The sequence below is a fragment of the Miscanthus floridulus genome, chromosome 2 (genome assembly GCF_019320115.1).
Source record: "Miscanthus floridulus cultivar M001 chromosome 2, ASM1932011v1, whole genome shotgun sequence".
NCBI lineage: Eukaryota > Viridiplantae > Streptophyta > Magnoliopsida > Poales > Poaceae > Miscanthus > Miscanthus floridulus.
Window position 1 is genome coordinate 92,357,586 of NC_089581.1, and position 72,089 is coordinate 92,429,674.

The 72,089-nt window shown below is 46.0% G+C and overlaps 1 protein-coding gene across 1 annotated transcript; it reads right to left on the reverse strand.

Moving 5' to 3' along the window:
- Window positions 1–13,646: 13,646 nt before the first annotated feature.
- LOC136526683 (mitochondrial import inner membrane translocase subunit TIM22-3-like) lies at window positions 13,647–43,812 on the reverse strand. Its single transcript, XM_066519272.1, has 5 exons — window positions 43,590–43,812; window positions 41,990–42,054; window positions 41,830–41,902; window positions 41,695–41,748; window positions 13,647–14,107 (listed from the first exon to the last, which is right to left on the reverse strand). Exons 1-5 carry the CDS (start codon window positions 43,750–43,752, stop codon window positions 13,878–13,880), a joined length of 585 nt encoding a protein of 194 aa, XP_066375369.1. The 5' UTR covers window positions 43,753–43,812; the 3' UTR covers window positions 13,647–13,877.
- Between the last annotated feature and the right edge of the window lie 28,277 nt (window positions 43,813–72,089).

Here is a 72,089-nt window from a genome sequence, read left to right on the forward strand (position 1 = left end):
CTAAGCCTTACTATTGCCATCAACAGTTACTATGCATCGTAAGAATCATAGAAAACATCATGGTTAATCACAATCTAATTACTTAAATGGCCTTATTAATTTACTTAGATACTTAGGGTAAATAACAAACATACACCAAATGTGCAGAATAAATTCTCATAAAATTACAATAGCTTCCTAGTGCTCACAATAGACTACTGTGAAAATTTCATACCATTTTTACATGTACAACATCCTATGCAAAAATGACAAGCTAGCAAGGGTTATTTTAGTGAAAATGGTAAACCCTATAGAAAAGTGTCAAACAACAGATTATATATTTTTCTAGCTTCATATTAGTGCCATACTACTGTATAAAAATTTGCATAGCAATATGTTACATATGTTTATCCCTACAAATTTCCTTAGAAAATACCATTTATTAATAGATAAATAGAAAGATCATAATTCAATCAAGTTTACAGCAAGGTTAAGGTTTTTTCTAGCTAGAGCATATCAATACAAAACCAACAAAATTGGAATCACCATTTTATCATTTTTCTAGTTCAAGATATCTAATTTACAAGATTGTAAACATAAAAAAGCATTTATCTAAACACATTTAAATCTCCAATAAAAATATCAGAATTTGTACATATCATATTTTTTATAAAGCACTAAACTTCCCAAGGAACACAACAAAATTTGTTTCACAAGATTTGGATCTCTACAGCTCAACTTATCATTTTTTCAAAGTTAGCATGTAAATCTGAAAATAAATAAGCTATATACGTTCTCTCATATATAGCGAAGCTAGTCGGGCTACCCGTTTCGTTGTTAGTGTACCTGCATAAGAGTTTCATTTTAGCCCAACCCCACAATGATATATGTAGAATATAAATCTAAATACTTCCATATATTTATACCCATACATATACTTCCGTATCAAAGCTACGCGATGACAGTTTGTACCCACAATTAAATACGCACCATATACCCATGCAAGCATGCATACATAGCCGTACCAAAGCTAACTCTCCCTGACTGCATGATCACATCTTGCGGTCATGCCACTCATCAACTTACCTTCCTACCTTGACGTAGAGACATTTGATCCATACATTACCATTCAAGTGAATGGCATCCATACAATAGCGCGTCGTATAGACGACGAAAATAAAAACCCCCAAGTTAATACTTAAATAGCCAACTAATAGTCCTTAATTTGGACATAAGGAAAGTGATCACTAGCACACTTTAGATTTTAAATACCTATTTATATAGCTATTAGTTGCTAGAAAAACATTTTGAAAAACAAAAACCTTTGTTTTAAATACACATGTGGCAATTAATGTTGAACCTTGCTCTAATGCCAGCTGTCGCAGAACCGACCAATTTATAAGAGCACAAGTACAATGACAGCCCACAAGCAGTCGCACTGTCATACTTGATCCCATATAAACCCGATAGTCCGTCGAGTACCACGACGGGTCTCAATAAACGATCCACAAACAACCAAGATCATACATGATTCAACATACATGTCACATATTACATAAAGTTCACAAATACATTTCCATCATTAGAGTATGAAATAAAGTTATTACAAACCAAGTTCAATAGAGTAGTAATAGCGGAAGCAAATTAAGTTTGGAAACTAGCATTTGTCACATAGTTCAAATACAGTGCCATCATATGATCACAGTCCACAAAAGCATATAGAAGGATTAATAAAGATGCATGCCCAAGGCTTACTCCTCATCCACAGCGGGATACAAGCAACTCTTGCAATATCCATGATATACTATGCCATCTGCAACAATGGGAATAAAACCCTGAGTACGAGAAGGTACTCAGCTAGACTTACCCGTCATAAACCAGAAATAAATTGACTCCAAGGATTATGCAAGGCTTTATAAGTGGAGGTAGCTTGACAATATTTTGCATAAAAAGCGATTAACTCAGTTATACAATTATAATTCCGTCATCAAGTTAATTATAATTATCCATCTCTAGACTATAAACTATCATGTGCCAAACATGTGATACATCATTTTAATAGCATACAATAGTAACCATGGCAGGTATAGTAATTCCATGTTTATTCGAACCATCATATTCTATAATACAATTACTACGATGTTGGAGCTAGCCAAGTTTCTCACTATCCGGGAGAGACGGTGATTTGAATTGATTTCAACCAGCTAGGAATTTATTCCTAACACAAACCCAGGCAGACTAGATCAACGGTCACCTTAGGTCACCTTTGGTACAACTCAAGTGCAGATTTCGCGGGTTCGCCCAGCACCGCACAATCAGGGACAACCAGATGCCAGGACGATCAGAACTACCCTGCCCTTGGGCTCACGTCCGACTCCCCGCACATCCTTACTACCATCCAGAGTGCGCACTTTGACAGAGCGGAGCTTGACCTAAGTTAAGCTACTCGGCTTCACGGTTGGAACGAGTTATCCAGCCAGCTAAGTGACACACATGCGTTCAATCTTACCAGAAGTGCCAATAATGGTATGGTCCTTAATCGGCACAGACGGAATCACATGAGTCAACCTACCATAGACTCCACCGAGCCTCCACTTATATTACCCCATGGTTCTTTTTCATGATAGCAAATATAGTCAATCGTGCTTTGGTATCCACCTATATCTCGCAGGTGACAGGAAATTACCCGACTTCTATAGGTCTAAGCATGGCTAAGCATATATTCAATCCTAGACCTACACAAGGTTAAGGTGTATATATCTGGAGAAGGTAGTTCCATGCATCAAGTGTTTCCAGTCAACTCTTATAACCTAATGCATCAATCATAAAGGACTCAAGTAATATTTTATCAAACACTAGGAGACTTAGAATGCTCCGAGGCTTGCCTTTCAGAAAAGAAGTGGGGCGGTGATCAGGGCACTCCGGGAGCTCTTCTGGATTCTACTCCTCTTCTTCAGGAGCTATGGCCTGAGGAATCTCTTGCGGGTCCCCTTCCTCTTCTTCATTGAATTCCAGCAACATTATCTCCTCTGTCGATCCTATATGCATGAATATGACATAAGATATTGCGAATGCATAGATGTTGACAAGTATAGTATGACAAAACATGATGAATGCATCCTTGTAAGTAATTTGAACATCATGGTGTGAAAGTAATAACAAGTGCATCATGTTTTACTGAGTAGGTGCATATCTCTTCTCTATTACCTAAGCAAACACTCATGCGACTTATTTACAAAACTATAAAACAACTACTTGTTTTAACTATAACTGGAGTTATATATATCGAAATCACATGGTTGTGGACATTCTAGAAAGCTTATAAAATTGTCTACAACTTCCTTTTAATACTCTTAAGGCGATTCAATAGTTATCTAGGTCAAACAAGTCAATCAAATCTGTCCAGAAAGTAAACATTTCGGACAGCAAACTTGTAACAGCTAGAACTCTAAAACCCTAAGTCCTATGACCATGAAAATTTAACACAAGGTAGATTAGTAAGTTATCTACAACTTTATTATTAACAAGTTTTACACAAAAGATCATTATCCAAATGAAATCATCCACACAATTAAAACTATACATGCCGCCTTGTAATTGAATTATAAAGTGATAATTTGTTAGTTGCATACAATCAATTGCTCCTAAGTCTTACTATTGCCATCAACAGTTACTATGCATCGTAAGAACCATAGAAAACATCATGGTTAATCACAATCTAATTACTTAAATGCCCTTATTAATTTAATTAGATACTTAGGGTAAATAATAAACATACACCAAATGTGTAGAATAAATTCTCAGAAAATTACAATAGCTTCCTAGTGCTCACAATAGACTACTGTGAAAATTTCATACCATTTTGACATGTACAACATCCTATACAAAAATGACAAGCTAGCAAGGGTTATTTTAGTGAAAATGGTAAATCCTATAGAAAAGTGTCCAACAACATATTATATATTTTCCTAGCTTCATATTAGTGCCATACTACTGTACAAAAATTTGCATAGCCATATGTTACATATGTTTATCCCTACAAATTTCCTTAGAAAATACCATTTATTAATAGATAAATAGAAAGATCATAATTCAATCAAGTTTACAGCAAGGTTAATATTTTTTCTAGCTAGAGCATATCAATACAAAACCAACAAGATTGGAATCACCATTTTATCATTTTTCTAGTTCAAGATATCTAATTTACAAGATTGTAAACAAACAAAAAGCATTTATCTAAACACATTTAAATCTTCAATAAAAATATCAGAAACTGTACATATCATATTTTTATAAAGTACTAAACTTCCCAAGGAACACAACAAAATTTGTTTCACAAGATTTGGATCTCTACAGCTCAACTTATCATTTTTTCAAAGTTAGCATGTAAATCTGAAAATAAATGAGCTATCCTACAACTCTGTGCCACTGACAGCCGGGACCCAGAGGTCAGTCGGGCCCACTAGTCAGCGACACAGGAAGCAGGGGAGCCACACAGACTAGCTTTAGCTCTTTGCCGGCGAGCTCTCCAGTGAAACCAAGTGCACCGACGTGATCTACAGAACAAACCGCATCTAGTGACCTAGGTGGTGGCAGCGCAGGTGCGATGGAGCATGTTCGTCGACGGCCATGGCGGCATGGCGACGCTGCTCTATGGTGCGCCGGCCATCACCGGCCACGGCGAAGCCAGGCGAGGAGTGCACCAACATCACGATGACCATGCAGATCTATTTGGGTGACCTTGGCAGCTCGAGGTGCTCCGATGAGCCCTGCCCGCGTGCATGATGGTGCGGAGGTGCGTGCGCGGCGACGTGGGTCGCCGTGTTCCGTGCCGGCGAGACACCCATGCGCGGTAACTTCATGCAACCAACTACACTACACCCTGTACAAGCTCTAACGCAAATAATCGGAAGCAACGCGCGCGTGAGCCAAGCAGTGGCGAGTTCGCCGTGGAGGTGGCCATGGTGGTCGAGAACTCCGGCGAGGAAGAAAATGGTGAATACGCCCTCACCAAAGCTCGTCAGCTGCTGCAATCAAGTCAAGGAGGTAGAGGGGGATGTGGCGCAGCTGTGGGCGAGGTGGATACGGAGACGGTGCGGTGGCGTGGGTGCTAGGCGGCGGCGGAGCTGCGCTGTGCCTAGCAGTGTTGCTCAGGTTCCACGGTGAGAGCGGAAGCAGGCGATGGAGAGTGAGTGAGTGAGCTCGGGTGCGTGGAAATAGGGCATGGGGCGTGCAGATAACAAGCGCCAGCTCGCAGTGTCGAGGGCCCATCACTGGCCTGCGTTGGCCACGCGGTGGCCATACTTTGTGGCCAGTCGGCCATGACCCGACGCGGCGCGGTGTTCTTCAGTCGCCCGATCAAGTGCCTAACAGCGAAATTTTGATCCTTTGTAACTCCTAAACTATGGCAATTTGGTGAACGATGCTAAAACAAAGCTTGTAGAGCTATGTACCAGATACAAATCTTACTTAGAAATCAAGTCCTAATTCTCGATGGTTAGAGAGATATATCAGCCCAAAGTTGAGCCTGTCAAATGGTTAACTCGAAATGACTTAGCGAAATTCTAAGTGTTGAACAATAGTGAAACCTTGATTCTTGTGAGCTAATTTCAAGCATGTTAGGAGCTGAACTAGCCTATGACCCAAAAATAAAAGTTGTTCCTCTCATCAAATACTACAACTTTTCTTTAGTGACCACATCCATGCAAAGTCTCTATCATATTGTTCAAACTAGGTCAAACCTACTACATTCAAATGATGACTAACACTTGAACTATGACTTAGTGACCAAATTAGCCTTAGTCATGAATACCAAAGTTGTTCATAATGACATTCTAAACTTGTTTAAGCTATTCATAAGGTCACACAAACATTTCATACAGTGGTTACACATTTCACTTTCCAGGTCAACATGCATAGCATCACTTAGAAGTTTAATTAGACAAAGTGATCTTCATGAACAATGTTCCATTAGTCATCCTAAGTGTAGCTAAGATGTTTAGTGACTCACATCAACCACTTGCACTCATTCATACATGATCATATGCATACATACAAGGAAACATAAAATAACAAGCATGTTTCATATGTTTCAAATGCAAAAGCTTATATATGAATGCTTGATACTCATGCTTATGCAATGCAAGTCAAATTATGCAAGCCTAACACCTAGGGTGTTACAAGATATCCCCTAGTATGTTCCTGGTAACCTCATCTAGTACCAAGGCAAAGAGATACGGGCTTAAGGTTGACCCTTGATGAAGTCTAATTTTAATTGGAAAGTAAACTGTGTTACCATCATTTGTTCGAACACTAGTCACAACATTGTTGTACATGTCCTTGATGAGGGTCACATACTTTGATGGGACTTTATGTTTGTCCAAAGCCCACCAAATAACATTTCTTGGTATCTTATCATTGCATACTGAATTTCTTTAAGATCTTTTCTATGTATGCCTTTTGTGACAGTGCTAATACCCCTTTACTTCTATCTCAGAGAATCTCGATCCCTAGAACGAATGAAGCTTCACCAATATCTTTCATATCAAATTTTGAGGACAAAAACTTCTTTGTCTCCAGTAGTAGACTAACATCACTACTAGCAAGTAATATATCATCCACATACAGGACAAGGAAGATAAACTTCTCATTCTTAAACTTTGCACCTAGCGCGCCAACTGTCGGTGTTTTGGACCGGCGGGCCCTCAACCAACTAGTGAAAATATACTGCGTGCCCCTAATCCCAGATGGTGATGCAAAGAGACACAAGGTTTATACTGGTTCAGGCAATAGGTGAGTTTAAGATACCTCCTTTTTCTGGTTCTGCTGACCTTGATCTAATTCAAGCAGTGGGGTGTGAGACAGAATCACACAGGCCATACTTGAGGAAGAGAGTCCGTGAGGTCGGTGGAGGTGGGCTGAACCAACGGCCCGTCCTCGGGGCCGGTGGGAGCCGGAGAATCCGCCGCTTCACCCGAGGTGCCGGTGGAGGATCGACTTTCACCTACAAGAGTTTGAAAAGACCTGTGCGTGCTTGGATATTGCTGTCATGTCAGACAAACCCTTAACATGGAAGTTATTTCCGTTCTCTTTAATGGGAAGAGCAGTCTCCAAGAGTCTCAGTGCTACCTTTAGTGAGCTTACAGGGCAGCCTACACCTTCAGTATTTTGAGTCCTTGTTCCTACCACAGCTGCTCCTGTTACTAGGACTACTGAGATGAAGCCTTTTCCAAGTCAATGAAAACCATGCGGAGGTCCTTCTTCTGCTCTCTAAACCGCTCCATAACTTGTCTTATTAAGAAGATTACTTCTGTGGTTGACCTTCCGGGCATGAAACCAAATTGGTTTGTTGATATCTGCGGTGTTCCTCACAGGTGCTGCTAGACGACTCTCACCCATAGCTTCATAGTGTGGCTCATCAACTTAATTCCTCGATAATTAGTACAACTTTGGATATCTCTCTTGTTCTTGTAGATTGGTACCATTATGCTTCTTCTCCACTCCTCAGGCATCTTGTTCGATCGAAAAATATTGTTGAACATCTTGGTTACCCATACTATAGCTATATCCCGAGATATCTCCACACCTTGATTGGGATACCATCAGGGCCCATCGCTTTGCCCCCTTTCATCCCTTTCAAGACTTCTCAGACCTCCGATTCTTGAATCCTCCACACAAAGCACCTATTAGTGTCATCAAACGAGTCGTCCAGCTGAACGGTGGTGTTCTCGTTCTCACCATTGAACAATTTATCAAAATACTCTTGCCATCTATGTCTAATTTCATCCTCCTTCACCAAGAGCTGCTCCCTCTTATCATTTATGCACTTGACTTGATTGAAGTCCCTTATCTTCCTATCGCGAGCCCTAGTCATCCTATAAATGTCCTTCTCTCCTTCCTTCGTACTCAAACATTGGTAAAGGTCCTCATAGGCCCGCCCCTTTGCCTCACTCACCACTCGTTTTGCAGTCTTCTTTGCCACCTTGTACTTCTCTATGTTGTCTACACACCTGTCATGATACAAGCGCTTATAGCACTCCTTTTCCTTAATAGCCTTTTGCACATCTTCATTCCACCACCAAGTGTCTTTCGAGTCGCATCCGCTCCCTTTGGTCACTCTATGCACCTTTTTCAGTAACCTTCCAAATGCATGTTGCCATCTTCTCCCACATGTTGTTTGCATCGCCTTCATCCTTCCAAGGGCCCTCTTCAATGACCTTTTCCTTAAAGACCTTTGATGCCTCCCCTTCTAATTTCCACCACTTCGTTCTAGCAACCCTAGCTTGTTTGTTCCCACGAGCTTGCACCAGAAAGTGGAAGTCAACCACCACCAGCTTGTGTTGAGTGACCACACATTCTCCAGGTATCACCTTACAGTCCATGCATGTTCGTTTATCCCTCCTTGTAAGGATAAAGTTGATTTGACTAAAGTACTGACTGCTACTAAAGGTCACTAAATGGGACTGTCTCTTACGAAAGAAAGTGTCAGCTATCATCAGATCAAAAGCTATAGCAAAGTCTAAGACTTCCTCTCCCTCCTAGTTCCTACTGCCCCCATGAACCACCTCGAAACCTGCACTTAATGTACCTACATGGCCATTAAGATCACCTCCTATAAAGAGCTTCTCGCTATTAGGGACAACTCTAACCAAACGATCTAAGTCTTTCCAAAAAAGCCGCTTAGCACTCTCATCATGGCCTACTTGGGGGGGGGGGGGGCACATGCACTAATTACGTTTAAGACCATATCACTAATGACAAGTTTAACTAAGATGATCATATCCCCTTGCCTTCTCACCTCCACCACACCATCCTTTAGGCTCTTATCAATCAAAACTCCTACTCCATTTTTATTTGAAGTTGTCCCTGTGTACCAGAGCTTGAAGCCGGTATTGTCCACCTCCTTCGCCTTCTGCCCCTTCCATTTAGTCTCTTGGACGCATAAGATATTTATACGCCTCCAAACCGTTGTGTCCACTAACTCTCTTAACTTACCCGTAAGGGACCCTACATTCCAGCTACCTAAACGGATCCTAGTTGGCTCGACTAGCTTCCTTACCCTTCGCACCCACCGAGGTAGGTGTGAAGACCCTTGCTCATTTTGCACCACATCCGGGCGTTGATGTGGCGCGCCACTAAGGATGCGACGATCCGATCCTTGCTCACTTGACACCGTGCCAAGATCGTGACACGGCGCGTCACGGGGGTGACGACCTGGCCCTTGCTCATTTAGCATAGCATCACTTAGAAGTTTAATTAGACAAAGTGATCTTCATGAACAATGTTCCATTAGTCATCCTAAGTGTAGCTAAGATGTTTAGTGACTCACATCAACCACTTGCACTCATTCATACATGATCATATGCATACATACAAGGAAACATAAAATAACAAGCATGTTTCATATGTTTCAAATGCAAAAGCTTATATATGAATGCTTGATACTCATGCTTATGCAATGCAAGTCAAATTATGCAAGCCTAACACCTAGGGTGTTACAAGATATCCCCTAGTATGTTCCTGGTAACCTCATCTAGTACCAAGGCAAAGAGATACGGGCTTAAGGTTGACCCTTGATGAAGTCTAATTTTAATTGGAAAGTAAACTGTGTTACCATCATTTGTTCGAACACTAGTCACAACATTGTTGTACATGTCCTTGATGAGGGTCACATACTTTGATGGGACTTTATGTTTGTCCAAAGCCCACCAAATAACATTTCTTGGTATCTTATCATTGCATACTGAATTTCTTTAAGATCTTTTCTATGTATGCCTTTTGTGACAGTGCTAATACCCCTTTACTTCTATCTCAGAGAATCTCGATCCCTAGAACGAATGAAGCTTCACCAATATCTTTCATATCAAATTTTGAGGACAAAAACTTCTTTGTCTCCAGTAGTAGACTAACATCACTACTAGCAAGTAATATATCATCCACATACAGGACAAGGAAGATAAACTTCTCATTCTTAAACTTTGCACCTAGCGCGCCAACTGTCGGTGTTTTGGACCGGCGGGCCCTCAACCAACTAGTGAAAATATACTGCGTGCCCCTAATCCCAGATGGTGATGCAAAGAGACACAAGGTTTATACTGGTTCAGGCAATAGGTGAGTTTAAGATACCTCCTTTTTCTGGTTCTGCTGACCTTGATCTAATTCAAGCAGTGGGGTGTGAGACAGAATCACACAGGCCATACTTGAGGAAGAGAGTCCGTGAGGTCGGTGGAGGTGGGCTGAACCAACGGCCCGTCCTCGGGGCCGGTGGGAGCCGGAGAATCCGCCGCTTCACCCGAGGTGCCGGTGGAGGATCGACTTTCACCTACAAGAGTTTGAAAAGACCTGTGCGTGCTTGGATATTGCTGTCATGTCAGACAAACCCTTAACATGGAAGTTATTTCCGTTCTCTTTAATGGGAAGAGCAGTCTCCAAGAGTCTCAGTGCTACCTTTAGTGAGCTTACAGGGCAGCCTACACCTTCAGTATTTTGAGTCCTTGTTCCTACCACAGCTGCTCCTGTTACTAGGACTACTGAGATGAAGCCTTTTCCAAGTCAATGAAAACCATGCGGAGGTCCTTCTTCTGCTCTCTAAACCGCTCCATAACTTGTCTTATTAAGAAGATTACTTCTGTGGTTGACCTTCCGGGCATGAAACCAAATTGGTTTGTTGATATCTGCGGTGTTCCTCACAGGTGCTGCTAGACGACTCTCACCCATAGCTTCATAGTGTGGCTCATCAACTTAATTCCTCGATAATTAGTACAACTTTGGATATCTCTCTTGTTCTTGTAGATTGGTACCATTATGCTTCTTCTCCACTCCTCAGGCATCTTGTTCGATCGAAAAATATTGTTGAACATCTTGGTTACCCATACTATAGCTATATCCCGAGATATCTCCACACCTTGATTGGGATACCATCAGGGCCCATCGCTTTGCCCCCTTTCATCCCTTTCAAGACTTCTCAGACCTCCGATTCTTGAATCCTCCACACAAAGCACCTATTAGTGTCATCAAACGAGTCGTCCAGCTGAACGGTGGTGTTCTCGTTCTCACCATTGAACAATTTATCAAAATACTCTTGCCATCTATGTCTAATTTCATCCTCCTTCACCAAGAGCTGCTCCCTCTTATCATTTATGCACTTGACTTGATTGAAGTCCCTTATCTTCCTATCGCGAGCCCTAGTCATCCTATAAATGTCCTTCTCTCCTTCCTTCGTACTCAAACATTGGTAAAGGTCCTCATAGGCCCGCCCCTTTGCCTCACTCACCACTCGTTTTGCAGTCTTCTTTGCCACCTTGTACTTCTCTATGTTGTCTACACACCTGTCATGATACAAGCGCTTATAGCACTCCTTTTCCTTAATAGCCTTTTGCACATCTTCATTCCACCACCAAGTGTCTTTCGAGTCGCATCCGCTCCCTTTGGTCACTCTATGCACCTTTTTCAGTAACCTTCCAAATGCATGTTGCCATCTTCTCCCACATGTTGTTTGCATCGCCTTCATCCTTCCAAGGGCCCTCTTCAATGACCTTTTCCTTAAAGACCTTTGATGCCTCCCCTTCTAATTTCCACCACTTCGTTCTAGCAACCCTAGCTTGTTTGTTCCCACGAGCTTGCACCAGAAAGTGGAAGTCAACCACCACCAGCTTGTGTTGAGTGACCACACATTCTCCAGGTATCACCTTACAGTCCATGCATGTTCGTTTATCCCTCCTTGTAAGGATAAAGTTGATTTGACTAAAGTACTGACTGCTACTAAAGGTCACTAAATGGGACTGTCTCTTACGAAAGAAAGTGTCAGCTATCATCAGATCAAAAGCTATAGCAAAGTCTAAGACTTCCTCTCCCTCCTAGTTCCTACTGCCCCCATGAACCACCTCGAAACCTGCACTTAATGTACCTACATGGCCATTAAGATCACCTCCTATAAAGAGCTTCTCGCTATTAGGGACAACTCTAACCAAACGATCTAAGTCTTTCCAAAAAAGCCGCTTAGCACTCTCATCATGGCCTACTTGGGGGGGGGGGGGGCACATGCACTAATTACGTTTAAGACCATATCACTAATGACAAGTTTAACTAAGATGATCATATCCCCTTGCCTTCTCACCTCCACCACACCATCCTTTAGGCTCTTATCAATCAAAACTCCTACTCCATTTTTATTTGAAGTTGTCCCTGTGTACCAGAGCTTGAAGCCGGTATTGTCCACCTCCTTCGCCTTCTGCCCCTTCCATTTAGTCTCTTGGACGCATAAGATATTTATACGCCTCCAAACCGTTGTGTCCACTAACTCTCTTAACTTACCCGTAAGGGACCCTACATTCCAGCTACCTAAACGGATCCTAGTTGGCTCGACTAGCTTCCTTACCCTTCGCACCCACCGAGGTAGGTGTGAAGACCCTTGCTCATTTTGCACCACATCCGGGCGTTGATGTGGCGCGCCACTAAGGATGCGACGATCCGATCCTTGCTCACTTGACACCGTGCCAAGATCGTGACACGGCGCGTCACGGGGGTGACGACCTGGCCCTTGCTCATTTAACACCATACACTGGTTCTGACATGGCGCGTCGCTAAGAGTGTTACGCCCCAACAGGATTCTTTTGGGTTTCATCTGCATAAAAGTGGCTAAATTTTTACATTGGCTCGCCGCGCCTAACACAACCCTTCTCTTTTTCCAGGGCTTAGGGCCTGCTATGTTAGGACACCAAAGGCGCCCCACCATAGGCGGAGTTAACCAATTATATGTATAAAAGTATTAATATTTATAATATATAATTAGTATCATTAAATAGATCGTTGAATATACTTTCATAATAAACTTATTTGAAGATATAAATGTTGCATGCATTTTCTATAAATCTAGTTAAAGTTGAGAAAGTTTAACATGCACGCATCCCATAACAACTTCCTTTCTAAAACCTCTCTAAAACCGGAGGGGTATCTCAATTCTTAACCAGTGGCAGCAGACGGATAGGGTAGGGCAAGAAAGAATATTCCCTTCCATCTCCCTCAGTAGGAGTAATGCAGAAGGGTAGGGTAGGGCAAAGCAAGCAATGATGCAGTAAGATTTTGCTTCTTTAAATGGTACTTCAGTCTCTCTCTCTCTCTCTCTCTGGCTCTTGCTCCAGTGGCACCTCCAAGCAGCCTTTTTTTCTATTATAAGTGGAAGGTGAGGGAGCACCTCGTGGGGAAGCACCGATAGCACAGCATAGCACAGGCCACAGGGTGGGCAGGGAACGGCCTCCACTGGGGTGTCGGGGGATGGTGGATAAAGCCGGCAGACAGACGACTGATTCCACAATTATTTGAGACACTCGGGGATACAATTATAATCTGACCTGTCGCTACGAGCACTTACTGAGTGAGCAGTGATGCAAGGTCAACTTGAACAGCTCCTCAGTGCATTCCTCTTGCGCAAAGCTGAATGAACATAATGGTAGCGCGTTAATTTAGCATGGCACTTGGCTGGATCTGACTGGTTATGATGATGCACAAGAGAGACGAGGTTTCGCACTATCGGGCAAATTGGTATACAAGATAGACAAGGTTTCGCACTATTGGGCAAATTGGTATACAGAGCCTAAGCACCTAATCAGATTTCCTGCTCACCATTTATTTTGTGAACAAACATCTGCAACTCTGCGAGTTGAACACCATTGTTGTAATGAACTATCAAATCTTCAAAATAAACAATCTTATGGTAATAATCTCTTGAGTAATATCGTCGATGCTAGATACAAAAATTGGGCATATGCAATTACCAAACTAGATCAAGTTCGTCACTGAAAGGGAACATCACTGGACAGAAATTCAGAATGCTAAAGAAGCACACAGAGTGAAACTATGGATCCAAACTACCTTTTTCGGGGATCAGGCCTTTGACCACTCTAGTGCTTAGGCTTGATAAGGGTCTCGCAGAATGAACCTAAAGGATCCAAAGCATCCAGAAGCGGCGGAAGAGTGAACGGTGGGATGACACCGCCCTCCTGATATTTGAAAGTTGGAGATTTCTCATCAAGTGTGAGTGCCATTGCTGCCTGCTGCTTGCTGAGACCGTCCATTATGCATGAGAATGCTGCAAAGGTGACACAGCTGTGGAACATTGCTTGGGGCGCACCTGGTTTAAAGAAACATTACAATGTGTAAGAAAGTGGATGCATTATACCATTAGTACTTCTAGAAACATGTTTCCAAAATCATTTTCATGTGCATAAAATGTAATATCCTCAACATGTGAAAATAAGACTGGGAAATACCCTTTTAGTCGCTTGTTAGTTTGCAAGGAGCCAAAGGATGGCTATGTTTGTCACAGCTATTATACTACAAGAGTAAAAGCAACTGCAAAAAGGACTTAGTTTACTATTCTAGTACCAACCCAAGAAGATAATGTCTCTGGATCATATCTGATAAAAAAATCTAAAAAAACTATCATCGCTATGCTACAGAAATTAATTGCATTATGCTGATGAAACTGAAAAGTATAAGACACTAGCTAAGCTAATAATGTGAAAAATTGCTAATGCTCTGCACTCCTTTTGTGCGTTTTTCTTTTTCTTTTTTTTTTCTGTATATCCATATCTTGACTGGACTGTTGGGTGTCCTACACAGTTTGTTCAAGGACAACCGAGTTTTATCTTTCTATGTTCATGTTAGCTTACTCAATATCAGGCTTTCCTCAAACTGCTCAAGGACAACCCCTATCTCAGTTTGTTTATTATAGTTGAAAATGCAGAGCTTCAGTTGGAAGTCATGCAAATGATACCACTCACTAGTCTGTCAAATCTTAATTTGCAACAAAAAAATGAAATAATCATGAGACCTGAAGATGCCAAATTCCAAAGTGAGAAAAACATTATATGGTATTCCTTTCTTTATAGAACTGAAAGAGTGCTGCGAACAGAATTACAAATCCCAAACGTCTTTGTATATTAAAACAATTTAACTGGTACTGGGCACTATCACACTGCAAAAGCATGGCATTGATGAATAGACCATAAAGTCAGAAGAGTATTGATCACTCTGTGGTCAGGAAGATGAAAATGTGCAACATTTGTTCACGTCATGTGTTTTCTCAAGAGAAGTCTGGTATTCAGTTTTGTCCTTGGTCCGAATGCAGCAGCACACACCAGAGCCAGATTTTCTAAGTTTCATTGAGTGGTGCTGCTTTGCAATACAGCAAATCGAAAAGCATCACAGCAAAGGATTCAATTCCTTAGTGGTGATGGTAGCATGGTGGATCTGGAGACATAGGAATGCTTGTGTCTTTGAAGGGATAGGGACCTCACCTAATGTCAATGATCTCATGCAAGAAATTTGGGATGAGACAAAATTGCGGTGTATCGCTGGCTCGCTGCGGCTAAAAGTCTTAGACGTATTTGGCCGGCTAGTCACTCATGTAAAATCATGCCCTAATGGGCTTGTATGAGTCTTCTTAGACTCCTATTTTCTTCTTAATATAATGATGCAGCTCTCCTGCATGTTCAAGGAAAAAAAGAACAGTATTGATGAAAACTATAAAAGCAAGATCATTTGTCAGAACATACTGCCATTAAAGCACTATAGATGCTAAAATCAAGAAGGGCATCTTGAAAAGTTAACGTCGAATAGCATACAAACGAGTTCCATGTACCGTTCACCTAAATGGCTGTTTAGCCCGTTTAAACACCGTTTAAACGGTAAATGAAGGCCAACCATGTCGTTTAGACCCTAAACAGCGAATTAAATGGTTGGACCGTCTAAACAGTCTAAACAGAATCAAGTTAAACGGCCATTAATTTACCATTTACTCAATAGGAGGATTATTACTACCACATTTGGCACCCAACAAATTAACATCGTAAGTATATGAGGTGGAGTGGGATTTAGTTTTCTTCCAAAAAAAATCATTTGGTAGAATACTTATATTTTGCATATGTAAATATGTATAATTTCTACCATATTTAGCTTTTACATACATAAATATGTATAATTTAGTGTTACTATACATTTAGGCCGTTTAACTCTGTTTAAACACCGTCTAAACGGACTAATCGCTAAATGAAGGGTGACTGACTGTTTACCATTTAATGTTTAGGATAACACTGGTTCCATGCCAAAGGTTAGCGCCTCCTCCATGTTCTCAATTCCTAAATTCAAAAAATACTAAATGGGTACACATGGTCCTGCAATTGACCATAATTTTGTATTGTCCATTGGAGTGTCACTGATTTTAGAGTATGCTCCGGAAACAGCCACACCTTGCTGGTGTCCTAGAGAATAATTTCAATTTTGATTATGTTAACACTGATAAATTATATAAACAAGTCCCTCTCCAAAACTTGAGACAAATAGAAGAGAACATGAATATCTCTATTGTTCACTAAGCAACACCCTCTGCCAGAGTCATTTCCAGGTGACGAATTGAAAGGTTAATGAACAAAATTCTATTATTTTGGTCTAGTCATTTCTTTTGTATTTTTCTCTTGCAATGCACTATTTGGAAGAAAAGGTCCTAGTGAACATGGTATGGGCATGACATTCATGCCCCCATGTTCCTATTCATGTATGGAAAAGGAAGTGGATCAGAATGCACATCATAACGATTATAGACATCATTTGCTCCAAAAAATTGCTAGCAAAGGCATGGTGACTTTGCAAGCAAGAATTACACTCTACATGAACAAATTGTTGGAATATAAGTGAATTGCCCACCTCTCCCCATTAGCTTAAGCTTTTGGGTTGAACTGCTCGGTGCATGCAACTCAATATAGTATCGGAGCCAGAGGTCTCGAGTTCGAATCCTGGTTAGCGCAATTAAATAAAATAATTATTGCTCGCTCCTATTCCACGTCTGAGGCCTGAGGGAGCCTCCACGTGAGGCGGAGTGTTGGAATATAAGTGAATTGCCCAAGTCATAGTTTGGTATGACTTGAAAATTGCAATTGGTTTCGGTGTTCCTTTCTTGGATGTTAATGTTGTCTTGGACTCCTCCATATTAAGTTGCATGCACTGACCAGTTTAACCCAAAAGCTTAAGCTGATGAGGAGAGGTGGGCAATTCACTTATATTCCAACACTCCCCCTCACGTGGAGGCTCCCTCAGGCCTCAGACGTGGAATAGGAGCGAGCAGCAATTAACCAAAATTCGAACTCGAGACCTCTGGCTTTGATACCATATTAAGTTGCATGCACAGACCAGTTTAACCCAAAAGCTTAAGCTGATGGGGAGAGGTGGGCAATTCACTTATATTCCAACACAAATCATCAACTTCAATTTTACCACAGCAGCTACAGAAAACTCATAAAATACTACTTTAAATGATAAAGGTTTTCTAGACAATCCAAATCAATAACAAATTAACATCATCATAAATCCTATTAGTCTAAAATGAAATTCATCATTGTATACTTTAACATTTAATGCTTTGTTAGACGACGTCGCCATACCTCCTCGCCGGCGCAGCTGCAGCCTGGAACGCTAGGTGGCAGCGAACATTGGGGCCCGGTGCACACAGGCCTAGGACCCCGTGCAGCCAGGTCCATGCTGCCAGGGATTGGCGCGGTACATACTGCCAGGGTCCATACGACGTTGGAGGCCAGGTCCATGCTGCCAGGGATTGGCGCGGTTGCCCAAGGGTCGCTACTGCTAGGGGGCGTTTCGATTGGCGGGGCGAACATTGATATCGTGGTGGTGGACAATGTTCTCCAGGTGGCTGCCATTTCCCCCAGCCTCCGGAACCGTCAGCTTGTTTGCCCGGCGTCCGATGCGGCCGCCCCTGCATCTGGGCTGGAAGCGTTACTCTGCGGCACAAGTACCCATGATGTTCACCCTGATAGTTGTGCTCGTTCGTTGGGAGAGTCGCCTGTTTGTGTTGAAGACAGCCCTATGCGAGCTGATGGGCCTATCTTTGGGCCGTTTTCTCCAGACCATCTCCCCAGCCTGCCGTTGGAAGAGGCTACTTCTGGAGCTCTCCTGGTTGCTGGGTTTGACAGTGCAATTGTGGTTTCTGGGCAGACTGTAGCCAAAGATGACGGGTGCAGTGCAGCAATTCAGTCTGTTCTTTCTGATGCTCCCGTGGCTGCTGCCACTGACTGTAATCGTTGCCCTCCTCCTGATAATCATGGAGACTTAGAAGATGAAACACAAGAGGCTGTTGGTCAAGCTGGGTTGGCAGCTGATGCATCCTCGCCGGCCGCTAGTGCTCAAACTGCACGGCCCCTGAAAATTTATGTCCAACAGCGCTGCCGTGGCAAAGCCGTTCCACCTCTGGAGGATCCAAGCTCTCCAGTCCAAACTCCAGCAGTTTCTCCTCATGGGTGTTACTTAAATGAAGTGACTAAACCAACTAACCAGTTACTCCCTCGTCCAACCATACTGAAGAGGGTAAGATGTCACAGTCCAAGACTGTACCTCGCCGCAGCAGGCGTGTGGCGGGCACAGGTCCCTGTTCACCTGGACCTGTGACCAACGAGGCACAAGACAGATTATACAATGTCTTGGTTTTGCTGAATGTGATGAAAGGGTGGACCAAAATGCCCAAGATCAGTATGGCAAGCTCTTTGAGAAACCTCTCACTGAAACTCATCTTGCTGCTCTCGCTGCCATCTTTGGATGGAAAGCTGATGACAGCAAGGAAGTTCGCTCAGTAGATCAGGAAGTCAATCTTTGTCTCCAATGAATCCTCCATCTTATTGGCTGGTCTGTAGGACAGTCTGACCGATCTTTGCTCAACAGATCGGGTAGTCAATCTGTCTCCAATGAATCCTCATCAATTCTTGTTTGGAATGCTAGAGGGCTTAATCAGAGGGCAAGGCGTATTGCTGTGCGTGATGTCATCCTTTCATCCAAGGCAGACATTGTTTGTCTCCAAGAAACCAAGGCGGCTGCCATGTCTTCTCAGTTGTTTTACTCGGTCTTTGGTTCTAGTTATGATAAGTACGTGACCCTGCCTGCCATTGGATATCATAGTGGAGTGTTAGTGGCATGGAAAAGTAGTTCCTGTCAAGCAATTTCCTCCCGTGTTGATTCCTTCTCGGTGAAAGTTCAGTTTACTGGAATTGAAGGAAGAAACTGGTGGTTTACAGAAGTCTACGGCCCTCAAGAGGACGAAGAAAAGCTGTTGTTCCTCCATGAAGGGATTTATGTAATGGGTCCGTGGTTAGCGGACGGTGATTTTAATTTGATTTATCAAGCCACTGACAAGAATAATACCAATCTTAACCGTGTGATGATGGGGAGGTTTTGCCGGTTTCTAGATGATTCAGAGATTAAGGAGATTCCTTTGCATGGTCGCATTGTCGCAAATACACTTGGTCAAATGAGAGATTGTCTTCTACTTTAGTTTGGCTTGACAGGGCTTTTTGCAGCAGCAGTTGGGAGGAGATCTTTCCTGATTCTCTTCTTCAAAGTGCAGCTTTTGGTGCTTCTGATCACTGCCCCCTTCTCTTGAGGTTGCAGGTTTATACTAGAGGCGAGCGACTGTTTCATTTTGAGGAATTTTGGCCCAAGTTGCCAGGCTCCATACAGGCGGTTCAGCAAAATTGGAATGCCCCTATTTCGACGACTTGTGCAGTAGAGAGAATTTTCCTCAAGATGCAGAGGCTAAGGGGATACAAAGATGGAGTCAGTCCAAGGTCGGTAATATTAAATTGTAGCTCAACATGGCAAAAGAAATTCTTCACCGTTTGGAGATTGCTCCGGATCATCGAGACCTTTCTATAGCTGAGTGGCTGCAGAGAAAACTTAAGCTGCATTGCCTCGGTCTTGCTTCTCTTGAACGTACAGTTGCACGGCTGCGATCACACATCCTTTATCTCCGTGAAGGTGATGGGAATACTTCTTTTTTCCATCAGCATCGCAAAAGAAAGAATTTTATTGCCAAGTTCCATGAGGACAACCAGATCTTCACATCTCAAGCTGAGAAGCAACAAGCAGCATTTGATTTTTATGAAGGACTTCTTGGTTCAGCTGAGCCTGGACCTTTCAGCTATTGGCTTCCAGCAGCACGACCTATCATCTTTGGAGGAGCCTTTTTTGGAAGAAGTTTGGGCAACCATCAAGGACTTGCCTATGGATAAATCTCCCGGTCCGGATGGGTTTACAGGCCGCTTCTATAGAACCTGCTGGGAGGTTATCAAGGAAGACGTGCTATTCGCTCAAATTCAAACTCCTTAATACAGCTTTTATTACCCTTTTGACCAAGAAGGTCGATGCTGCACAAGTAAAGGATTTTAGACCAACTAGTCTTGTTCATAGTTTTGCCAAACTTGTGACAAAAATTATGGCTAATCGTTTAGCACTTCACTTGCCGAAGATGTTGTCCATCAACCAAAGTGCATTTGTTAAGGGAAGGTGTACCCAATGCAGAGAGCTCCCGCTTTGTGCGGGGTCTAGGGAAGGGTGTCAGTGGCAAGCCTTACCCTCGCCTGTGCAATGCGAGGAGACCGCGACTCGAACCCGGGACCTTCCGGTCACAGGCGGTAAGACTCTACCGCTTGTACCAGGCCCGCCCTTCTGTTAAGGGAAGGTGTATTCAAGACAATTTCTTTCTAGTTCAACAAATGGCAAGAGGGCTGCACAACTCAAAAGAATCCCATATTCTTCTTAAATTGGACATCTCAAAGGCATTTGATTCAGTTTCATGGTCCTTTATCATTGAGGTCCTGCTGCAACTTGGTTTCGGTTGGAAATGGTGCCATTTAATTTGCCTATTGTTGTCCACTTCTTCCACAAGGGTCCTCGTGAATGGTGAACCTGGAGAGAGCATTACTCACCAGCAGTGGCTAAGGCAAGGAGATCCTATTTCTCCTATGCTTTTCCTATTAATGATGGAAGCACTGAACTCCCTAATCTCCCATGCCACTAGCACCAATCTGTTGCAACCAGTGACAGTTCGGCAAGCAAAATTTCAAATTTCCTTTTATGCAGATGATGTTGTATTGTTTCTCCGCCCCACGAGAAATGACCTTGAACTCTGCAATCTTTGTTAGAAGTGTTTGGGCATGTTAGGCCAGTCTCAACGGAAGTTTCATAAGAGTTTCATGGGCATTAAATAAGCTAACATGACATAAAATAAATGAAGAGAGATGATAAAAGTGTCATGGGAATGAAACTTGTTTACAATATTTCCAACACCTGACAGTCTTGGAAACAGAGCCATGAAACTCCCACTAAGACTGGCCTTTTTTTCCACACCGGTAAAACCGAATTTCATTACCAAGGCAACGAAATTACAAAAGATATAGTTCAGTAATCATAGCACGACGCATAAGAAGCTAAGAAACCATCCAGACATATGATCACCAAGGGAACATATGCCTGGAAAACTACCACTAACTGCCAGAGTTTGAAAACGCCTCCCCAATATCGAGACGTACAAACAGCACGCCAAAAGGGACAAAGTCTAAACATCAAAGAGAACGCCTTCAGCGCCTAACAACAGAAAGACGCGCATCAATGTTAGAAACTTGGGGCTTCTATCCAGCAAATGGCACCAGCTGACGCTCCTCCTGCGTACGCAGCTGAAGATCTTGCTTGTGGAAGTAGAGAGCCGTCGACTTCACCACCTCAGCACCCTGGATCACTTGTTCCTTCAGACCCTCCTTGAGTAAACCTGCCCAATATGTCAGAAAGGAGCTGAGAATGATCTGAGAATCATTGAGGAGACGTTGGACTGTGCAATTAAGGACTTCCCTTGCACATATCTTGGTCTTCCACTTACAATCAGAAAACCCACCAAAACTGAGCTGCACCCTTTGATTGATAAAGTGGCAGATTGTCTTCCTGGTTGAAAAGCCTCCCTTATGACAAGGGCCAGTCGCCTAAATATGGTTAAGACGGTCCTCACTGCTATACCTATATATCAAACAATTGCATTGGATTTGCCAAAATGGGTGATTAAGGCTATTGATAAGCGCAGAAGGGGATTCTTGTGGAACGGTCGGGAGAAGGCCAATGGAGGTAATTGTCTTGTGTCATGGGAACGTGTCCAAAAGCCGCTGCAGTATGCAGGTCTTGGCATACATAATCTCGAAATCCTGGGGTGGGCGGTTCGCATTAGATGGCTTTGGCAACAAAAATCCGATGCTTCCCGGCCCTGGGAAGGGCTACCAGTGAAGGTGCCTAGAAATGCTCAAGCTCTCTTTGAGGTAGCAGTACAAATGTTGTTGGTAATTGGGAGACGACCAAATTTTGGTCAGATCGGTGCTGCAAGGCAGAACTGCAGCTGAGATTGCATCGCATCTGGTCAAATTAATTCCGAAGAGAGCGCTAAAACAGCGGACTGTAGCTCAAGCACTCCAAGAGTTGCTGTTGAGGTCACTTGCCCTGGTCAACTAAACCTCTTACTTATCTGAGGATCTGAGGGGCTGGCGATGGTCGTTTTTTTTTTGTCTTGTTCTGTGTGGTGTTTGTGTTTGTGTGAGTGTGTGTGGGTTCTGGAAAAGGCACTTCGCATCTTTCCATTGTATTTCTATCTTCTTAATGAAATGACATGCACTGCGTAGTTCGAGAAAAAAGAATAAAAACAAGGTCCTTTGTGTAAGACATAATCTGGTGCTGTCCAAAAAAGTCTGGAAGCAATTGCAGACAAAGGTCCTTGCTACTGCAGTGCAATTTCCTAGCAGTTGCAGGGCAATTTCCTAGCAAGGCTTAGCAGCCAAGTAGGACTGTACAGTAGACTAGACTTACTGCTACAGCAGTCAACCTTCTCTTAGGTAATTTCTAGGAAAGCCACTAGGGCTGTTTTCTGTAATCTCTATCAGCTATAAATAGAAGGTAAAAGCACCCACCAACAGCAGTTCAGCTGCATCACACATTTAAAATTCAGAGCTGCTAGTGCTGCTCGTGCAGCGTGTGTGTGTGTGTGTGTGTGTGTGTGTGTGCTCTCTCTTCTACCTCTAGCCAAAGGTGTTGTGTGGGTGCTGGTGAGCTCGCTGCTTACATGCGCAGGGAGATCGAAGGCCAACAAGTGGTATCGGAAGCCGCCAGGAGGTCTGCATTGCCTGGCTGATCACCAGCAATGGCTGGCGATGATGGCTCCTCGGTGGGTGCCAACGGAGGAGATCCCCCGTGCAGTCATCCACCACCCGCAAGCGCTGGACATGTCGACCCACACCATTGAGGACTTGATTGGACGCTTGCGGGGAAGCGATGCTGGACATTTCCTCAATGCGGGGCTACCCACTCCTATGTGACAGCTGCCTGGCGGGAAAGCAGAGGAGGCAGCCATTTCCAAAGGCGGCCAAGTATCGCGCGGGAACGTGCTGGAGCTCGTCCACGGCAACCTTTGCAGAACTAACGCGTCAGCCACGCATGGCGGGCGGCGCTACTTGTGGACGACTGTAGCCGCTACATGTGGCTGCTGCTCCTAACGGGCAAGGATGAGGCAGCAGCGGCGATCAAGAAATTCCGGGCGCAGGCTGAGGCAAGAGTCAGGAAAGAAGCTGTCGTGCTGAGGACAGATCTGTTGGCCCAAATAAATCTCAGATTCAGATTTTGGAAACTACTGGCCCTTGGCCGCTTGGATTGAAAGGAAATGCAATGGCTCAGTTTTTACAATGACACTGCCCCAGCTTTTATAGGCAAAGGGTCTCCCCACTTGCCACAATACATTCTAACCACTAAAGTGGATACTGAGCATATTCTTAATACTAGGCTTGGAAGCCAAGGAAAGTAAAAGTGCAAAAAAAAAAGATACAAGTGCTTTAGCATTAAGCTTATCTAACATTTCTCCCCCTAAGCCTTGTGCCGAGCACTGGAGGTGATCTGTTGTAGCCCAATCCTCTCCCTCATCTCTTGGAACTTGGACTTCCCGAGCGACTTAGTGAGAATGTCAGCCAGCTGATCAGTAGTGGCAATGTGGCTGGCCGTGGTGCTCCCATCCTCCAAGCAGTCCCTAATGAAGTGATACTTGATGCGGATATGCTTGCAGGTAAAGGAGCAGTGGAATGTCACAAGAGGGCTATGCCGACCCCGTCACGAACGACGGACCCGGATTCACTCGATCATACCCGTTATCGAGCTCACCGAGCGCGTCACTCGAGCCCGAGCGATCGAGGCAAGCAACAAAGCTCAGCCCCTCCGGTTGTAAGAAACCGAGGACGGGGTAACGTACACAACTCAAACCAACCCCTACCAAGACCCAATGGGGCTCAGGGGCTCAAGACACCAAACGCCTGGGTCTACGACCTCGCCCCATCAGGATCCACGACTCTGACTCACCCAATCCCACGGCGTGCGCCAACGCCAGCATCCACGACTCCGACTCACCCGAACCCACGGCGCGCACCGACGCCAGGATCCACGACTCTGACTCGCCCGATCCCACGGCGCGCACCAACGCCAGAATCTGCGAGCTCCGTCTCGTCCGATCCCTAAAAACTAACTGCCTCGACTGCGCGTGCTGCACCGACGCCAGGATCCACGACTCCGACTCGCCCGATCCCACGGCGCGCACCGACACCAGAATCCGCGAGCCCCGTCTCGTCCGATCCCTAAAACTAACTGCCTCGGCTACGCGGGCTGCACCAACACAAGGATCCACGACTCCGACTCGCCCAATGCCACGGCGCGCACCGATGCCAGGACCCATGAGCTCCGCCTCGCCCGATCCTAAAAAACAACTGACTCAACTAAAATACACGCACACATGCCCGCTGATAAAACCCCCAGACGATTCTGCCCAAATCGCTCGGGGGCTACACCTACGCGCTCGCGCAAACCCGCTGATGAAACGAAAACTTCCCCCGCTGGCAACACAAAAAATCACCCAGACGATTCTACCCGAATCGCCCAGGGGCTCAGGGGCTACACCCGCGGGTGCGCTCGTGCGCACCCACCATCGAAACAAAAATCCCCCAGACGATTCTACCCGAATTGCCCGGGGGCTCGGGGGCTCCTGTCGGGTTCATAAACCTGGGGTCCCTCGCGGACCAGCTTCCCAACAAAGGCTCGGCCCAAGCAGACAACGCACAACTCATGGGATGGCCCAAGTACCTAAACGACAGGCCAGAGGGGCAATCTAATCTCCGACCGAAAGGCCTGACCGAGGAGAAATAGCACCCGCTTCCGACTCCGGCCCGCCTCTCTGACCGGAGCGCTCGCTTCGGTCTCCAGCCCGCCTCCGGACAGCCTCTCCAACCAGAAGGCCTAGCCAGACACCGCTTCCGACTCCGACCCACGTCTTCGACTGGGGATGCGCCAAACCCCTGCTCACTACTCTTCTCCGATTGGCGCGATCAGAGCCGACTGGGACCAACCGACCGGAGACGCCCGCTCGGTAAGGACCAGGTGAAAGGTCCTTGTTTGGTTTTGGTAATTGAGTGACAACTTAGGTGGACTAATTGTGTTTATGTAAGATACATAGGTGATTAGTCCACAGGTACATGTGTGTGAGCAACATATGCCATGAAGGTGAAAATGGCTTGGAGATGTTGCAAAGCTCACACATGTGATGATGAAGGAGCTTAAATGCACATGAGACATGACATTGAGTCATGTGATCAAGGTGGAGAAGATCAAGACAAGACTTGGCTTGATGGACCGGTTGCAAGCGTGAAGGGCAAGTCGAAGGCTTTGGAGTGATGGACCGCGTGGCGGTGAAGCTTGAGCAAGACTTGGCGCCGATGGACGATGGCAACGGTGAAGAGCAAGTAGAGTCAAGATCGATGAACCAATATGATCATATGATGATATGAAGTGGATCATATCAATGTTGATCGTGTTGGTGCATGTGTTGCATGAACATTGAAGGAGATGGAATGGAATGCGCAAGGCAAAGGTATAACCTAGGGCATTTTATTTCACCGGTCATAGGTGTGTAGAGAAGTTTATGACCGGGTTTAGGATAGATGGCCGTACTATCAAGAGGGGCAAACTTGTTTGCAACTCGATCACCTAGTGCCACTCGATGCAACCTCACGATGCAATCGCACTAGAATCGCTCACTCACACAATCGAATGATTACTATCAAGTATGTGTGTGATGGAGGACTCCCAAGCACTCACAAGCATGGACACTAAGTCCCTTGAGGTGCTCCACACCAACCATGGCCGAGGACCACTTCTATTTATAGCCCCAAGGGCTAAACTAGCCGTTACCCCTTCACTGGGCAACGGTCGGGCCGACCGGACGCTCCGGTCATGTTGACCGGACGCTGGACCTCAGCGTCCGGTCGCCCACAGACGACCACGTGTCCCGGTTCCAACGGTCACTTGACCTGACCGGACGCTCCAGCTTCAACTGACCGGACGCTGAACCCCCAGCGTCCGGTCATTTCCAGTAAGCTCCCGAGCATGACCGGACGCGTCCGGTCGAACGTGATCGGACGCAGCCAGCGTCCGGTCACACTCCAGCTACTGCGTCACCGTACGTCAGCGCGACCGGACGCAGCCTGCCAGCGTCCGGTGCATTCAGATCCAGCGTCCGGTCAGTTGACCGACGCCAGCAAGAGTGAAGAGAATGGAGAAGATGCTGGCGTCGGTCAACTGACCGGACGCTGGATCTGAATGCACCGGACGCTGGCAGGCTGCGTCCGGTCGCGCTGACGTACGGTGACGTAGTAGCTGGAGTGTGACCGGACGCTGGCTGCGTCCGATCACGTTCGACCGGACGCGTCCGGTCATGCTCGGGAGCTTACTGGAAACGACCGGACGCTGGGGGTTCAGCGTCCGGTCAGTTGAAGCTGGAGCGTCCGGTCAGGTCAAGTGACCGTTGGAACCGGGACACGTGGTCGTCTGTGGGCGACCGGACGCTGAGGTCCAGCGTCCGGTCAACACGACCGGAGCGTCCGGTCGGCCCGACCGTTGCCCAGTGAAGGGGTAACGGCTAGTTTAGCCCTTGGGGCTATAAATAGAAGTGGCCCTCGGCCATGGCTGGTGTGGAGCACCTCAAGGAACTTAGTGTCCATGCTTATCAGTGCTTGGGAGCCCTCCATCACACACATACTTGATAGTGATCATTCGATTGTGTGAGTGAGCGATTCTAGTGCGATTGCATCGTGAGGTTGCATCGAGTGGCACTAGGTGATCGAGTTGCAAGCCGGTGGTGCTTGTTACTCTTGGAGGTTGCCACCTCCTAGACGGCTTGGTGGTGGTCTCCGTCGAAGCGCGCAAGAAGCTTGTGCGGCGCTCCGGAGAAGTGCTTGTGAGGGGCATTGTGCTCGCCCCGCGGGAGCCGTGAAGAGCAACTCTAGTAAAGCGTGTCATTGAACTACCCTCACTCAAGGGGTAGGTTCTTGCGGCGCCCGACGTGCGGGCTTAGCGGGTGATGCTAATTAGCCGCCGAACTACCAAGTGAGCGGTCGACACAACGGGGACTAGCGTGTTGGCAAACACGTGAACCTCGGGAGAAAAATCATCGTGTCAACTTTGTTCTTCCCGTTGGTTTGCATCCCCATTACACAAGCTTGCAATTACTTTTATACATATTAAGCTTGTGTAGTTGCTCTTGTAATTAGATAGCTTGTGTAGCTTGCTAATTACCTTCTTGCTTGTGTAGCATAGAAGTAGCTCCCTTGCGTGGCTAATTTGGTTTTAGTAACCTTGTTAGTCACATTACTTAGTTTGTGTAGCTAAGTATTTGCGCTCTCTAATTTGGCATTGATCGCCTTGTTATTGAGCATTGCTAGTGAGCTTAGTTAGCTTTGTGCTTTTGCTTACTAGCATGTGTAGGAGCTCCCTTGTCGCTTAAAGTACTAGCGGCATAGGTTTGTGTGACCTTGCTTCTAGAATTGGTTAGGAGAGCTCTATCTAGCCCGGCACCTTTGTTGCATAATTGTTATCTTTGCAAGGTGCTAGTAAACATATATAGTGGGGTATAGTCTTGGCTAGACCGATAGTTTTAATTCCGCATTTGTATCGGTTAGCCGACGCGATTAAGTTTTAAAAAAGACTATTCACCCCCCCTCTAGTCGCCATCTCGACCCTTCAAGTGGTATCAAAGCCCGGTCTCTTATTTGTGGTCTTCACCGACCCGAGAGGATGGCGAACTTTGGGCTAGAGGTTGTTTGTGACACACACATTTTTGATGGCACAAACTATGCACGGTGGAAACGTCATATGCTTAATCATTTCCGTGAATTGGGTCCCAAGGCATGGTGGATCATTGTTGTTGGTTTTTCTCGTGATGCTTTGGATAAGGACAACCTAACCCAAGCACAAGAGGATTGCTTACAACTTGATCATCGTGCTCTTTATTATCTAATATGTGCTTTACATGATAATGTTTTTAGACGTGTGTGGGACTTGAAGAATGCACATGATATGTGGCTAGCACTCCAAGCCTTCTACGGTGATTCCTCCACATGGGATGATGGCAAATTTAAGAAGGAGGATGAGCCTAAAAAGGAGGTGTATGAGTGTGTTGAGCATAACCACAATTTGGTGATTGTGGAAGATTACTCCACCTCATTGTCAAGTGAAGATGATGATGATCAATCCACTACAAGTTCACTTGACAAGGTTGATGATGATGCCACAAGTGTTGCAAGTGATGATGCTACCCCATGCACACTTGATGGTGATGATGGTTCATGCCCAAACCATGATGATGCTACTACAAGCCCATCTACTACACCACATTGTCTCATATCACAAGGTGACACCAAGGTATCAAATGATGATGTGGTTGATCATGTTTCATATGATGAGCTTATTAGTAGACTTGCTAGCATGACCATGTCTTTAGAAAATGAGAAAGCTAAAACATTGAAATTAGAAAATGAAAACTCATTTCTAAAGAACTCTTGTGAAGAACATAAGAAATTAAATAATGCTTATAAATCTTCACTTGATGAGCTTAAATTAAATCATGAGACACTACTTGCATCTTATGATGAATTATTAGAAAAACAAGCTTCTCTCATTAAAATATTTACAAAGAAACTTAAAAATAATGAGAGCTCATCACATGGGTCAATTGATCAATCACATACTATTGCTAACCCTTGTGATGTAGGCAAGAAGCATGTATCCACCTCTTGCGATGATTTATTAGATATGGCATGCTCTTCACATATAGATGCTTGTTCTACTTCTATGTCTTGTGAGACTAACCTTTTGAAGGAGAACAATGAGCTCAAAAATGAAGTGAAGAAATTGAGCAACAAGTTAGAGAGGTGCTACAACTCAAAAGTCACCTTTGAGCATATGTTGAAAACTCAAAGAAATTATGGTGACAAGTGTGGCCTTGGCTTCAAGAAGAAGATGACAAAGAGCGAAATGAAGAGAGAAAGAAAGATGAAGAAGCTACAACAAAGAAAGCTCTCTCATACCATGTGCTTCCGGTGTCATGAAGTGGGACACTTTGCAAATGGTTGCCCTAACATCGAGAAGCTCAAGAAGCTAAAAGAAGAAGAGAGGCTAAAGCATGTCAAGTGCTTCAAGTGCGGCACTTGGGGTCATCTTACCTCGATGTGCCCAACCAAGCAATTGGTGAAGCAACAAGTGAAGCCTCAACCAAAGCCACAAGTTGAGCAAGAGAAGACACCCCAAAAGCAAATCAAGATCAACCAACATGATAGTGATGATTTTATGATCAAGAAGAAGAAAACAAGAAGGGGTGGAAAGGCAAGGCATCCAATGCAAATTCAAGATGCCAAGATGATGAGCAAGAATAAAGATAAGAAGAAATATTATGCTCACATCAAGTGCTTCAAGTATGGAAGTACGGGACACTTTGCCTCTAAGTGTCCTAACAAGCTTGAGAAGAAGGCTCAAGCAATCCATGAGAGGCAAGGTAATGAGAAGCACCACATGAGCAAGGAAGAGAAGGCTCAGTCAAAGAGAAAGTGCTACTCATGCCGGGAAAGGGGACACATGGCACATTCATGTCCCCTAGGTAAAATTTCTAAGCCTATTTCAATTAATGATCATGATATGCTTAGAAAGGATGGTAATGGTACCTCATTGGTTGCAATTGCAAAACATCCCGCTATTCATACTAAGGCATTGCCTAAGTATGTTGCTCCTAACTTGAGAGGACCCAAAGTTGTTTGGGTACCATCAAAAAGTGGATGAATGTGTGTAGGTACCATTGGCATTGGAGGCTTGATTCAATTGTCTTCATAGTGATCATCATATGTTGAATCAAGATATGAAGCTTAGTGCACATCCAATCCCAATGCCATGACAAATTAAGTGAAGTCCAAATGTGCTACAACATACAAGTGTAAATTTCAAGTTGTGGTGATTTATTGGAATATTTGATGACTTGCAAATAATTGAGTTGAAGCTTGCTAGTTGGATGATCATGAGCTAACCAAGGTATATCTCTTGTTGATAATTTCATTTGGGTGCATATGAGTTGATTGAATTGGATAAATATGTAATGTTGCTTGCTATGAGATGTTTGAATGGATAATTGCTTAGTAATCAAGTTTGGATTGATTTGTGTTGGATAAATTCATGAGATGACATTTAGTAAGTGATTTGAATGGATATATGTCTTATGGAAGCATTCAAACAAGTTAGTATCAAGTTTGATTCATATTTGATGAAGTATAGCTCAATTACTTGAAATCTGTCCTATATTCAAAATCTGAGCTAGCTGTGATCATAGCCATGTTTAAGTGATCAAATCTTATTGGATTGGCATGAAAATTGGTGTACATGCTCTAGACTTATGGTATGAGATGCTGTAGAAATTTCATAGAAATTGGATAAGAAATGCTTCGGTTTTGGAGTGGTTCTTGTCAGCTATAGTGCAGCAGTTTTCAGCATGTAGCAGTGGTGGAAGAATTAAAATTTGGCAGTCCATATGAGATCAAATGAAGCTAAAATTTTTATGGCTGCTAGATAACTTAGTGAAGCTCATCTCCACCAAATTTCATGGTATTTGGATTTGTACTTTGAGAAATATGCTTAGTTCTTTGGAGAGTACAGAATCTGCCATAAAAGTAACAAGTATTGGATTGATCTAGAGTCACTTTGATTGAAAGGTCCTCAAGTTGGAAACATGTTTACAAGTGTTTGAGGTACCTAAATTTGGTTTTGAATTGATCTAGAAGCATGACAAGATATGAGTACAAAGCCATTTGATTGAGAAGTGTACTTTGCACACTTTTGGTACTCAAATTAGAAGGTCAAGATCAAATTCAAGATGAAGATAAAGTTTAAGTTCTAGTTATGATTGGAGATCATTTGGTAGAAAGAAAAGAACTTAAACAAGAAGAAAGAAAAGGACTTAAAGAAGGAACCAAGGTTACTCATCAAGTTAAGTCCATCACTTGGATCAATCAATCAAGTCATTTCAAATGAGTATCAAGAATGGTTCTTAGAGAGAGGTCACTTCTCCCTAGTGTAGGGGCTTACCACCTATGTGTAGGTAAACCAAGTGTGGTACTTGGAAGGCTAATATGGAAGTGGTGATCCGAGGAATATTTGAGATGCTTAGTTGAAGCAATCAAAATGATTGATCAAGAAAAGCAAGCAACACCCAAAAGAGAGATAGTTATTTCAAGTGGTATTCTCATATTAATGCTCTCATGCAAACTAAGATCAAAAGATGAAGCAAGTCAACCACAACAAGAAAGTGCACTTGATTATTCATCTCATATGGGTGAAGAATGTAATTCAAATTGGTATCTATTGGTCTTCACCAAGCTTTTAATTGGACTTCACATTGCTATTGGAGTAATGAATTGGAATCTATGTGACTATCCTCTACTCCAACATAGCAAAGGTATCATTGTAATGTGCATGATCATTTCATTCCTTACTAGTATGCGGTTAGTGCATATAGTACATGCTTCATAAGATCATGCATTACAAATGAAATGTTTTAAATTCATGGCATACCACTATTGCTTGAATAATTACTTGATCTAGTGGTTAGTATATGAATTTGTTCATGAGCTAGTAAACCCAAAGAACTTGACTTAATTTGGATTGCTAACAAGTGACAAGTACAACATTGGCAAGATAACCCTTACAAGAGGTGTGAAGAAGCTTGTCATTGGTTCAAACCGGACTTGAAAGCTTAAGCAAATCAATTTAGTTCAAGTCACATAAGAAGTTCATGATAGTGATAAGAGTACAAGCACAAGACAACAATGCAAATGGATATCTAGTTAGTATGTTTCAACTCACAAGTAATATCCTATAAGTGGTACTCATGAAAATAGCAAATGTTCAAGAAATAGTCTTTATTGATAAATCAAACAAGTGGTTCCATACTAGAAGATTCTTTCAAATGATATTCACTTCCTACAAGTGGTATCTATATATAGTAGACGATGGTTCCACAAGTGATCCTCAACTTTAAGTGATCATCAAATAGAGAATGCATCCCTCACCTACAAGAGCTTAAGTGAAATAAAATGGATGACCCATGCATAAGAATGATAAGATACAAGTAGTACAAGTTGCAACTTCTAAATGATATCTACAAGTGGTGTCATTCCAACATTCAAGTAATGTCCATAAAAAATGCAAATCTCAACCATCTACCCCAAAGAGCATACCTTTGCATCAATAAGAAGCACACCTTTTATGGAAATTGATGACAAAGGGGGAGAAGTTGTACAAAGATATGAAGCTTGGGGAGAGATTGTACAATGGGAGAGATGAGATACAAAAGAAATAGAGGTTGAACATGGACAAAGAGGGAGCAACATTGAAGAAAAGAGATGGATCAAAATTCTTGGAAAAGGGAAGCACATAAGTAGGGAGAGCAAACTCATGAACTTTGATTGATTGCATTTGATATGTGCATAATCATGTGCTTGCTTGCATTGCATAAAGCTTTTAAATTCAATATGCATGCTTATGTGGTGTATGCTAGTTGTAGAACTTGGATGATGATTTGATAACTAGCATGCATAGGATGATAGCTAGACACTTGGTATGCTTTTCAAGTAATGCTAGTACCTTGCTTTTAATGTTGATCTCACAAGATATCTAGTGTTTTATTAAAGTGATATCTAGCTAACCATCTAGCTAACCATGGTGCTAAGAATGAACTTAAAGGTGCAACTCCGATTGGTATCACGCTTCAAAGGTTTATTCTATACACCTTAGCATCATTTTGTAGTATTTACTCTCCCACAATTTCAATCTATGCATATGTGCAAGCTTCAAATTAAATACTTTAGCACATATATAGGGGGAGCTAATACTACCATTTTGGGTTTGTGGTACTTGTCCAAAATCATTTACACATGGTAAAATTGCTTGGGCAAGCAACATGAATCCAAAAGAGCTTAATTTCTATATCTTTGTAGAGTTGTCATCAATTACCAAAAAGAGGGAGATTGAAAGGTCCTTGTTTGATTTTGGTAATTGAGTGACAACTTAGGTGGACTAATTGTGTTTATGTGAGATACATAGGTGATTAGTCCACAGGTACATGTGTGTGAGCAACATATGCCATGAAGGTGAAAATGGCTTGGAGATGTTGCAAAGCTCACACATGTGATGATGAAGGAGCTTAAATGCACATGAGACATGACATTGAGTCATGTGATCAAGGTGGAGAAGATCAAGACAAGACTTGGCTTGATGGACCGGTTGCAAGCGTGAAGGGCAAGTCGAAGGCTTTAGAGTGATGGACCGCGTGGCGGTGAAGCTTGAGCAAGACTTGACGCCGATGGACGATGGCAACGGTGAAGAGCAAGTAGAGTCAAGATCGATGAACCAATATGATCATATGATGATATGAAGTGGATCATATCATTGTTGATCGTGTTGGTGCATGTGTTGCATCAACATTGAAGGAGATGGAATGGAATGTGCAAGACAAAGGTATAACCTAGGGCATTTCATTTCACCGGTCATAGGTGTGTAGAGAAGTTTATGACCGGGTTTAGGATAGATGGCCATACTATCAAGAGGGGCAAACTTGTTTGCATATCGGTCAACTAGTGCCACTCGAGTGATCTAACTTTGCATTGTCGCTAGGATCGAGTGGCGTGGCAAGTTGAGTGGCTAACATCCTTTGGGAAATGATTGTGAAAATGCTAACACACTTATACATGGTGATGTACACTTGGTAGTGTTGGCACATTTACAAAGGCGGTGGTGTTTGCAGGGATGGGATTCGGCGCTTTCGGGAAAATGGAATGCCTATTTTCTATTGCGCCGGATGCAAATTCTTGTGGTTAGCACACTTGAGCAAGAGTGAAGAGAATGGAGAAGATGCTGGCGTCGGTCAACTGACCGGACGCTGGATCTGAATCCACCGGACGCTGGCAGGCTGCGTCCGGTCGCGCTGACGTACGGTGACGCAGTAGCTGGAGTGTGACCGGACGCTGGCTGCGTCCGATCACGTTCGACCGGACGCGTCCGGTCATGCTCGGGAGCTTACTGGAAACGACCGGACGTTGGGGGTTCAGCGTCCGGTCAGTTGAAGCTGGAGCGTCCGGTCAGGTCAAGTGACCGTTGGAATCGGGACACGTGGTCGTCTGTGGGCGACCGGACACTGAGGTCCAGCGTCCGGTCAACACGACCGGAGCGTCCGGTCGGCCCGACCGTTGCCCAGTGAAGGGGTAACGGCTAGTTTAGCCCTTGGGGCTATAAATAGAAGTGGCCCTCGGCCATGGCTGGTGTGGAGCACCTCAAGGGACTTAGTGTCCATGCTTGTGAGTGCTTGAGAGCCCTCCATCACACACATACTTGATAGTGATCATTCGATTGTGTGAGTGAGCGATTCTAGTGCGATTGCATCGTGAGGTTGCATCGAGTGACACTAGGTGATCGAGTTGCAAGCCGGTGATGCTTGTTACTCTTGGAGGTTGCCACCTCCTAGACGGCTTGGTGGTGGTCTCCGTCGAAGCGCGCAAGAAGCTTGTGCGGCACTCCGGAGAAGTGCTTGTGAGGGGCATTGTGCTCGCCCCGCGGGAGCCGCGAAGAGCAACTCTAGTAAAGTGTGTCATTGAGCTACCCTCACTCAAGGGGTAGGTTCTTGCGGCGCCCGACGTGCGGGCTTAGCGGGTGATGCTAATTAGGCGCCGAACCACCAAATGAGCGGTCGACACAACGGGGACTAGCGTGTTGGCAAACACGTGAACCTCGGGAGAAAAATCATCGTGTCAACCTTGTTCTTCCCGTTGGTTTGCATCCCCATTACATAAGCTTGCAATTACTTTTATACATATTAAGCTTGTGTAGTTGCTCTTGTAATTAGATAGCTTGTGTAGCTTGCTAATTACCTTCTTGCTTGTGTAGCATAGAAGTAGCTCTCTTACGTGGCTAATTTGGTTTTAGTAACCTTGTTAGTCACATTACTTAGTTTGTGTAGCTAAGTATTTGCGCTCTCTAATTTGGCATTAATCGCCTTGTTATTGAGCATTGTTAGTGAGCTTAGTTAGCTTTGTGCTTTTGCTTACTAGCATGTGTAGGAGCTCCCTTGTCGCTTAAAGTACTAGCGGCATAGGTTTGTGTGACCTTGCTTCTAGAATTGGTTAGGAGAGCTATATCTAGCCCGGCACCTTTGTTGCATAATTGTTATCTTTGCAAGGTGCTAGTAAACATATATAGTGGGGTATAGTCTTGGCTAGACCGATAGTTTTAATTCCGCATTTGTATCGGTTAGCCGACGCGATTAAGTTTTAGAAAAGACTATTCACCCCCCCTCTAGTCGCCATCTCGACCCTTCACCAGGAAACGGACGAAGTAAGGCAAGGTGCACAAGTCAAACCGAAATACCCGGGACCGTACCCTGTACACCTACAGAAACAGTACTCTACGACCTCCCTGGCACGATAGAATCCAAGCAGTGTTGTAGACGCCGATATTTTCCCCTACAGTATTGTGGGCGCCATTAACTCCCATACGGTAAGGTTCCCCTCACATGCCTTTGGACATCGACAGTGTTGTGGGCGTCGGCATTTACCGTATTAGGCGAACATGGTAAAAACCCCTTGCACGCCTCCGGGTATCGACAGTGTGGCAAACGCCGACGTCTGTCATACCCAAAGAAGACAACACGACCTCCCATGTGCATCTGACATACAACAGTATTGTGGACGCCTACCATTATCCTGTACCCGCCAGCATGGGTAACAAGGCTTAGTAGCATACGTACTCTCTCCCTCTCACTTGTAAGGCCATCTCCTTCATCTATAAAAGAAGATGCGCTCTCTCCCAACAGGTAGATACATTCAGATCGATCAAGTTCACTAGTACAGAACAGTAAAACCACCAGGTTCAAACCACGAGCACAGGCTCGAACATTTAGCACATAGTGGAGCTCCCGTCGCTCTTGGTCCCTCTAACCAGAGTCCAACCGGACCTCTTGTATCCTCATCTTTCTCCTTCTCGTTTGTAACCCCACTGCAAACTTCGAGCACCTAGACTTAGGAATAAAGTCACCGACCGACTCAAACTGGACGTAGGGCACGTTGTCTGAACCAGTATAAACCCTGTGTCATTGAGTGCTAGGCCACCTCTAATCACAACATACGACAAAACTACAAATATTAACGTGTTGGTCAATTTCTGCACCGACACTCTCTCTGCTGCCACCGTCGGAGTCGTGCCCCACGCAATTGACCAGCGAGTGGTCATCTTCTTTCAATTCCGCGCGCCTGTGTCTCCGCCACCAAGTCCTCTTGCTGCCCCACCCAACCCCGCCTGAATGGCATCCGGTCAAGCTCCAATTTGGCGTTTTCCCCGTCGCCATGCAGATAAGGCCGCATCCGGCCGTGGACGAGGGCAGCCCTCCTACTATCCCTCCCGAGCTAATTCACCTGCACCACTAGTTTCGCCTTGCCTCCCTCTCCACCTTGCGCACGCCAGTGGAACCGCTACCGCCTCCCGTAGCAGCTGACGCGACCGCGCCACCGCGATGCGCCGCCGCACGGCTCGGCTCACGGGGCCACACCTCCTTCGCCATCCTCCACCCCAACCGTCACCTCAACTAGGTCCACAGTAGTCTACTGATGCTCCCTCGCTAGACAGTTAGGTTCTTAGGTGCTCTGGATCGCCGGGGCAGCTGAGCCGCCGCCGCGGACGGCCGCGCATCGCTGCAGCTCGTTCCAGCACGTCCCGCCGCCCCGCGTTGATTCTTGGTGTAGGCGTTTGGACCGTAGTTGAAGGTCGGCCCGACCGACGGGCCAGCGCAAGCCTCTGGTGGCCGGTACGGTCGCGCCGTGTCATCGCCCGCCACACTGCTGTGCGCTAAGTCGCTGGGGTGCGCGCGGGTGAATTACGGAAAAATCAAGGGGTTAAGTGAGAAGGTCTGACAGAGGAGAAAATAGTGTTAGTACTTAGTTGTAAATTGGGAGGAGTTCGAGATCTCTTTTGCAAAATCTCCAACACGCGCGGGACTCCATAGCCGCGGGCCGCCTCGCGAGCGGGCCGGCCTCGCGTGGGCCGCTTTAGTGGGCCGCTGCGCGCGCGCAGTGTCGTGCGGGCTGCGCGTGTGGGCCGCGCGGGAGGTTTTCTTTTTCATAAGGAATTAGCAATGGTTTTCTAATTTAATTTTTGAGCTGATCTTTGGTAAATCATATAAAATCATGTATGTGTCCAAAAATTATGAAACAAATTTTGTTAGGTTCCAAAAATTGTGCTCTATCGGTTGGTGCATTTAGTTCATGTTTATATGTGTTGACATTAGGAGCTATTAAATCATTTGAGGATGCTTAATAATATTAAGTTAATTATTGTAGGAATTTTTGTGTTAAATTGGTGATAGCTTTAGTCCTGAAAATTTTATAGTAGCTTCATTGTATTATTATGTACTCACTGTAATTTTTGAAGCCTTAGAATAGACAAAGCATTAGGGTAGTTAAATGCTCTTTGTTTTAATATACATTAAAACATTAGTAGAAATAAAGATATACCCTTAAATTGTAAAATTGAGTGTTTGTTAGTTGAATTCAACACCTTGCTTGATGAAAATGATAGTTAGCTTAGTATCTTAGTCATTAGAGCTAGTTTAGTAGCTTGGTATGTGCATTCTTAGTTTAAGAGTTGTTGCCTGAATACTAAGTGTTGTATCATCATCGCATGCATGTAGAGAACGAGTTGACGAAGATCGTGACCACCGGCGATCATGAGTTCGAGGAGATCGTCGAGGAGTACGAGGAGGAGATTCTCGTGCAGGAGGTCCCGGAGCCACCACTGACTGACTCAGCTGACACCGCGCCTGCCCAAGGCAAGCTTCGGTTCATAACCTCTATTTTATAATTCACCGTATATATGTGTTGTGCATTTACGTTACATGAATTTTATGAAAACCACATGCATAGATACACATGTCCTAAGGGTCTTACTAGCGCAGGTTCGAGTAGATGCTATGCTTAGGTCATCGGTAGCGTGAGTAACCTGTCGTTTCTCACAATAGGGGATTATTATTACTCATAATAAAATGATCAAAGAAAAAATAGAGACAGGGCAGGGATATGGTATGGGTATTGGTGGGTGTAACAAGTTGTGTCCCGCGACCAACGGGACTTAGCTTGGTTACACTGTTTTCCCTGTTTGTGTCGATTAAGGACCGTCCATTGTTGCAGATGGTAGTCAGGTCACAGACTTATTATCCTGAGCACATACTTGCTTATGTGAGCGGGAAGGCTCGTTACGCTCTTGTCGTGGGTTCCGGCGTTTTCCGAACCGACTGATTGAAGGCGGGAAAAGGTGAAGGTCTAAGCACCATAGTGAGACCGAGTCTCAAGTTTGGGGGCTTGGAGTCCAAATTTGAACGGGGACCTAGATCCCGTGACAGGAGTGGAATGTGTTAGTCTTGTTTATGGCTAGGGTACAAACGGGGCGTGTATTTCAGAGTACCCAGCTATGATACATTGGTTCGCGAATCGCCGTTTCTGTGAGACGGTACGACTTGGTTATGGTCTAGCACCGTAATAAGAACTGGAAGATAAAAGATGGTGAAATGGTTCTGATTGCTTAACCCTTGCTTGAAAGTAGAACAGGTGCTTACCTAGAATGGTTAGCTAATAAAGTAATTATGACTGTTAATTAAAAGGACGTACTTCTAGTAATGCTTTTCGCAAACAAAAAAAACAGTAAATACATGTTGCCTATCATATCCTTGAGAGTCAGGAAACTATTCCCACTAGTCGGGTAAGTCTTGCGAGTACATTGTGTACTCAGGGTTTATTTTACCCCTGTTGCAGGTGCAGCTTAAGGAGTAGCTCTTGTGTGGAGGATTCTTCTGGTGGGCAAAGACGAATCATTGTATCATTTCCGCTAGATGTTTATTTTCATTCCGCTGTTTAATTATCGCACTCTGAACTGGTATTGTAACAAATAATTTTCAAGAACTCTTGTTGTATAAAATGGACTAAGTATTGTAAGCTCGTACTCATTATTGGATTCTGGATATAAAACGTGGATTGTTTCGAGTTCTCCCTTGGGGTGTGCTCGACGTAACTGTTCGATGTAGCTCACTTTCGAGGTGCTTAGTGTCTAGTGGAAGACGAGCGCCTCTGAAAGCGTGTTATTTCGGGCGGTTCTGCCACAGCAGCCTCCGCCTCCGCCGCTTGGGCCGCCGCAGCCGCGACCACGGCGTCCTCGATGGCCCGCGCTGCTGCCAGCTTGGCGGCAGCCAGCCTGCGCCCGAGCAGCCACCGCCGCACGCTCCTCTGCCTCCCGCCCGCGCCGTTCCGCCACATCTAGCGCGGCCGCAGCTAGGGACAGCCTACTCCGCCCGCTGGAGGTGGTGGAGCCATGGGAAGAGTGGAAAGAATGATTGGACCGGTTGGACATGGCTACGGATTGAGGATTGGTAAAGGGGAAAAAGCCAGGTAAAACTAGGCTGCGATACCATTTGTTGGACACAAATCACAGGTTTGGGGCTAGATTTCCATTTCATTAGCCTTACCACAAACCATGTCAGGTTGGGGATACATATAGGGCTGCATACTTGGTCCTTAAGAAAGGATTACAGCATATCCTAGAGATGCTAAAGCAAGATAGGATAAAGTAGATGCTAAAGCAAGATAAGATAAGGGCTGACACAGCCACCAACTACTCTAGATAAATATCCTAAGTAGATAAGCACAAGACTTATAGCTGTCATTAGCTGTCACGGCAAAGGTGGACGCGACGCACTACCAGAGCATCGTCAGCGGGCTGCGCTATCTGACTCATACTCAGCCGAACATCAGTCAGGTATGTCAGTCAGTTCATGGAGGATCCTCGCGAGGATCATAAGAATGCGGTGAAGCGGGTGCTGCACTACGTCAGGGGGACGGTGGATCAAGGGATCGTCATCCCCAAGTCCGGTGGCGGAGGTGGGCTGCAACTCACAATCTTCAGCAAAGCACTTCCCAAGACCGACGACAAAGGTGGGCTGCAGCTCACAGTCTTCCGCGATGCAGACATGGCGGGCGACATTGATGGGCAGCAGAGCACCTCTGGTGTGCTCATCTTCCTTGGATCGGCCCCAATTGCATGGCAGACGCTGAAGCAGAAGATCGTGACACTGTCAACATGTGAGGCGGAATATGTTCCAGCAGCCACGGCGGCGTGCCAAGCGGTTTGGTTGCACCAGCTGCTAGGCGAGCTAACCGGCGAGGAAGCTTGTCGGCCAGCCCTGATGGTGGACAATTAGCCCGCCATCGCCCTCGCCAAGAACCCTATCATCCAGTTCCATTTTCTTCGAGACTGCATCGAAGGACAGATCGTCATCGAGTTCGTCGAGACCGGCCGACAGCTCGCTGACATCCTCACCAAGTCACTTGGACGACTTCGGTTCTCGGAGCTGAAGAAAAAGATTGGCTTGGTTGAGGTCAAGGCATCGGATTAGCAGCAGGATTAGAGGAAGAATTGTAAGACATAATCTGCTGCTACTGCAAGCAATTGCAGACAAAGTTCCTTGCTACTGCAGTGCAATTTCCTTGCAGCTGCAGTACAATTTCCTAGCAAGGCTTAGCAACCAAGTAGGACTGTACAGTAGACTAGACTTGACTGCTACAGCAGTCAACCTTCTCTTAGGTAATTTCTAGGAAAGCCACTAGGGCTGTTTTCTCTAGTCTCTATCAGCTATAAATAGAAGGTAAAGGCACCAGCCTGCAACAGTTCAGCTGCATCACACATTTAAAATTCAGAGCTGCTAGTGCTTTGTGTGTGTTGGGGGGGGGGGGGGGGGGGGGGGGTGTTGCTCTTTCTTCTTCTGCCTCCAGCCAAAGGTGTTGTGTGGGTGCCTGGTGAGCTCGATGCTCACCTGTGGGGAAAGATCGAGGGCCAACACTTTGCATATCCTTCGATTTCAAAATGTGCATACGATGATTAAAATCTAACAAGGACATCCTGTTTGGCAAGTTCATACCTAGAGTTCCCAACACATCAAGGAACTCACAATGAAACAAAATGTAGCCATTAGCAGACATTTAGCGTTCAGAAGATTTCAATATAGAAGTTCCACAATAATTTTACTCAACTTGACAGGCTCAAAACAGAATTAGTAATCTTCTAATATATTCAAAACTTTTTGTAGAAATTTGCATGCTTGTTTGGTTACAATGCAAGCTTCAAAGTTCAAACCAAGAGAAAATAATTCCCAAATAAATGTCACTAAAATATTGCTCTTCTAGAAAGCAAGATGGGGAGAGAAGTGAGTATAGCAATAATATCTCAAAAGATTACTCAAACACAACTCCAACAGTTCACTACAATAAAGGGATTAAGCAAATATCATCCGGCTCAGCTATATGCATGCATCCAGTATTGATTGCACTGTATGTTGTTAAAGCTGTAAGAACAACAACATAATTTGTTGAAGATAAAATTCTAAACAATAGTATTGATAGTTGCACATAGTTGTACCTGGAAAGCTCAAAGCAAGGCCTGTGCAACAACCAGCCATACCCGCATTGATCGCTGCAACAAGGCATTTCATTGATATTCATACTTGCACCTTCATGTGCTAACAAAGTAATAGAACTACAGCAAAGTGCTTACTGTCATCTTTCCCACGCAGTCTTCTTAACAAGCACATGATGAAACTTTGGACACCAGCAAGAGCAGCAAAAGTCTAATAACGAATAAAGAGGTCATATGAGCAATCTTTCGTATGAAAAGATGCTCAATATATCAAAAGTAAACAGTATGATCAATTAACCTTGGCAGAAGATCCAGCAATGCTGAGAGAAGCTTTCGTACCTTGGTTTGTGATCAAACCTTTTCCTGTAACAGAAAAAATAAAAAAATGAAATAAGTAAAATTTAGAGAATAAAATCAAATGTTAAAGAACACTCTGAGATATTCCCCCTTATTGCAATTTGCAGAATACATCATTTGATTGCTACAGTAAACTAATTTCTCTCTACCTCAGACACTAATAGACATGGAAACATTTCTCATTAAATTGTGGAAGATTCAACACAGTTGAACTAAAGGTAAAACATAGGCATGACAAGAGGGTTAGGTGAGGCTATCCTATCAGTTTGTTTGGACAGTTGCCGGAGGTGTGAGCCCTAAGAATTTGTCCAAGCATCACATTGCCTCCCACACTCTCTTTGTATGTAGGTCATGACATTTCAGTATTTAATTTCTTTTGATTTGATGGTATACTCAGAAAAGGTTGTTATGTTTATCCATACTTTCTGGTAAGCAGTTGGCGATTAGTGGTATACGACTAAGGACTCCATTTCGATTGATCCCTACAGAGGATCGAGAGCTCCAGAATGGATCTGGAAGCAAGGTGAACTGACAATGGCAAAGCTCTGTTCCAACAAAGCTGCCTCTTGTAGTGAAAATGTGCATCTTCCATCTTGAGACACTAACTTCATCCCAACAACCTATCCTCAAATTCTGAAACAAGTTAACAACAAACTCAGTTTTTTTTCTGTTTCCTTTTCAATGCTCCTTGAAAAATGTCACGCCGAACATGTTTGGCTACAGTTGGGTTTTCTTTCCCATTTTTGGTAAGAAACATTTGGACACTTCAGTGGTCAGAATAACAAATTTGGAACAGATCCTACACTACATAAAAAGATCAAAGTGAGTCTGACATGACTTTTCCCATGAGGTTATCGCTTAAGGACAAAATTCTATCAAGCCCTCATCTATCCATAATATTAAAGAGCAGAAGGTTTCTTCGTCCTTTGTCACTCACAACTGTCAAATGGAGATCCAATGGACTCAATCCTTTCCCGTGTCCGTACAGGTTAATGTGGTGCGTCAAAGTACAGGACCAAGTCCGATTCTAAAACAAATTGAAATACATAGTATTTCCATGGTCGGCCGCTCACTCCTGTGCTGGTATGAGTTAGAGCACGGTGTTCAGGCATGGTAAAATGTCTGATCTCAAAACGAATTGGAACACGCGATGCGATCATTGATAAATCTCTAAGACTCCCATATCCATACAATTTAGAGCAGTACGTAGTTTGATTCGTAGACATATAAGAACAGATAACACGATCATTGCATAAATCTCTACATTGAAAGTCGTCTAGATAACCACACAGCAAGTTGTACGTTACGTTGCAATGCACAGGAATGTTTGCTAATAATGACTAACTATTCGACTAACTATTTGACTGGAACAGAAACTTCCCCATCAACACAGGCCATCAACAGAAGCCGGAATTTTGGGAACCACAGTCATGCTAATACAACGGAACTAACTAGCCGAGCACCGCGACGAGTGCTCCTAGATTGGAAACGGCAAGGGAGCGAATTGGAACGGCCGAGGAAAGGGAACTAGAGGACACTACCGTATCCGACGAGGGAGCCGACGAAGGCACCGGCGGCTAGGTCCCCGGCGGAGCGGAGAAGGCATACGACCGGCGCGGCGAGCGGCGTTGGCGGCGCCGCGCCGTGCTCGTCCCCGTCCCACTCTCGCCCGCGCCGAGCCGCCATCTTCTCGGTTTGCTTCATTTGCGCCTTTTCCGGTCTTTCCTCTTCCACACTCGTTTTCCCCTTCTTCGTTATCTCAGGTTTAACGCTGTCGTTTAAAGAAAAAAAAACGCTGTCGTTCTGTAAAAAAAAGGGGGTTGAATTCATATACCATTATAATTTCCCAAGTCTGAAGAAAATATCATCACTATTCTGTCTATTTTGAAGTGTAACGTTACAGTTCTTCGTTCCCCACAAGAATGTCATACCATACATCCATACGTATGGAGACGACTTAGGCCCAGCTACAGACGTATAAGACGATGAGTATCTTCGAATGGACTCAAATACCCTCAGCTCCCTATCCATAGCAGACTCTCACCAATCACCGACGCGCGGGCCCTACATGTCATCTTCTTCCTCCTCTTCCCATCTTCCCCTTGGTGATGCTCGGTCTTCTTCCCTACCCGCGCGCTATCCCCCTCGAGTCGCGTGGCCTGCCGGCAGCTGCCGCGCCGGTCCCTGACCGTCCCGGCCCCGCCTTCGCCCTAGCCGCCCCGGCTGTGCGAAGGTCACCTCCGGCCGCACCGAGACCTGCCCAGGGCGGTCACGCCTGTCCCTCCCAGGCCGCGCCGGCCACCAGCCATGGCGGCTTCGCCTAGGCCGGCCGCGGAGGCCGCGTCCAAACCACGCTAGCCTCGCCAAGGCCACGCCGAGCCCGCCTAGGCCGAGCACCACTAGCATGTGCGCAAGAGCCGCCACCATTGGTAAGAGAAGGAGAGGTGCATGTCGGGCTTGGTCCACCTGACAGATTACTCATTCATTTTTAAAATAAATCAATGGCTGTTTGTCTGGATACCTAGCCAAAAATTGATTTTTTTGGACAGAATGAATAGGTAAATTAACTCACCTACTCATATGAAGGCCTAAGACATCTGGCCACGATTCAATAAGAGTTACATGTGTTATTTTTTATCCTATAATATGTTCTAAAATTCATATCATGTACTTCCTCTGTTACAAGTTTTAAGATATTTGGCTTTTCTAGATATATTGCTTTTACTATGCATCTAGATATACTACATATCTAAGTACATAGCAAAAGCCATAAATTTAGAAAAACTAAAACTTCTTATATTTGGAACGAAAGGAGTATTATATTTTAGCATAGGGGGGTAAACGATGAGATACTGAATTGGGGTTAGATAGTTCTATTGCTTCTTTGGTTCGTGTCGGTGTTTTTGGACCACCGACGAGTAAATTTGTATTTTCACGTCTGGCTCGGATGATGTGCTCAGAGGACACAAGGGTTTATATTGGTTCGGGTAGAACGTTTAGTTTGCTACTACTCGTGTTACCGGCACTTGGTTTGCAGTAGGGGTTACAAACGGACAAAGAGAGGGAAAGGATCCCAAGTCTCTAGTGGAAGGAGTGAACGGGTGCTGAGAGCTCGATCGCTGCTTAGGCGTGTGTTCGTGTCGTGCTCTTGTATTTTTATCTCGTGGTTTTCCTTGTGCAGATTTTTTTCCTTTCATGGGGCGCCCTACTTCCCTTTTTATAGGCGAAGGGAAAGCGTGGGTTACAGCGGAAGAAAAAGAAAAGAAGGCTTCCAGGGTCGCCGGGTCCTTCTTCTCCTTCATGCGGGTCCCATCGATCCTGTAAATATCAACAGTGACGGCTCCACATCGTGGCTTTGTTCATCACTGGTGCCACGTGCAGGCATCATCTGCCAGTCATGGCATTCCATTTCATCCCAGCGGACGTCGTGATGAACTGACGCGCCTGTCAGCGTTCGTATGAGGGTTAGGTAGAATAGCACCGGCACGCCCGACGCTGTTCTTGATGTGAATCGTTAGGTATGGCCCATCATGACCATGGGTTACATCGGGGCGTGTCAGTCTCTTCCCTGGTGTCAGAGTTTTGACCCAGTCCCATATGCTTTGGACCTGGAGTGGTTGGCGATGGTATAGGTCCCCGTCGAACGAGACGGAAACCGCATCCTTTGGGTCGGGCGAGACAGAGCCGCACCCAAGGGGTCGGACGAGACGGAGACTGTGTTCTTGGGGTCGGGCGAGACGGAGCCCGCACCCAAGGGGTCAGGCAAGACAGAGCTTGCGGCCTTGGGCGAGTCCCCCGCATCTTGGGGTCGGGCGAGATGGAGCCCGCACCTAAGGGGTCAGGCGAGACGGAGCTCAACCTAAGGGGTCGAGCGAGGCGAAAACCGCGTCCTTAGGGTTGTGCGAGATGGAGCCCGCGTCCTTGGGGATGAGCGAGATAGAGCCCGTACCCAAGGGGTTGGGCGAGATGGAGCCCATGGCCTTGGGCGAGACCCCCGCGTCCTTAGGGTCGGGCGAGACGGAGCCTGTATCCAAGGGGTCGGGCAAGACAGAGCCCGCACCCAAGGGGTCGGGCGAGACAAAAACCACGTCCTTGGGGTTGGGCAAGACAGAGCCCGTACCCAAGGGGTCGAGTGAGACAGAGCCCGCGGCCTTGGCCGAGACCCCCACGGCCTTAGTTTCGGTTAAGATGGAGACTGCGTCCTTAGGGTCGGGCGAGATAGAGCCCACGACCTTGGGCGAGACCCCCACGGCCTTGGGGTAGATAGAGCATGTACCCAAGGGTTTGGGTGAGATAGAGCCTGCACCCAAGGGGTCAGGCGAGACAGAAACCACATCCTTGGGGTTGGGCGAGACGGAGCTCATACCCAAGGGATCGGGCGAGACGGAGCCCGTGGCCTTAGGCGAGACCCCCACAACCTTGGGGTCAGACGAGACCTTTTAATACATATTGCTCCATCCAGGGAAGTCTACATGGGCACTCACTTCCTTGCTTTGGGTATCCCTAATATCGATACCCGACAGTAGCCCCCGAGCCGATGGAGGAATAGAATACTCCTTTGGAGGCTTTTCTGGACGGGAGGACTTTGAGGGTCTTGGCCTTCTTTTTGTAGCCCGTGGCATGTCCTAGTAGGGCGGTGGTTCCCTTTTGTCGCGATCGGTCTTCTTGGGGGCATGTAACCATCGGATTCCTGAGGTTGAAAAGATTTTTCTTGATTCTGGTCCCTAGGATCCAATCGGTCCACTGTCGTACTGTGACCGCATGTTCGGTCTCCTTGTGAGTCCAACTTTCCTCGAGCCCCAGCGCATAGCGGGGGTCCGGTCGAGGGTCGGCTTGTCCTCATGATTGTCGTCCCTCAAGTGTTTTCTTCGATAAAACGGAGGGGCTGAGTCGTGCCATGTTTTTCCTTGATGGACGAAACATGGTGTTCGATGAGCTGTTAACGGGATAGTCCAAGTGGGGCCCTGGTTTTTCGTTCATGGGGGTCCAGCATGGGTCAGTTGGTGACCAACTCCAAACTCTTGGTGGTCAATCCATATAGTTCTTGGGTCCATTCAACCGGTCTCGAGGGCTCATTGCCTTTCTTCGAGGAAAAACCATGGACTAAGAACCGACCAAGACTCGGACGTGGGCCGGGATGCCCGTGGCACTCGTGCGCCTGGGTACTGGCCACTAGTGGGCCCATCCCTTTCCACCCCTCACTCTAAGGGCACCCTGGAGCAGCAATGAGCTCATCGGAGGGCCAACCTTCGAACTCCTGGGCCTAAAATGGGCCATAGGAGCATTTTCAGCTCTGTATCCCACCTTACCTATGATGGTTCTTGGCCCATTAAACGGGCGAGCCGTCATCCGGCATATCCTTTGAGGGTACGGCCAAAGATTGTGTGTGCGCGATCTTCGGAGAGAGGTGACATGATGCGGCATAGCGGGCACGTGAATCTAGGTGGATGGTTCACCCCGCTCTATCCTATAAATAGCGGCCTCCCCCATTGCATTCCTGCACACCAAAACCATAGCCTTACCTTCTCTGTTTCTCCATCACCACCGTTCGGATCTGCCGTGCTTGCTAGTCCACCGCTGAAGCCCTACATCTGTAGCCTCCGCGCCTCCGCCGCCGCCTTTGCTTCTTCGTAGCCACCTCCATCCTCCATGGATTCATGGCATCGCTCCAATGTTACCTATGTAGCATGGAGGGCCACATCAAGCGTGGTCTTCTTCGTGGGAGGACCAATGCGATGGAGTGGCTTGTGCCCGGCCGCGAGGAGGCGCTGGCGTCGCTCGATGGCTACATCATCTCCTTCGCGCTCTTCCATGAGCGTGGACTCATGGTTCCTCCTCACCCGTTCTTCTAGGGTCTGCTGCACCATTATCAGATCAAGCTACAGCACTTGAACCCCAATGGGATCTAGCACATCATGGCCTTCATCGTGATGTGTGAGGGGTACCTGCGGATCGAGCCCAACTTCAAGCTCTAGAGATATTTCTTCTCCATCTCCTTGATGAAGAAGAAGGAGAGAGGCTGGGAGACCTCGGTGCCGATGGGATGCATGGGCATCCACCTTTGGGGGCAGAGGGTGGTCGAGTACATGCCCTGCCAGCTCTCTAGATCCGACAAGGGGTGGCACTCGCATTGGTTCTACCTAAAGGACAACCCTACCACACCCTTGCCTGTCTTCTCTGGGCATTTGATCAAAGAGGTTTCGCTATCATGGCCGTGGGGGCCACCCATCAAGGAGAAGAAGAGGATGTGCGACCTCCTCAAGGCCAATGCCTTCCTAAAGACGCACAGCCTCCATGGGGTCGGCATCATCGAGGGGTATCATGCGAGGAGGGTGGCGCCCCTGATCGCACACGTCCTCCCGCTGTATGAGATGATGCCTGACGTGTAGCTCATCGGGATTACGCTCGCCTAGGGGTTGCTCCGCGATAGCGAGGTCACGCAGCGCATCAAGGAGCCCATGGGGGAAGCCGACTCTATGTTCCTAACCCTGGGGCATCCCATGATACGATCAGACATGGGCTTCATCAAGCTACCGGTGGGATTAGTCTTCTGAGACTCCATCATGTTGTTGCTAGAGCACACGCCCGTGAGGGCGGCGAACTATGCCGCATATGAGCAACAGAAGAAGAAGGACGACGAGGAGAAGAAACAGTGGTTGAAGCAACGAGTGAAGCTATAGCAAGGGAAGCGGTGTCAAGGCTCATCAGAAGAAGAGGAGGAAGAAGAGGAGGATGAGGACGATGATGGCTCCATGTCGCCTATCCTGTGGGATGATTTGGCCACCAGGGACAAGGACCCACCTTCACCATAGGTGGGGCCCTTCCCATGGCATGTCATGAGGCAAGAGGGGGAGGACATGCTCCCGAAGCCAGTGGAATCAAACCGCCCCGCCCCGCCCCATCCGTTCAAGCAGGCGCGGGCGAGCAGCTTGCATTCTCATTTGGTCTCGATGGACACTTTGCCTCCAATGATGGTGTGGACGTGATCGGTTGGCTTGACATACTTATGATGGGGATCTATGTCTTCATCATCGTTGTCCTTGTTGCGCTGTTCCCCTACGTTGTTAGGCTTGTCGGACATATCCGGAGCCTGTTGACGCGTGTAGATAGACTTGAGAACACGGCAATTCTCTATGGTATGGTTTGACTTGGGGTGGAGCTGGCAAGGTCCTTTCAATGCTTTGGCGTAGTCTTCTTCGTAGTTGCGATGTCCACCACCTTTCTTAACGGTGTTGACTTCACCATCGTCTTCCCGAGCACACTTGCCCCTGTAATCGTCACAGCGGTTACGCCGCTGATTACGCTAGTCACGGTGGTCGCGGGAGTCGTTGTGCTGGTTGTGGTGGTCAAAATTGTCGCTCCGACCACGGTTGTCGTGGTAGTCATCACGGTGTGGGGGGGGTGGTCGGAGCATGGAACCCTTGCTGCTGCTTCGATGATTATCTTTTTAGCATCATCGGCATCCGCATATTTCTCAGCAGTGGCCAGGAGTGCTGTGACTGATTCAGGTCTCTTGCAGAGGAGCTTGTCCCGTAGGGCATTGTGGAAGCGGAGGCTAGTGATGAAAGCCTTGATTGCCTCATTATCGGAGATTGATGGGACCTTGATGCGCATCTCCGAAAAGCATCAGACGTACTCACGCAGTGGCTCATCTTTGCGATCTCGAATCCGTTGTAGATCATATTTGTTGCCGGGTTGCTCGCAAGTAGCAATGAAGTTGTCGATGAATGCTTACTTGAGCTCCTGCCAAGAATCAAAGTAGTTCGCCGGCAAGCTGACCAGCCATTGGTGGCCTGCGTGGCCGACGGTGACTGGGAAGTAATTAGATATGACGTGCTCATCAGCCATGGCTGATCTGCACGTGGTTTTGTAGAGCATGACCCATAATTCAGGGTTCTCCTTGCCATCGTACTTCTGAAGTTTTTTGAGCTTGAAGTTCTTGGGCCATATGACTTGGCGAAGGTGCAGAGTAAATTGCTTCAAACCCGGAGGGCCATGGGCAGTATCATATTCCATATGGTGATAGCTTTTGTGGGATGCACAATCGTTGGCTCTTTGGTTAATGCAATCACGCAGATCGCATTCTCCGAGGTAATGGCGGAGATCGTTATTGCCATCACGGCGATCCTAGTTGCCACCTTGGTTAACCCCATGACCACGGTTATCACGACGATTATTGCGGTTGTCTCGGTGGTTGTTGTCCCGTTAGTCGCGGCGGTTGTCATCCCAGTGGCAGTTGTCGTCCCGACCACCATCATGGCCACCGTTTCCGCCTTGACGGTTGTCCGATGGGTCGTTGTTGCACAAGCCACGTTGGTTGGGTGGCTGTGAGCAACTCGAGTACTAGCGGCTGTGGCTTGATTCGACTGAGACAGATGGAGCCCGGGCTTGATTTACAATCTCTGCAGTCTGGGCTATAGCAGTCGTCAGGTAAGCTTGTATATCATCATGAACTGCCTGAGTTTCTGGGGTATTGGGTAGTTGTTGCATTATCGCCATAGCAACAACTACGTTGGCGCTTGGAGTCCTGAAGACCTGCTTGTCCCCCACCCTATCAAAGGCATTGTTAAGGTCATGTGGCTGGATCCTTATGCGTCGGGCCTCCTCTTCTGCCTCGGCTTCGATTTGTCAGTGATTAAACCGGTCAATATTGCGTGCTTCGCGTGCTAGCCTTTCTTGTTCTATTTCGTCGACTACCGGTGGTTCGTCATTACTAACAACATTGATCAAATCTCCTCGCCTTGGTGGGAAGGATGGGAATCATGGGAATCCCGGGGCATGGTCTAGGATATCCAGATCATATTCGATGCCTTCGTCATCATGATGCTGGAGCTCGGTGCGGACGGAGGCATTAGATACGATGTCAGACGAGGAGCTTGAGCCACCCTCTTGAACTGTGTGGACCAATCCTTCTTGATAATCCTCAATCCAGACTATGTTGACAAAGTTGCGCAGGCCGTAGGGCTAGGCCTGGTGGTTCTCCATCGAGGCTTCGTACTCGGAGAGCCAGAGACCCATCGCGGGGGCTGGCCGGCGATGAACAGAGCGCCCTTCAGGAGTAGATGTGACCACGAGATCCGTATCGAGTCGTGCAGGACGACTGGCCCGAGCTAGTCGGGTAGATCTATTGTGGGTAGTAGTTACCTGCTCATTAGGTTGACTTTGAATTGAACTTACCAGAGCTAGGGTTTTGGCAAGTTTGGTGCCGACCCGATCGATGGAGTCGAGCAGGTCGGTGTTGTCGATTTGCCTCCCTTTATAGCGAGGAAGTGGACGATGGGTTGTCGGCGTGGCTGAAGACGATGCTAGCGTGGCTGGAGCTAGATCCACCGTGGTCGGAGCTGTAGCTGATGCAGGTGAAGCAGTGTTTGACGCAGATTGAACCCGCGCCTCCTTTGGGGCCATGGCGATGAAGTCGTCGGAGCCAGTGGTCTAGGTGATTTGGCCGATGGTGAACGTGAGGCCGTTCGGCGTAGCGATGGAACCAGAGATGATGACCATCTTGTTTGCCTAGAGAGCAGTATGTACACCCCCTACCTAGGGCGCCACTATCGACGAAATATGGTCGACAGTCTACCTAGGGGTATGCCTAAGGTAGTAGATTGTCGGCAGACAGATGCGCAAGCTACAAACAAGATGGTGACACAAGACAGACACGAAGTTTTATCTAGGTTCGGCCACCGTGAAGGCATAATACCTACGTCATGCGTCTGATTGTATTGCTGTATGTTAATGAGAGATGTTTTTTAGAGGGGTCCCCTACCCACCTTATATAGTCCGGGGGGTAGGGTTACAGATCTGGCAACTAATCCTAACCAGTTATAATTGCCATAGGAGGCCAGATAAGGATTCCTACTCTAACCAACCAAGATCTTGCTTGATCTCCAAATCTGTCTTGATTCCTTGCGTGGGACTCTAAACAGATTGGTCGGGCCATGCGTCGTCCTCTAGTGGGCCAGACCCCCTGGTCCGGGCCGGGCCAAGCCTACCTATAAGGGTATAGGGGTTAATACCCCCACAGATGGCAACCCTAGAGCCTATGGAAACAGGTTGCCCTGCTCCGACCGTGCCCTCAGCGGCGCCTCCAGAGTCAGCCGAAGGTGGCTATTTTGATTCGTCTAAGCCCTTCGAGTCGATGGAGGGCTTGAAGCGGCAACCTACCAATGAGGAGCAACCAGGGTCATGCAAGCCAGCCTCAAAATGTCCTCGTATGCTGGCATCAAGGTGAGTCAAGAGTTTTTGTCATCCTTTTGTCCTAATGAATTTTTGCCATGAATCTGACCGCAATGTCCCATGCTGCGTTGGAGGACATGGGACTCTCCTATGGCTTGGTCTGAAGAAGATCCTCCTCTAGCAAACGTGCCAGGAGCCAGCTATCGCCGCACTGATGGAGGGCGTGAGTGGTGTTGGGGCGGCCATGGCATTGACCGAGGAGGCGTAGCCGGTGGCCATGTCCATAGAAGAGCAGATGGAGGAGGGTGCATCTAGGGCTCCTATGGTAGGCACGGCACGACCAATCATGTCCTCAGCATTATAGGTAGAGGAGGCATGGGTGGAGCCACTGTCCGTGCAGGTGGCCATGTCCATGGTAGGGTGGATGGAAGGGGACGCACCCGAGGCATCCTTTGTGGATGTGGTGATAGGATAGGCCTCTGTTTCCGCGTCACCCGCCCCCTCTATCACTAGAGGAGCCACTCTGAGGAGCTGCCACCGCTAGAGAGGTCGCCATCACTTGTGGTCGGCGTGGGGATGTCTTGGTCTTTGGTCCTAGTGGCTGCCCTTGATGAAGTGGCAGAGGACAAGGAATGAGGGGGCGTCCACATGGAGGTTGTGGATGTGGTTCACACCCTGACCACCATGCTAGGCTCGATGCATGACATTGTCACCCTAGTTGGCCAGGTTTGATATGACCATGCTTTTGACCCCCATGTTCTCTTTCTATGCCTCTAAGTCTTGTCTTCTTCATAGGTCCTTGTGGCCCGCAGTAGGGAGAAGTCCTAGCTCCTTGCTGAGGAGACGCGGCAGAGTGAGGGGCTGACCACACAGCACACTATCGCCCATTAGGAGGTGGCTGAGCTTGCCCCTACCGCTCGAGAGGTGGCCGACCTCTGAGTCAGGGAGGAGGACGCTCGTGATGACACCTATGAGGCCAAGGAGAAGCTTGCGGCCCTAATCGACACCATAGAGGCCAAATGGCTATGGAAGGAGCAGGAAGATTTGCTCTGGGCTATAGAGAAGCTCCGCATGGGGACTGAGCTAGCTCACTAGGAGCACACTGATGCTCAGTAGTGGGTCGATCACCTCGAGAAGGAGCTCTGGAGGGAGAGGGATCTAAAGGTTGTAGCCGAGGGTGTGTCCGCCAAGCTCATCGTGGAGGTTGGGCAGCACCAAGAGGAGGTCCGGCGCCTGGAGGCTAAGGTGACCCGACAACACGATGAGGTGCATAGGCTTCAGGCGAATGTGGATAGTATGTCTCCGATTTCTCTTGTTGTCTTTCTCCCTAGAATCCATGGTAAGCCTTTTGCATGGTCGGTATGTGACTTGGGCAGGTCTCGATGATAAGCTCGGGGCAGAGGTGGTGAAGAGCCATGGCCTAGAGAACGAACTCAGCGAGGTGAAGGACACCCTCCTTAAGGAGAGAGATGAACATGACAACCTATGTGTCGTCGTCCAACTGGTCTGTGATGAGCTCGAGCTGGCCCTAGAGCAGGAGACAAGCTCCCTAGTGGTTCGCGCCACCTAGATTATGGACCGGGCACGTGATATGGCGAGGGGTGTGCCTCGCTTTGGCATTCACTGATCATTCGCGATCGTCCGTTCTCATTATGAGAACATCGACCTAGCGATGATGAGCCAAGGCTTCATGCCCATCTATACCAACACCGAGCTGGATGTCATCGAGGAGGAGGTGCCCCCCTAGCGCATGATCATTCTGCCAAGATAGAAGATGAAATCATCCCTCCTAGGGGTTAGGATCGAACGAGAAGGTCGAGATGACCCAGTCTGCTTCTGAGCGGGTCAGGCGAAGGCCGTTGGGGCTCATCTGCATTTTCTCCCCTAGCTCTGTTTGACGCGAGGTGGCCTTGACCCCTTTGCAGGCCGAGTTCGAAGAGCTCTTACTAGATATGTCCGAGTGGAATCTAGGTCTGTCGTTCGTGACGGAGTCGACATAACCCGCATGGGGCATTCTATTGCTCCTTACTCATCTCTCGACAGTGGCCTGAGCCATCCGATCAACTTGGGTGACCCACTGGCATAGGACTTACCTGTGGAGATAGAGGATGAGATCGTAATAAGTGGACAAGCTCTTAAATTTCATTATGGCCAAACAAATTTTTAGCCCTTCACCCCTTTTTATATAAAAAGGTTAATGCATTCCAACCCTTTCCGTCATTAAGGCTATAAAGCTCAGGGTGCGGGTGAACAAACTCTAATCATGCTGGTGAGCAAAAATGTCATAGCCGCTGGGATGTAGGTTTCTTGCAGTCTAACCAGTTTTACTCAGCGTTCATTTCTACAACCCTTGCTTCTAGATCTTAACATGAGGGAGGGTCGGGCATAGAGTATGTTTGTTAGGTGGATATACTCTTAAATGCGTTCTGACTCTTTTCGTAGTTAAGGCTTAAGAAGCTCGGGGTGTGGGAAAAAACTCTGATCACGCTGGTGAGCAAAAATGCCGTAGCCGCTGGAGCATAGGTTTCTTGCAGTCCAACTAGTTTTACTCAATGTTTGTTTCCACGACCCTCGCTTCTAGGTATTAATGTGAGAAAGGGTCAAGCATTGATAATGTCTACTAGATAGATATGCTCTTATCAGCCCCTGAGTGAGGCCCGACCCCCTACCGTTGCTAGGGTCGGGTGTCACTAAAGATCAAGGAGTTGATAGCGAAACTGATAAGAGAAAGCGTGCGTAAATTAAGGGTCAAAGCAACGTAGCTATTCGATGTTCCAGGCGTTGATGAAGACTTGGCCATAGATGGTCCTAAGCTTGTAGGTGCCTGGTTGGAGCACTTCCGCGATGACGTACGGTCCCTCCCATGGTGGAGAGAGCTTGTGGCGATTCTTGTTGCTCCAGACAAGGCGGGGCACTAGGTCCTCGATGTTGAAGGCCCGACCCTGCACTCGACGGATGTGGTACCGATGCAACGCTTGCTGGTACTTGGCCGAGCGATGGAGGGCAATGTTGCGCGCTTCATCTAGCTGGTCCATGGCATCTTCAAGGGATGCCTCGACTCCCTATTTGTCGTATGCCCTGACCCTCAGTGCTCCATAATCGAGGTCGGTCGGGAGGATAGCCTTGGAACTGTGGTAGAACCACCTAATCTAATGTCTCCCAGGAGTGCTTGTCTTCCATTAGACACTAAGCACCTAAGGGAGGACACCAAATTACTTGGTTTTGTCGGGCACACCCCAGGGGAGAACCCAAAAATCCACATTTTTGCCATCAGGATCACAAATAAGAGAATAAATGATGAGGACATCACTCCTTCAGATGTACTAGCTGATCCTCCAACCGTCATGCAAGGTCCAATGACCCGGGCTCGAATGCGTCAACTCAATTTAGAGGTGAGCTCGTTCTTAAGCGATCCTTTTCATACTTTTGAGAATAGACTACTACCTAATGATGTTATCTTGCTTAGGAACATTGGAGAGGGTCAAGAGGGACTAAGAGGACGTGGAGGAGGTGATGATGACCAGCAAGGACATTCAACACAAGCCGGAGGCCCAGTCCAACAAGAATTTGAGTCTGCCTCGGCCTCCAGGACCAGTCTGCCTTAAACTGATTACCCAGGACGTATCCGGACTCCGTTTTCGATGATCCACATATGGATGGAAAGCTAATTTAAAAAGGAAGTCAATCCAAGTGGTTTCACGTCAAAAGCTATTCGGAATCAATGGGAATCGTCAAAACAAGTCAGCGTCTAGAATCTGCCAGGGTGCTGCGATACCGTCTTTTGGTCCGTTGGACGATGTATCGAGTTTGGGCCCATTAGGGGCGCATCCAGGGGTCTTGCACAACCCTAGAGTCTTCATAAATAGCCGCCGCCCCTCCATTAGGGTTCGGGTTTTGATGAGATTAATCTATCAAGAACAGTTTCGCCGTTCATTGGTTTGTGAGACCCTAACTTTGTGAGTTTAATAATTCATCTACAATTTGGTTGCATTCTTTCTTGTTCTTGCTTGTGTTCTTCGTTGCGTAGGTAGGGATTAGCCTTCTTGGCGAGGTCAACCTGGTCCGTGACTTGGTTGATAACTAGAGGAGCTATGGTGCTAAGATTGCAGGGTTCGATCTTTCGATCTAAAGCCGGATCGGTGTGTCATTCTCCGCCACAACGATAGTTACCATCACCTGACGGAAGATCGGGATAAGTCTACATCTATTTCTAAGGTTGAGGGGATTAAATTGAAGGGTGGTGTTATTCTTGCAACAAAATATGACTTCACTGAAATTACTGATGATGATATTTGCTATGCTTTGGTATGCAAACGAGCTATGTTTTCGCTTGATGATATTGTTAGCTCGGTACCTCCTGCTATCACTAACCTTTTGTAGGAGTATGAGGATATTTTTCTAGCTGAGATACCCCTAGGGTTGCCACCTATGAGAGGGATAGAGCATCAAATCGATTTGATTCCGGAAGCAACCTTGCCCAACCGTGCTGCTTATCGAACCAATCCTGAGGAGACTAAGGAAATTCAGCGATAAGTCCAAGACCTTTTGGACCATGGGTATGTACATGAAAGCCTTAGTCCTTGTGCCATTCCTATACTTTTGGTTCCTAAGAAAGATGGAAGTTGGCGTATGTGTGTTGATTGTAGAGCCATCAATAATATTACTATTCGGTATCGTCATCCTATTCCTAGGCTAGACGACATGCTTGATGAGTTGTGTGGTTCTATAATTTTTACTAAGATTGACTTGCGAAGTGGCTACCACCAAATTAGAATAAAACTTGGAGATGAATGGAAAACCACGTTTAAAACCAAATTCAGGTTGTATGAGTGGTTAGTAATGCCTTTTGGTTTGACAAATGCACCTAGCACTTTCATGCGCTTAATGAATGAGGTTTTAAGAGCTTTTATTGGACATTTTGTGGTAGTTTACTTTGATGATATATTGATTTACAGCAAGTCATTTAATGAACATATGGATCACTTACGTGCTGTTTTTAATGTTTTACATGATGCACGTCTATTTGACAACTTTGAGAAGTGCATCTTTTGCACGGATCGAGTTTCTTTTCTTGGCTATGTTGTAACTCCATAGGGAATTGAGGTGGATGAGATGAAAATTGAAGCCATAAAGAGCTGGCCGGTTCCCCAGACCGTCACATAGGTGAGGAGTTTTCTTGGTCTTGCAGGATTCTACCGCCGCTTCATCAAAGATTTTAGCACCATTGCTGCCCCATTGCATGAGTTGACGAAGAAAGGAGTGGTGTTCCATTGGGGAAAGGCACATGAGGAGTCCTTTGACACTTTGAAGGACAAGCTTACACACGCACCATTGCTGCAACTTCCAAACTTTGGTAAGACTTTTGAGCTAGAATGTGATGCTAGTGGAGTTGGCATTGGTGGTGTTTTGATGCAAGATGGTAAACCAGTTGCTTACTTTAGTGAAAAATTGCATGGTCCTGTTCTTAATTATTCCACGTATGATAAAGAATTATATGCACTTGTTCGTTCTTTAGAGATGTGGCGTCATTATTTGTGGCCTAAAGAATTTGTTATTCATTCTGATCATGAATTGCTTAAGTACCTTCGTTCTCAAAATAATCTGAATCGTAGGCATGCTAAATGGGTTGAATTTATTGAATCTTTTCCTTATATTATCAAACACAAGAAAGGGAAGGATAATGTGATTGCTGATGATTTGTCTAGAAGATATACATTGCTGTCCCAACTTGATTGCCAGATTTTTGGTCTTCAATCCATTAAAGAACAGTATGCGCTTGATCTTGATTTTAAGGATGTGTTGCTTAATTGTAGAGAGGGACGCACATGGAATAAGTTTATGATCAGCGATAGGTTTTTGTTTAGAGCTAACCGCCTATGCATTCTAGTTAGTTCCATTCATCTTTTGTTGTTGCAGGAGGCACATGGAGGTGGATTGATGGGACATTTTGGTGCCAAGAAGACGGAGGAGGTGCTATCCACACACTTCTTTTGGCCAAGGATGAGGCGAGATGTAGAGCGGTACGTGGCTCGGTGTGCCACATATCAAAAAGCTAAGTCACGGTTGAACCCACATGGTTTGTATATGCCTCTTCCTGTTCCTTCTACTCCTTGGGCAGATATATCTATGGATTTTGTGTTGGGATTGCCAAGGACTAAGAGAGGGAGGGATAGTATTTTTGTGGTGGTTGGTCGTTTTTCTAAGATGGCACATTTTATTCCTTGTCATAAGAGCGACGATGCTATTCATATTGCTGACCTTTTCTTTCAAGAAATCGTTCGCTTGCATGGTATGCCTTCTACTATTGTTTCAGATCGCGATGCAAAATTCTTGAGTCATTTTTGGCGCACATTATGGAATAAATTGGGGACCAAGCTACTATTTTCTACAACATGTCATCCCCAAACTGATGGGCAAACTAAGGTTGTGAATAGAACATTATCTACTATGTTGAGAGCAATTTTGAAGCGCAATTCGAAGATGTGGGAAGAGTGTTTACCGCATGTGGAGTTTGCATATAACAAAGCGGAACATTCAACCACCAAGGTAAGTCCTTTTCAGGTAGTGTATGGTTTTACCCCCCGTGCTCCTATTGATCTTTTGCCTTTACCTACCACTAAGAGAATACATAGTGATGCTAGAGAGTGTGCTGATTTTATTCATAAGTTGCATGAAACAACTAAAGTAAATATTGAAAGAATGAATGAAAAGTATAGACTAGCTGGTAGTAAAGGTAGAAAAGAAATTAAACTTGAATCGGGTGATTTGGTTTGGTTACATTTGAGAAAAGATAGATTTCCTGAGCTGCGTAAGTCTAAATTAATGCCAAGAGTAGCTGGTCCTTATAAGATTATTGAGAAAATAAATGATAATGCATACAAACTTGAGTTGCCACCCGAGTTCGGGGTTAGTCCCACATTTAACATTACAGATTTAAAACCTTATTTGGGAGAAGAAGATGAGTTTGAGTCAAGGATGACTCCAATTCAAGAGGGGAAGGATGATGAGGACATCACTCCTTTAGATGTACCAGCTGATCCTCCAACCGTCATGCAAGGTCCAATGACCCGAGCTCGAATGCGTCAACTCAATTTAGAGGTGAGCTCATTCTTAAGCGATCCTTTTCATACTTTTGAGAATAGACTACTACCTAATGATGTTATCTTGCTTAGGAACATTGGAGAGGGTCAAGAGGGACTAAGAGGACATGGAGGAGGTGATGATGACCAGCAAAGATGTCCAACACAAGCCGGAGGCCCAGTCCAACAAGAATTCGAGTCTGCCTCAGCCTCCAGGACCAGTCTACCTTAAACTGGTCACTCAGGACGCAACCGGACTCCGTTTTCAATGATCCATATATGGATGGAAAGCTAATTTGATAAGGAAGCCAATCCAAGTGGTTTCATGTCAAAAACTGTTCATAATCAACAGGAATCATCGAAACAAGTCACCATCTAGAATCTGCCAGGGTGCTGCGACACCGTCTTTTGGTCCGTTGGACCATGTATCGAGTTTGGGCCCATTAGGGGCGTGTCCAGGGGTCTTGCACGACCCTAGAGTCTTCATAAACAGCTGCTGCCCCTCCATTAGGGTTTGGGTTTTGCTTAGATTAATCTATCAAGAATAGTTTCGCCGTTCATCGGTTTGTCAGACCCCAACTTTCTGAGTTTAATAATTCATCTGCAATTTAGTTGCATTCTTTCTTGTTCTTGCTTGTGTTCTTCATTGTGCAAGCAGGGATTAGCCTTCTTGGTGAGGTCAACCTGGTCCATGACTTGGTTGATAACCAAAGGAGCTATGGTGCTAAGATTGCAGGGTTCGATCTTTCGATCTGAAGCCAGATCGATGTGTCATTCTCCGCCACAACAATAGTTACCATCACCTAACGGAAGATCGGGATCCCCGTCTCCATTAATAAAGCTTACATCATTCTTAACCATTTCTTACATCACTTGTAGTACAACATCAGAGTATAATATTTATTATTATAACAGCGGAATGTAATCATATTATCAGAGTTATACAATTTAATTTAACAGCGGAATATAAACATGTGGTCAGAATTACAGTGGAAATAAATATATATTCATAGCATGATGAAACATTGGTAAATGAACTATGACAACATATTATGAAACTTTCATTTATAAAAACATTTGGTGAGATTTATAAATAACAACTACGATCACAGCGTAAAGGAATCCTCGTTGAGCCCACCAGGAGGTATCCACACATAAGGGTCAGCTCTAGCATCCACCTGTAACCTACAACAGGGGGAATAAAACCCTGAGTACTCAATTATACTCAGCAAGACTTACCCGACAGGAGGAAAGAAAAGACTCCAAGGATATGCAAGGCTATCCGGCTTGTGGGTTTATTGCATTTGCAGAAAGCATTACTAAGCGTGCGTCCTTATATTCGATTTTTATTAATAGCCACATTGGTTCATTAACTAACCATTCTATGTAGGCACCTGTACTACTTTCAAGTAGGTGGTGAGCAATCAGAGTTCCTTTTTCTATTCCATCTATCATCTTTTAGTTCTTACTACGGTGCTAGGCCGTAGACAAGCCGTACCGGATCGTCCGGTGATTCGCGAATCAATGCCCCCAGTTGGGTACCCCAAAAACACATGCCCCGCTTGTATCCATGGCACAAGCAGGACCAACCCATCACTCTCCTATCCTGGGTGTCCAGGTCCCCGTCCAAACTGGGACTCCAAGCCCCCGCCCTTGAGTCTTGGACTCAGTGCGGTGCAAGGACCTCCTAACCCAAAAGAAACAAACCACCAAAATAGTCGGTCTGGAAAGAGCCAGATCCACGACAAGAGAGCAACAAGTCTTCCAAGCGCCCATAACTAAATATGTGCTCGGGATAATAAATCTATGACTTGCCTAGAGTCTTATGCAACGGCTGGACCTTAACCGACACAAACAGAGAAAGTAGTGTAACCAAGCCATGCCCCGCGTCCACGGTGACACAACCTCTTACACCCACCAATACCCAAACCATATCCCTACCTAATCACTATTTTCCTTTCCACTATTTATATTTTCTAAGTGATAATAATTTAGTAATATATTTCCTAGCTCTCGCGAGTGACAAGCAATCACTTGACTTCTACCAGAGTCCTGTAGCATAGCAATCTACATGATCCTATCATACTAGTACGACTCATAGGATAAGGATTTATATATGCAAGTGGGTTTCATTCAACTCCTTAAAACTTAATGCACAAATATAATTTAAACTGCAGAAAAGTAGGGGTTATGCACTGTGGCTTGTCTGGGTAAGATATATTAAAAAGTTAGTATCTGCATCTTCAGATCATCCACCATTAACTGAATAGAAAGCTCATTGCATCATCTCCTAGAGAGAATACCATTACACCATCTTTGGATTCCCAATCATCCTTCAATTGATCCGTTGATCCATCATCATACCTATATAATATACATTGATGCAGATGCATAGATGTAAATAATCAACAATAGCCAGAATGCTTAGAAATCCGATCAAGCCTCGCAAGCTAACGAGATAGCTCTAACGTTGGTCTACGCATCCATGTTGTCGAATAAGCCATCATTTCCCAACAAATATTTTAGTTATATACATCCAAGTTGTTTCTTTATTTCATTCTATCGATTTAATCATTATTCGAATTAGAGCATCGTTATCTATCTAATAAACTAATTATTCTGGCGCTACAAAAAATTACAACGAGTACCTAGTATTGCTAGGAACCTACTATACAATTTTAGATTCAACAGTATTACCAATTTATCATGAAAATTCCTACAAGTTTATCTTTTCATAATATTAAGTACCTCAATTTAATTATATAGCTTCTAAGAATATTATCCAACTATGTGAACAAATTATACTAGCAGGTATATCATGATTTTAGGAGCCTAACAAAATTAGTTTGGCATTTTTATGATTTTTTTACATTTTATTATCAATTTCCATGTATTTAGACACTTGCTGAAATTACGAAACACCGAAACAGTTAAAAGGGTCCTTGGGCCCAAAGCGGCCCAGCTTGGCCTGGTCCAGCAAGCCAAGCAGGCCAGGTGGTAGGCGCACGCGCGTAGGCGCAAGCGGCCCAAGCGTAGTGTCACAGGCTGGCGAGACGTGCGTGGCCCAGTGCAGGCGGTTGCGCAACCGGCCCAGCGAGTGCGTGGCCCAGGTGCGGGCATGGCGTTGCACGACCCAGCAGCGATGGCAGTTTACGAAATGACCCCTACACTTTTCTCCATTCAGCCCTAGGTCTAGGGTACTATTAAAATGAGTCATGTATTTCGTGAAACGAACCTTGTATAAAACTTTTCCTTAGATTCGTACCCTTAACCCCCCACTCCAAAAACAGAGCATAGCAGAGCCATGGCTGGTGGCGGTGGACCATCCGTCGACGAGCCTCACGGGGCCCACACGGCCTCAGGCTGGCCGTGGCAAGAGACGAGCTGGCCCACGGTAGCCTGCCCGCGTGAACCGAGGTGGCGGCAAACCGGCTGCAGCGGCATCGGCCAGACGGATGGCATGGAGGAGGCGGTACTACGCTCGGCCATGGTGGCTGCGAGCAATGCGACATGGCGACCATGGCGTGCAGCGATGCTGGCCAGGCGGTTACAGTGATGGGACGCACCATCGGCCATGGGTAGCAGACGGGCCACACGGATGATGGCAGGGCGGCAATGGCGCTGTGGGACGGCAACTGGTCACGGTCTGAGTTCTTTGCAGTGGCGAGGAGCAGGGAAGGGAGGTCAGTGCTGCGGAGGAGGTGCTAAGGAGGGGAAATGACGCTGCGGCTCGGCGCGGTCCTGGCGGTGGCATAGGGAGCAGGATGAAGACGCGTGCGGCAATCGAAGGGAGGCGAGGGAAGCAAGGAGTGACCAACGGACATGGCAGCAGAAATACAAAAAGAAAAGGGGACAGCATCACGAGGGTGGTACATGTCATACACATGCTGGCGCTGCGGACTTGACCTTGGCACAGAAACAAATAGCCAGCACGGCCAGGCCAGTAGGTCCACGCGCGCAAGGTTACAAGGAAACAAAAGTGTGTGGCCGACTGTGCTCGTCCAAGAAGTGACACACAAAGATGGGCAATCAGAGAAACGGAGACAAGCAAGGCATTGATGGTGACGTAGCGATGATGCGACGAAACGGGGTGACGTTTAGTGGAGCATGGACATGATAGGGCCAGGCAAACAGACACACCATGGTGTAGGGACGTGATGGTAACAAATGCCATTCAACGAGTACGCTATACGTCAGGAAAAACAAACACAGCTGCTGCTCTCTCTCTCATCCGTTTGTGCTTATCAAAATAAACCCGTGAGTATATATATACATCATTCTATTTATTCAGAGACTTTATTTTTATTTATACAGTTGCTTTCCATGCTTAATCTAACCGAATGAACCATTCGCTATCGATTGGCTAGAATTGTCGTTCAACATTCCTAAATATTTCTACGCACTTGAGCGCTTAATTGAGTCCACGAAACTAAGTCACACAAGATTCGCTTATCGCTTCAAATATGTTTTAAATAAAAAATTCGAGAAACTTGTTTCAAAAGTTTTACTTAGGCCTAATCACGGTGCTAAATAAGATCGTAACACCGAGGTGTTACAACCAACCCCCCTTAAAAAGAATCTCATCCTGAGATTTGAAGCAAGAACCAGAAGACGGGAAAGTGTGATTACATTCCGTAGATCAGAGGTTACACGAAAGATTACATGACTTCGAATACTAAACCACACGAGGATTTAGGGATACATGGTTAATAGCAACCTAATACAACCGAGACTTAATGTAGAAGTCAAGATAGACAAGGACATAGGAGAAACAACAAGATAACGATGATCCAAAACATGGTGTAGGTCCAACAGATCCAGAAACAGTCGACTGAGAAGTCAAACATCTAGAAACCTAAGATTCAACTAACCAAAGGGAACTTGAACTTCTTTGATGAACCGGATCCTTTCTTCTCCTCAGATTACGCCATCACCTCAAACTGACGAACCTAGCTTCACGACATCGACTGGATTTTGTAGCTCTACTATGAATGTGAGAGGAATGGGGATGAAGAAGAAGAGCAAGGGCCAAGGGCATCTTATATAGGCAAACGGAGGTGGGGTGCAACACACTGGAGGTGGAGACAACATGGATAGGGTACATAGATGATTCATGCTGTGGAGATAAGGGCGGACATGGTGCACTTCCTGTGTGAGCAGCGGAGAGCGGATAAAGAGAGGAGAGGAGAGGGGTCCGCTCAACGAGGCCGGTGTGTAGGTGGTCATGTCACCAAAAGAAGAAGGAAGAGAGGAGAAAAAGGGGGGGGGGGGGTCTGGTACGAGGGACAAGGCGTGAGAGTCAAGAGCCGATCGGATGCTAGGAAAAGGAGAAACGCACAGTGCACAAAGACGGTGAGCATGGCACGATGACATAGCCACACGAAAATGGGGTGATAATGGACCCGACACTGACGGCGTTCGCAAGGCACATAGTGAATATGACCTAGCATGTGTAGCACAATCAACTAAGCACATGGCTTGGGACATGACATCCATTCAGCCTTTTCTATTACTCCCGACTACCCGAGGCTAACTTTCCTTACTACTCTTCTTTTTTCTTTTCCTTTACTCGACCACATCCGTCTTACAAGTAGACTAAGACCATGTCATACTTTCTTCCTCCAAAACTATCTCCTCTTGTTTACTTTGGGAGAACACTTTTGCATCAACCCGTTGTGGATTTCCTGTTTGAACACCTGAACATTTTCAAGGAAATTATTTATAGCAAAAGTGATATGGCGGTATAACTTGATAAAGGTACTTGGTCAACAACCTCGATACCAGTGCGTGCCGAGCAGTGTCACCATGTGGCAGCTATTCTATAGGGAGCCCTTGGTGTCATCATGGCACCATAAGCTATTAACCAGGCAACTACTACTAACTTACACGCTATGAAGGCGGTGGGGTCATAGACCACAGAGTAAGAGGGGTAATGCAAAGGAAGATTCAAACAACAAGGGTTCCCTTCACAACAGGGGACAAGGAATTCAAATCCCATGGTGGATTTGTTATAAAGAGATTCAAGTGTTCTGCTGGGACATCCATAATTAGTCGATACCATGTCCTATATTATCCAATCATGGCTGATCTGCTGGCATCTGAATGGCAACTTCTCTTGTAACCCGCTTAGTATCACCCTTGAAAACTTTAAGCACGTCTAATGAAACTTAAGGTAGATGAACACAATAAACACAACAAAATAAAATGCATGTTCCAACGGTCATATACGGCTACATCATACAGGCATTCAGGCTCCCATTCACAATACAACATTCACCTTCCCTACTAGCGGACGATCTCAACAACTACAGATGAACAACAACGACAAGAATACAATACTGGAGGACAGTGATGAAACACACTACTACTATGGGTATAGCATCCCAAGGCAACTAATCTACATCTTCTCGTGGCAATGGCTGAGTGAGAGGAATCAAGGGCTCGACTTCTAACACTTCTGAGGGTGGAGGTGCTGGTGGTGCTGCAACACAAGTTCTTCTTCTTTCTAGCGGTTGGATAGGGATCCCTTCCATGATCGGGGCATCCTGCCTTTCAGCAGCCAGCGTCCTTCGCTTGGCCTTGGTGACAAGATAGGTCGCACACAGCTAATGAACATGCCAGTCTTCAGCCTCCTTTAGGGCTTTCAACATGGCAGTCTCCTAGCTCTCAACAGCTGCAGCACTGGCATGTGCTTTGGCAAGCTACACCTAGAGCATCTAGTTGAAGATCTCGGCTTCCTTGGTGTGCCAAAGGCACTCCCCTAGCTCCAGGGCTTGCCAGTCATACTGCTCAATCAGGGCGAGTAGGTACGTGGTCAAGTGCACCATGGTTGGACTATCCTCTTGCGCATCCCGCCCTTACAAAGCCTCCATGCAAGCCCTCCATGCCCGTCGGTTCCTATTCAAAGGTGGAAAGAACCACATGGGGGTACAGGCAATGGGCTCCTCATAGATCTAGCAGAGGTACCACAAGGCTTTGCGGGCCACAACCTAGTAGGTGTCGGTGAAGCTAAACCCTGTTGCGGTCACACTCTAGGCTTCAGTGAGGTCAGGGAACTCTTCACTCTTCCCGATGTAGACGGTAACCTCACACCACTCGATGCCATGCTCCTCATACTCACGGCCCTCATACTCGAGACAATCTTTGACTCCAAGCTTTTGTAGGGTGGCATGTAGGATTTTGGGAAAACCCTCAATGTTCAGGCAGTAACTACTAACCTAGGCTCCTGCCATTTCTGGCGGTGGTTGCGAGAAAGGCTGAGCGAAAGGCTAGCTCAAAGGAAAAGCTAAGCGAGCTAAAGTGCACCTAGTGGTGGTACCAATGGCTAAGCCAGGCTCTACTTATAAAGGCAGAGTGTTCAGTGGTCCTAGCGCGGTTCACCAGGGTTCCCGCGCGAGATCACTATGACGAATCGACCAAATTCTACATGTTCGAGACGAGCGACGTCCGAGGCCATTACTGACTAGTACAACTATAGGGCAAGGGTCTGACAAGAGCATAGAAAAGGGGTACGGGGAGACGTGGGTCATGATAGGCGTGAACCACAGGCGAACACGGAACATGAAGCCATAGTGCAGACCTAACTCTAGACCAGAAATGGGCCAGTCGTTCACAATACGACATGTGTGACACCTATGTATGGCGTATCTACAAGCAGTACTAGTGCTACAATGCCCAAACATGATATGCATGAATGCATGTCCTATATGTCCTTTCACTGTTGCCAACATATAAGGCAACCGTTCTTAGATTTTTGGCACATCGTTCTCTCCCTGTAACTAGTCGATATTATCGGACTATGCTTGAGTCAGTGTACCTACAGAAAACTTGATTAAGCCTACCTAAGTTAGCAGAGTGCCATCTATCTTGCATACATAACCATAGTAATAGGGCTACTTATATAACTTCACGTACAAACGTCCTAACTTTTTGCAAAAATGGGTTGCCAAATTTTAGTTTAGAAAAGGTTTTCGAAGCCTTATTTCCTCATTTGTGCTCTGATACCACTTGTGGCAGAACCACCTAATCTAATGCCTCCTAGGAGTGCTTGTCTTCCATTAGACACTAAGCACCCAAGGGAGGACACCAAATTACTCGGTTCTATCAGGCACACCCTAGGGGAGAACCCGAAAATCAACATTTTTGCCATCAGGATCACAAATGAGAGAATAAAGCTTACAATATTCTTAACCATTTCTTACATCACTTATAGTACAACATCAGAGTATAATATTTATTATTATAACAGCGGAATGTAATCATATTATCAGAGTTATGCAATTTAATTTAACAGCAAAATCTAAACATGTGGTCAGAATTACAGCGGAAATAAATATCTATTCATAGCATGATGAAACATTGGTAAATGAACTATGACAACATATTATGAAACTTTCATTTATAAAAACATTTGGTGAGAGTTATAAATAACAACTACAATCGCAGCGTAAAGGAATCCTCGCTGAGCCCACTAGGAGGTATCCACACACAAGGGTCAGCTCTAGCATCCACCTGTAACCTACAATAGGGGAATAAAACCTTGAGTACTCAATTGTACTCAGCAAGACTTACCCGACAGAAGGAAAGAAAAGACTCCAAGGATATGCAAGGCTATCTGGCTTGTGGGTTTATTGCATTTGCAGGAAGCATTACTAAGTGTGCGTCCTTATATTTAATTTTTATTAATAGCTGTATTGGTTCATTAACTAACCATTCTATGTAGGCACATGTACTACTTTCAAGCAGGTGGTGAGCAATCAGAGTTCCTTTTCCTATTCCATCTATCATCTTTCAATTCTTACTATGGTGCAAGGCCGTAGACAAGCCGTATCGGATCATCTGATGATTCGTGAATCACTGCCCCCAGCTGGGTACCCCAAAAACATACGCCCCGCTTGTACCCATGGCACAAGTAGGACCAACCCATCACTCTCCAGTCTTGGGTGTCTAGGTCCCCATCCAAACTGGGACTCCAAGCCCCCGCCCCTGAGTCCTGGACTCAGTGCGGTGCAAGGACCTTCTAACCCAAAAGAAACAAACCACCAAAACAGTCGGTCCAAAAAGAGTTGGATCCACAACAATAGAGCAACAAGTCTTCCAAGCACCCATACCCAAGTATGTGCTCGGGATAATAAATCTATGACTTGCCTAGAGTCTTATGCAACGTCCGATCCTTAACCGATAAGGACAGGGAAAGCAGTGTAACCAAGCCATGCTCCGCGTCCATGGTGACACAACCTCTTACACCCACTAATACCCAAACCATATCCCTGCCCGATCACCATTTTCCTTTCCACCATTTATATTTTCCAAGTGATAATAATTTAGTAATATATTTCCTAGCTCTTGCGTGTGACAGGCAATCACTTGACTTCTACCGGAGTCCTGTAGCATAGCAATCTACATGATCCTGTCATACTAGTAAGACTCATAGGATAAGGATTTATATATGCAATTGGGTTTCATTCAACTCCTTAAAACTTAATGCACAAATATAATTTAAACTACAGAAAAGTAGGGGTTGTGCACTGGGGCTTGCCTGGGCAAGATATATTAAAAAGTTAGTATCTACATCTTCAGATCATCCACCATCAACTGAATAGAAAGCACATTGCATCATCTCCTGGAGAGAATACCATTACACCATCTTTGGATTCCCATTCATCCTTCAATTGATCCATTGATCCATCATCGTACCTATATGATATGCATTGATGCAGATGCATAGATGTAAATAATCAACAATAGCCGAAATGCTTAGAAATCCGATCACGCCTCACAAGCTAACGAGATAGCTCTAATGTTGGTCTACGCATCCATGTTGTTGAATAAGCCATCATTTCTCAACAAATATTTTAGTTATATACACCCAAGTTGTTTTTTTATTTCATTCTATCAATTTAATCATTATTCGAATTAGACCATCATTATCTATCTAGCAAATTAATTATTCTAGTGCTACAAAAAATTACAGTGAGTACCTAGTATTGCTAGAAACCTACTGTACAATTTTAGATTCAACAATATTACCAATTTATCATGAAAATTTCTACAAGTTTATCTTTTCATAATATTAAGTACCTCAATTTAATTATATAGCTCCTAAGAATATTATCCAACTATGTGAACAAATTATACTAGCAGGTATATCATGATTTTAGGAGCCTAAAAAATTTAGTTTGGCATTTTTATGATTTTCTACATTTTATTATCAATTTCCAAGTATTTAGACACTTGCTAAAATTACAAAACACCAAAACAGTTAAAAGGGTCCTTGGCCCAAAGCAGCCCAGCTCGGCCTAGTCCAGCGAGCCATGCAGCCTAGGCGGCGGGCGCGCGCATAGGCGCAAGCGGCTCAATCATGGTGGCATAGGCCGGCGAGGCGTGCGCGGCCCAGCGCTGTGCAGGCCTAGTGTAGGTGGCACACGACCGGCCCAGCGAGTGCGTGGCCACAGCGACGGCAGTTTGTGAAATGGCCCCTACGCTTTTCTCCATTCATCCCTAGGTCCAGGGTACTATTAAAATGAGTCATGTATTTCGTGAAAGGAACCTTGTATAAAACTTTTCCTTGGATTCGTACCCTTAACCCCCCACTCAAAAAATAGAGCATAGCAGAGCCATGGCCGGTGGCGGCAGACCATCCGTCGATGAGCCACATGGGGGCCCACACGGCCTTAGGCTGGCCGCAACAAGAGACGAGCTGGCCCACGGTAGCCTACCCGTGTGAACCGAGCCGGCGGCAAACCGGCTGCAGCGGCGTCAGCCAGACGGACGGCGTGGAGGAGGCGGTACTGCGCTCGGCCATGGTGGCTAAGAGCAATGCGGCATGGAAACCACAACACGCAGCAGTGCTGGCCGGGCGGTTGCAGCGATGGGATGCACCACCGGCCACAGGCAGCAGACAGGCCACGCAGATGATGATGGGGCGGCGATGGCGCTGTAGGACAGCAACTGGTCATGGTCTGGGTTCTCTGTAGTGGCGAGGAGCGGGGAAGGAAGGTCGGCGCTGTGGAGGCGGTGCCGGGTAGGGGAAACGGCGTTGCGGCTCGACGTGGTCCTGGCGGTGGCGTGGGGAGCAGGATGAAGACGCGTGTGGCAATCGGAGGGAGGCGAGGGAAGCAAGGAGTGACCGATAGACACAACAGCAGAAATACAAAAAGAAAAGGGGACAACATCATGAGGGTGGTACACGTCGTACACACGCTGGCGCTGCGGACTTGACCTTGGCACAGAAACAAACAGCCAGCGCAACCAGACCGGTAGGTCCACGCGCGTAAGGTTATAAGGAAACAAAAGCGTGTGGCCGCCTGCGCTCGTCCAAGAAGTGACACACAGAGACGGGCAATCAAAGAAATGGAGACAAGCAAGGCATTGATGGTGCCGCAACGATGATGCGACGAAACAAGGTGACGTTTAGCAGAGCGTGGACACAACAGGGCCAGGCAAATGGACACGCCGTGGGGCAGGGACATGACGGTAATAAATGCCAATCAACGAGTACGCTATACGTCAGGAAAAACAAACGCAGCAGCTGCTCTCTCTCTCATCTGTTCATGCTTATCAAAATAAACCCATGAGTATATATATATATACATTGTTCTATTTATTAAGAGACTTTATTTTTATTTATACAGTTGCTTTCCATGCTTAATCTAACCGAACAAACCGTTCGCTATCGATTGGCCAGAATTGTCGTTCAATATTCCTAAATATTTCTACGCACTGCGTAATTTAACTTGAGCGCTTAATTGAGTACATGAAACTAAGTCACACAAGATTCGCTTATCGCTTCAAATATGTTTTAAATAAAAAATTCGAGAAACTCATTTTGAAAGTTTTACTTAGGCCTAACCGCGGTGTTAAATAAGATCGTAACATCGGGGTGTTACAGGAACCGTAGACCATGAAGAATGGCACGTAGCTGGTGGCCTAGCTGGGGTCATGCTTAGGCTCTAGAGCACCGTGGGAAGCTCTGTGACCCATCATCTGCTGAACTTATTCAACCGGTTGAAGATCCTAGGCTTGAGGCCTTGTAGGACCATGTCGTTCATGCACTTGACCTGCCCATTCATGCAGGGGTGCGCCACGGTGACCCAATCGATGCAGATGTGGTATTCATTGTAGAATCAGAGGAACTTCTTCCCGGTGAACTACGTGCCGTTGTCCATAATACTAGAGTTTGGGACTCCAAAACGATGGACGATGTCAAGAACAACATGGCTTGCTCAGACTTGATTGTGGAGATCGATCGAGCCTCTATCCACTTTGTAAACTTGTCTATGGTGACAAGCAAGTGCCTATAGCCCCCGGGTGCCCTCTTGAGAGGTCCAACCAGATCGAGCCCCCAGTCTGCAAATGGCCACACGATGGGGATCATTTGGAGTGCATGGGCCGGTAGGTGGGTCTGTCGAGCGTAGTATTGACACCCTTCATAGGTGCACATAATCTATTTAGTGTCGGCTACTATGGTCGGCCAGTAGAAGCCTTATCTAAACATGTTTCCGACCAGGGTCCTAGGTGCAGCATGGTGCCTGTAGACCCCACTGTGTATATCACTTAGCAAACGCTTCCCTTGTTCGATGGGGATGCAGTGCTATAGGATCCCGGTGTGGCTTCGCTTGTAGAGCTTGCCCTTAATATCGACAAAGGACTTGGCACGACGGGAGAGCCACCGAGCCTCTATTTTGTCCATCGGTAGTGCCTCATGGAGGAGGTAGTCGAGATAAGGTGTCCTCCAGTCGGCTAGAGGGTCGGGCTCTATCACTAGATCCTTATCTAGCTCCATGACTT

Coding starts and splice junctions, on each gene's coding strand:
- LOC136526683 (XM_066519272.1), bottom strand. CDS start 43,752: ATGAAGCAAACCGAGAAGATGGCGGCTCGGCGCGGGCGAGAGTGGGAC. Junction 41,903..41,989: donor TTGCTGGATCTTCTGCCAAG/GTTAATTGATCA, acceptor ATTCGTTATTAG/ACTTTTGCTGCTCTTGCTGG. Junction 14,108..41,694: donor CCTTGCTTTGAGCTTTCCAG/GTACAACTATGT, acceptor TCTTTAAACCAG/GTGCGCCCCAAGCAATGTTC.